Genomic DNA, 72,089 nt, shown 5'->3' with positions numbered 1-72,089 from the left:
AACTTTCTAAATTTTAGGATCTTCTTTTTGAGAAAATGTGTTTTGAGTCAAGCCATTTGATGAGAGTTCTGTGGTGCTGGGGGCAGGGGTAGGGGGCATCTCCATAGGGGAGGCAGAGAGCCAATCCAGTCTAGATCAGGTACTGCTGCACTGCTGTTTATCATTTGCGTTCACATGTTCCCGCTGTGGGGTATGATGCACTGGTGCATGCATGAGTGCTAAGTCGTTTCAGTCATGTCTGCCTCTTTGCAACCCTATGGACTGTAGCCCATCCATGGGATTATCCAGGCAAGAATACTACAGTGAGTTGCCATGCCCTCCTCCAGGGGATCTTCCCAACCCAGGGATCAAATCCACATCTTTTATGTCTCCTGCATTGGCAGGCAAGTTCTTTACCACTAGCACCACCTGGGAAGCCCTATATAATGGGGGAGAAAGTAATTCCCAGGTTCCTTTGGGAAGGGCTTGGAAGGCTTTAAAAAAGGGCCATATCTTTAAAAAAGATAGCCATGAAAGGGAATATTAAGCTCCCAGGACCAGTCCTATAGTTGTAATCATACACAGCTATTTTCTTGATAACAAATCAGATGACTTATGTTAGTTAAATAACCTCTTCTTGGGTTTAGTGGCAAGCAAATTATGTTTTACTTAGTTCTTAGGATTATCAGAATATGCTGTAAGTCCTTCTGAATGGACTGTGACGTCATGATAGTTAACTACCTGAGACTAAGGAAGTATTAGTTGCTGGAGTGGTTGTACTGTGGGTGGATGAATAGGCAGGTGAGTCTGTGCAGATTCTGCAGTATCTGAAGTTATAATTTGTGTAGGTTAAGTAGGAATAGGGCATGCCTAAAGGAGCAGTTGAATTGTTCCATCAGGCCATTAGTGATGACGAACGTGTGGGTGGACATGAAGGCATTTGAACAGTGCTCCCAAATCTAAGATATAAATTTGGACCAAGTATCTGAGAACTGGAAGAATGATAACTTTAAGGAGATGAACATCTTCCTTCATGACAAGGGTTGCAGAAATTATCACGAACGTGAGGAGAACAGAGGAATGGTAACATTCAGGAGATAGAGAGTGTGCCATCTAAGAAAGTATCCATCTTTATGACTATAGGAGGTAGAAGGCACAAGATCTGAAATAAAGCCCATCCTGAGACTGTCCAAAGGATACAGGGATTAGGAGTAGGAGGGTCCCCTGATCAGGTGTCTTTGTCATTTTTCTAGTGGTCTGCTTGCCATCTCTCAGCCTGGTGACACAAGCAGCAGGTATCTGGCCTTACCACACCAGTGGTACTGCTGACCCTACCTAGTGATACATGTTGTTTCAAGGACCCATGAGAGACCCAGAAAGCCACTATCTGTGTAAGTGCATCAGACATCCTCACCCTAGTATGACGGTTAAGTGGTATGGTGGGAGTCTTGGCAAAACTCTAGCCTTTTAGAAGTCTATATGTGCCAAGAAATCAGATGATTCTAATGCTCTGGACTCAGAGTGCACTTTTCTAAGACGTCTTCTAACTCTCTAGTCAAGGGATTAATCAGTCTACTCAGATGACCAGATGAGAATGCAGAATTCAGTGTATGAAAGTCCATAAAACCTACCTTCCAAAGAGTTCATTCACAGCATTTGCCACATCCTAGCTGATAAAGTCATCACACGTGAGCATCCTGTGATCAAAAATCTAGGGTAAGCCCCACAGCCAGGGGCACCCTGTTAGAAGATGCAAATTACCCATTGTCCCACCACTGCAAAAAACAGCACCTCACTGCATTCTCCCTTGATCACTGAATCTGGGTCTCCACCACAAAGCTAACTGCTTTTGCCATTGCATGTTGAGAAAATTGATGGATTTCCCCCGAAAACTCTCCAGATGCAGGAGTGTGAGCTGGTTTCAGCTTCCAACATTTGAGAATCATCAGATGGCTGCCTTGTTCCACTTTTTTTTTTTAAACAACACGGTTATATTTCTTTCATGCAGTACACAGAATATTAACCCCCCACTGAATAATGAGCAGGAGGATCCAGAACCTTGTGCAGTACATGGAATGTCCTTGCGCAGTACATGGATGTCTGATGTGCCTCTCTAGGGTTCTGTTGCACTGAAACTGTCAGAGATGCTCTTACACAAGTAGATCCTGGACATATGATAAACTCACATGATTATTGGTTCTTGCAGATCTGCTCAAGGGAGTTTCACGTAAAAATTCAAATTTTCAAGTTCTCTTGAAAAAAATAAACATCCCCAAACAAAGAATCTACATCCCCACACGGCAACAATCCAAGGACAGGAATAAAACTATTTCTTTACACTGGCCCTGCTGTCCAATTGCCACAATCTCCTTCACTCTTTGTCATGTTAAATGGACAACCTCCCTCATTTACATGTGCAATTGCATGTCTTAACCTAAAGGAACAGGGAGGACAGAGGGAGGAGCATGGAGGTATGGAAGGAAGGGAGGTATGAATTGTGAGTTATTTAAAGGAAGGGAGATATGAACTGTGAGTTATTTAAAAGGATATATGCTTTGGAAAAGACTCTGATGCTGGGAGGGATTGGGGGCAGGAGGAGAAGGGGACGACAGAGGATGAGATGGCTGGATGGCATCACTGACTCCATGGACGTGAGTCTCAGTGAACTCTGGGAGTTGGTGATGGACAGGGAGGCCTGGCGTGCTGCAATTCATGGGGTCGCAAAGAGTCGGACACGACTGAGCGACTGATCTGATGCTTTTAAGAAACTCATACTAATAGTTCACATGCCACAACCAAAGATCATGCAAGCCGCAAAGAAGATGCAAGATCCTGCGTGCCACAACTGAAACTTAGTATAACCAGATTAATCAACTAATTAAAAAAGAAATATAACCAATAATACATTTTTTAAAGAAAAAGGACATATGCTAAGCTATGAGAAGAGAAAGATAGGTAGGGGTTACAATGAAATGCTCTATGAAAACTCACCTAAGCTACTGAGCTTATTTTTTAGATAATGTTAAGACAATGAAGGGTTTCACTAAAGTGTTTAACAAAATGTGTATTGCTTTAGAAAGATAATTTCAGCAGTGTGGGGGACAGACTGAAACAATTAAAGACTAGAAGCAAGGATATTATTATTTTTAAAAAGAGCACAGAAGAAAAAAATGAGAGTATGACCTAGCCTTGCCCATTCCCTGGTGGCTCAGATGGTAAAGAATCTTCCTGCAAGGCAGGAGACAGGTTTGATTCCTGGGTCAGGAAGATCCCCTGGAGAAGGGAATGGCAACTCACTCCCAGTATTCTTGCCTGGAGAATTTCATGGACAGAGGAGCTTGGCGGGCTACAGTCCGTGGGGTTGCAAAGAGTCAGACACAACTGAGTAGCTAACACATTCACTTTTTTTTCATGGTAATAGAAGGGGAGGAACATTTTGGAATATTTGGAGAGGATTTCACAGAAATTAACAGACAGTTGGCTAGGGAAGAGTGAGGAAAAGAGTGAGTGTGATGATGTTAGCCTAGGTCTCTGGGAGAAGAACATGAACTCCGAATAGAGTTCAGGGAGAATTCAATGGAGAGACAGATGAGTTCCATCTGAATGTGTTAAAAATAGAGGGAGTGGTGAGTATTTTCATATGAACACATGTTATGAATGGAGCTTGGGAGAGAGAAAAAAAAAAAAATCTATAGATAGGGACTTGGAAATCAACAACTAAGCAATGCTATTTGAAGCCAGGAACTAGGTGAAATTGTCTAGGGCAAGGAGAAGAGGGGTATACAGAGCCCTCAGGAACATTATACTTACAGAAATGGTGATGAAAGAAGTACCAACAAGTGAGACTAAAAAGAAAATGTAGGAGACACGAGGATGCAGTGGATATTTTCCACTGGTTCTTCCAAACCCACTTTCTGCCCAGCTCTGTGCCTGGGGAGGCTGACCTGTGTGGGCTGCTTCCTTTGGCTTGTCCTCTGGCAGTGGTCTGATTTGGCCAATAGGAAGCTTCCCAAGTGACTCAGTGCTAAAGTATCCACCTGCCAATGCAGGAGACGCAGGCTTAGTCCCTGGGCCGGGAAGATCCCCTGAGGAGGAAATGGCAACCCACTCCAGTATTCTTGCCTGGAAAATCCCATGGACAGAGGAACCTGGCAGACTATAGTCTATGGCGTTGCAAAGACTCAAACACGACCTAGTGACTAAACACCAACAACAAGCACTGGTCAAGGTGAGCATGATGCTGGGGTATTCAGTCCCCTAGCTCACTCCCTACTGGGTGGTCCCAAGTTAACCACATTTCTCTCTGTAGCTACATTTTTCTCAGAGTTCACAGCGCTGTTGGGTGGGTCCTCTTCATGTAGCTGGTTAGCTAACTGGTCCCATCTCTCAGCCTTCAGGGCAGTCACACCCCACTTTGTCTTCCTAGCATACTGCTCCATCCTTTGTTGGCTACCTTGATCTTTATAAAGAGCCCCTTGGTTATGCTCCTTTCCATGTGAATGTGCCATCTGTTCTCTGCTGGGATGCTGACTGATTCAAAGGTAAATCCAGGAGGGTATAATATCCTGGAAGCCATGGGAGAAGGACTTGCATAAATGCTCCAAATCACATCATGGGATAAAGACTAAAAAGAAGCAGAGTCTGACAATTGTTTTCAGAAGACTGGTGTGGGCGGGAATCAGGATGCAAGGTTTGGTGGAGGAAATGAACAGTGAAAGAAAACAGAGGCGGTGAGTTAAAAATATTGCTTCAAAAAGGCTGGTGGTCTAAGGAGAAAAGAGGAAGGACATCAGTCTGAGGCAGCACTAATCCGTTCCTTTAAAGTCAAGGAGAGATGGAAATAGCCCCATAAAACTGCTTTTTTTGGTCAATTGCCTCATTGTCACATGATTCAAATGGCCTTCTTAAATTAGCAAATCACCTTCTCCCTGGGATTTTAATTTGACAGAAAGGTTTCAAATATAACCAAGAGACAGCTAAGGATGAAATATCTAGTTCAGGCTTACCTCTCTCAGCCATTCCAGCTATTAATCATTTATAGGACACCATAAGCCACCTCTAGGAAAATGATGATTCTTTATTGCTTGTTAAAAATATTTACATTTTCCTCTACCAGCTGTATACAAGGAATTGATATTTTCCGAATTGCTAAGTCAATAACATCTTCCCTGAACCATCAAAGGATTTGATAAACCAGCAAAACATGAGAGCCTCTGCTGCAAATAAGTGGGAGGCACACAGGCTGTCAGGCAATTAAGTGGACCTGAATAAGCTGATGTAATTAAGCCTCTTACTGCATAATTATCTTTATTTTAAATGTGTCTTTTGATGAAACATCTGTTCCCCGCTCCAGATATGAAAAGAGGGACCCATGCTCGGGAAGCAAACAGGCTTGTGAGGCCCTCACACGTGCTGCCTGGGCTGCTCAGATCCAAGGCAACAAATGTTGTCATTTGTTCTATCTTTGCATGCAAGAGGCAGGTGTCCTCAGGTCCTGAGCCTGCATTCGACTGACCTCCAAGCTCACAGCAGCTGCCTGGAGCCCTGTCACACACAGAGTCCCTGAGTGCCAAAGGGAACACTGAGCAGCAAAGGGGCACCAAGCTATAAGGGCTAGTGCCTTGACCATCTGCACAGTGGGACAGAGGTGGTTAGCAAGGTGGGGAATTGGTCAGCAGGATCCCTTGAGTCCCTGTCTTCAGGCAGCAGTGCCTGGCTGCTTCCCCTTCATCAAGGGTAGATACGATTAGTCAAACCTGACTGATGCCACAGCATCACTTTGGTGAATTTTTGTATGGTGATTTTGTCCATCCTCAGTTCTGGAGACCCCAAACTCTAGTGTGTCGGTTTCCTATGTTTTTTCAAATCAGGAATTTTAAATCATGCTAATGGACATTGAAGTAAGAAAATCACAGATTTGCACAAAATAGAGACTGGATTTTATCAGATTGGCCAAAAAGTTTGTTCGGGTTTGTGTCCATAAGATGTTATAACATACAGGCCCATATATACATAACATAAACACCTATTTAGCGTATAGGCATACTTCATCTTATTGTGCTTTACAAATCTTTCGGCTTTTGCCAATTGAAGGGTTTGTGGCAACTCTGCGTTGTCAGATGATGAATAGCATTTCTTAGCAACAAAGTGTTTTTAAACTAAGGGATATACATTTTTAGACATCATGCTATTGCATATTTAATGGATTATACTGTAGTCTTTTATAGACACTGGGAAGCCCCAAAATGTGGGGGCCTTGCTTATGGTGATATTCACTCGATTGCAGTGATCGGAAACTGAACCCACAGTGTCTCCCAGGTCTGCTTGTATTTCTCAGGCTGCCACTTGTGACCCTGTGGCCACCTACCTGTTGTTCCCTTTCAGCCTCAATTTACTCAACTCTAAATTGAAAATGATGATACCTGTCTTACAAAGTAATTGTCAGAATTCATAAGTAGGCAGAAAGCCTAATGGAAGACATTAAGTATGGCAGCTGATCTGAATAAACATTAGCTCCTTCTCGTTTCTCTGACCAACTCAATGGACATGAATTTGAGCAAACTCTGGGAGATAGCGAAGGACAGGAGAGCCTGGAGCACTGCAGGCCATGGGGTTGTCAAGAGTCAGACAAGTGTAGCGACTGAACAACAAAACAGCTTTCTCTGATCCACCTCCTCCCACTGTCCATGAAGGAGCCTAATGGCCATTTCTTAACTAAGGGTTAGAAATATGCTGTCAAGAACACCTTCTGGTTCAAGATGGAAGGAGATCCTGGACTCATATTCTCTCCACTGCTCCTGCTGCTACTGCTAAGTTACTTCAGTCGTGTCCGACTCTGCGCGACCCCATAGATGGCAGCCCACCAGGCTCCCCCGTCCCTGGGATTCTCCAGGCAAGAACACTGGAGTGGGTTGCCATTTCCTCCTCCAATGCATGCAAGTGAAAAGTGAAAGTGAAGTCGCTCAGTCGTGTCCGACTCTTAGCAACCCCATGGACTGCAGCCCACCAGGCTCCTCCATCCATGGAATTTTCCAGGCAAGAGTACTGGAGTGGGGTGCCATTGCCTTCTCCGTTTCTCTCCACAAACACGCTAAATCCACAGCTATACATGGAAAAGTATCCTCTACAAAAAAAACTGGCTGAGCAGCTCCTACACACGGGGCAGACAAAGGAAGGTCCAACTCAAAGTGGGTACAGGAGGCTGGGACAGAGTCTCACCATAAACCTCAACTCCAGCACAGCAACCCACAGTCAGAACTCAAAATCTGGACCTTCTCCCTGAGGAGTGGAGGATTTGAACCCCACATTGAGCTCCCCCAACTTCTGAAACCTCCACGTGAGGGTTTAGCATACACAATATCTAGGTCTGAAAAATCTCAAGCCTCATGTCCAGGAACCCATGAAGTCATATCAATCTGAGGAACAGCTCTTAAATGGCTCATGCGTGGACTTTCCTCACAGGGCTCACACCCAGCAGCTGATCAAGAGGGGTTGGATCTTGACTGGGAGAGGCTTACTTGCTTTCTTCTCATGTTGGCTGATGGGCAGTCATCTGATTTGACACACATTTGGGGTTATTGGGTGCTTTCTGAGGATGGAGACTGGGGGCCCTATCTTTGCACTCTCCCTCTGCCTTACTCCAGCCAACAGGCGCCATCTTTTTCTCTTCTTTTTCCTTCTTTTTTATTTTTATTTTTTCGGCTTATAAAACTCCAGGTATTTTCCGTATCTTTTTCTTCTTTCCTGGCAGGCACCATCTCTACACTCTCCCTCTGCCTCACTACCATCAGTGTGCAGGCTTCACTTTCTCTGTGCTGGGCTCCAGAACACCACGATCTCCCAGAGGGGAATTTATACATGCTTCTAGAGCCCCAGGGTTTTTTTTTAATACATACATTTTATTGAAGTATAGTTGACTTACAATGTTTCAGGGGCACCTCACGGTGATTCAGTTATACAAATACACATTATTTTTGAAATTATTTTCCATCAGAGGTTATTATAAGGTATTGACTACAGTTCCTTATGCTATACAGTAAAACTTTGCTTCTTGTTGCATATCTATTTTTTAATTAAAAATCAAGCATTCTACTCATAGTAAGTCAAACAAGTGGAATCAAAATGTCACTAGGGACCCTCTAGATCCCCTGGCACTGGTAGTCTGTGGGGTTTAGGCTTGCAGTCATCACAAAAAAGCTCTCTTTCCAGTAGTTTGTTGTTCGTGAATAGGAAGGTAACTGATTTTTGCCATTAGGTTACTGAAACACCATGAAGTAAATAATTGTTTTAGTTATCTGTCAGGTAAGGAAATTGAGACCCAGGCTTAAAAGCATAGCTTGTGTGACAATTCCAGGGTTAGATGCAGGGCAGTCTGACATCTACTGATGATGCTAAAGATTTGAGAAACGTAATCTTGTTTGCCATGACCAAAGCGCACATGGAGGTTCCTCTCTTCTCCACTTCTCAGTATACCAGGACTCAGACAAATGGTTCCCTTTAAGAATTTTTACCCAAGAGATTCAGCTTCCCTTGTGGAAGGTTTTTAATGCCCTTTTCATGATCTACAATTTTGCTCTTCCCTTAAAGTCTATTTTCCTGTTAAAGAAATGTGTTCTAAGTTGGGCCAAATTCAGTCAAGAAACGACATAAACTTTAGAGAAAACATAAATAAGTTTTTCCTACTTAAAGAGTTGTTTTAATGTTTTAGGCTAATGGAAGAGATGCAGAGGTTCTGTTGACTGGGTAATAATTTCATCTTGGCTTTAATTTTCAGTCTTACATTGGATATTCTTATACACTTTGATCAAAAAATTGAAGAATTATCCAAAGAGATTTTTTTAAATATGAAAAGAATGGAAAGGTAGAAAGAATAGTCGACAAAGATTATTCGATTGGATCACTTGAGCTCTACAAATTACTAGCTATTGGGTCTTGGGCAAGTCATTTCACACATTGGGGCCCCACTTTTCTCATCATTTAAATGAGCATTAAGCTGGATACCCTCTCAGCTCTTTCAGCTCTCACATTATTTGATTCTAGTGCCAAAGCATAATTTCATGATATACTCTACGTATTTTTTCCCTGTAAAACACATTGACATCATGCTAAACTAGATGGACTCATGTTCCCTCCTGTAAACAAATGTGGCTATTACCAAGATTTGCTAGCAAACAGAAAAGGGGCATGGCATGTCTCAAGTTCTTTTTCCTGTAATGCTCTGAGCACATTTTTGATGTGTTGAAAAACTGCAGAGTATTTCTGTATGCTGCTCTTTATATGACTGGTTAGATCATACCAAAAATATTTCACAGAGCCTCTTTCATACTTTTTCTGGACTCACATCCAAAATTGAGCAAAAAATTAGATTTTTAAAAAATATACCTGTGTTACAGAAAGCAGCAAATGCACAAACTCAATGTTAATCTTTCTGTTCTACAAACCAAAGCATATTGATAAGCCCCTGCCAAATAGCTGAGATGTATTATAAATGAATATAACTTTTGTTGGACAGCACGCTTACTGAGCTGTAGAATGCAGCCTGGAGGCATTTGTAACCAGATAGAGACACCGTAGGACATTGTGTCCTCTGTGAGAAAAACATGATGGAAATTGTGAAATGTTTTAGAAAGCAGGAATTCCAGACTATCATCATCCTAGCAGATCTGATTACTCCCATGTGTTCTGATTTTGCAGCAAGTGCCAATCCAGTTGACATTTAGGAAGGAAGTTTCCCAAACAAACCACTTGTGGCATCCTTGGAAATACTTCTAGATAGTCATGCATCATGAGAAAGCTTGGTATCATCCTAAATTGAAACCTGACCTTTTTTGATTAAAGGAAATCTTGAGTTAAGGACATAAGCTCCGACCTTAACATCCACTGCTAGTCAACACCCAGGCTGGAAACTACTTGACCTTTATAAGAAGTCCTGACACAGGGCAGCTTAACCTCATGCTCAGTGGGCTTCAGTAGTTCTGATCCTTTTTCTTCTTCCTGAGTATCTCATAGGCTCATCTGAATCCGATGCTCCCATACTCTTTGCAAGTGACTTCACTTTATGATCAGCTCAAAAGGCCAAGAAACACAAGAAAAAGCCAAGTCTTCCATGCCCTAATCTTGTCTCCCCACAAAAACCACTATACCTTGTCCTGGGGTGGGAGAAGGAAGGAGGCATAGGTATATTTCTTCACTAGAATTTTTTCTTGGCTTCACCTCATTAGTGGAGAGGTTGGCCTCTGCACAACCTTCTTGAATGTCCACCACAGTCCTTTACATCATATTCACCTGTCTTTCCCTAACTACAGTCCTTCCACTGCCAACTCAGGCAGTATCCCTTTTCTTCTTTACTTAGTTATATCAACCTGGTACCTAGAAGGACCCAGGGAAAACTAAGCTTTCCATCTTTCTATGAGCAAAGTAAGCCAAACCTGTGAAAGAACAGGAAGAACTCAGGAGAAGGAGAGAAGGGAGACACACAATGTCTTGCCCCAACGAACTGACTGATCCGACTTCCCTAGCTGCATCTTGGTCCTTATTTTAAATACCCTAATTTTCTCTGATTCACTTTGCATCCAGAACTGAGTTGTTCTTTCTGCTGAAGGAGTAGATAGACATTCTAACTGAAGCACAATATTCTTTTATTTCCCTCTCAGTCTTTAAGAAAGATCATATAGGCAGAAGTAATACCCTTAAAAAATTGTATTTTCCCAGGACTTCTGTGGTGGTCCAGTGGCTAAGGCTCTGTGCTTCCTGTGCAGAGGGCTCAGTTTCAATCCCTGGTCAGGGAACTAGGTCCCACATGCTGCAACTAAGAGCTCCCATGCCACAGCTAAAAAGATCATGCAAGCTGCAACAAAGACTGAAGATCCCAAGTGCTGCAACTAAGACTCAGTATAGTCAAAATATATATATATATATTTATATATAAAATTGTTATATATAAAATTATATATTTAAATGTATAAAATATATATTTAAAAATTATAAAATTTATATATTTATATATATAAAGGAAAGCACTTCCTTGACCCTTCAGGACAATTGCTCAGAGATCAGGAGAAAAGAGAAGTCTAGATACAACATATGACTGAAACAAGACATCCTCTGGATCCATCCATCAGCACCATGACCAAGCCAGGAGGAATTTGAGGGGACAATGAGATGACTTCTGTACACGGAGGACAGCAACTTCATAACAGCTTTGGGTAATGAACAGTACATTTCTTTAGGAGACAGGCCCCCTGGTTTTCAGTGGGTACCCAGTCAACCCCCAACTTTAAGCAATGGACCACAAGGCCAGGTCCAGAGAAGCTGGAGCATCTGGATTTCAGCAGGATTACAATGGGTAGCAACGTCACCAAGAGCCCCAGACAAGGCCTCGTCAGAAGGCTGAGCCCAATCTCACGATTTCTTTCCTCTGTTTGAGACCTTGGTGGTCAGAATTGACCCTCCGGTCTGAGCAATATTAACTGTTCTTGGGAGTGGTCATGTGAAACAAGTGGAAGGAAAAATGGCATCCCTTCAGTTGCAATAGGAACTAAGAATCATTGAAGTTGAATGTGAACATTTTATATCCAAAACTGATTTCACATTTGTAGATACTTGGAGTGCCCAATATCCATTCATTTTCTAAGAGCACTCTGTTTCCTTTTGAGAAATAACTTCTTTCCCATTGGACAATGTCTATTGGGATAATAATTTAGGATCATGGCCTTCCCTACCCAAGGAACTAGCTCAAGATGCATACTGAATCAACTAGATGCCCCTACCCTGATATTTAAATCTGAGCACAGGTCAAAGGATCTGGAAGTAACTAGAATCCACTCTGTCCTCATGGAGAGTTCCTACTGGGGCCTCTAGCATATTTGGCTTCTGTACTTCTGGAGCTGTCTTTTTCTTACTCTATCCTCAGCATGATGTCCTAGGATCCTGGCAATTCTGTGAACCTCTGATAGACTTCTAGCAAATTCCTTCTAGCTTTAGTTAGCCAAGATTCATGTCTGTAGCTTGTCATTTAAGGCAAGAAACTAATATACAATAACATTCATACAATGGGCTAAAGCTTACATGACTTTTGTTCATCTAGTACTCCATTTCACTCCCATAGAACTTTGACATTAATAGAGCAGATACTATATCCACTCACTGATTCATGAAAAAAACTTAGGCACAAAGGGTTTAGATAACTGGCCCATGCTCTCCCAGCCAGAAAATGCCCCCAAGACTTCTGGCATGACACCCAGCACCCTGTACCGCATTGCAGTGAGGTTTGAGCTTCTCATCTGTTCTCCATAAAGCAGCAAAAGGAAGACAAGTTAATTAGAAACACACACGCTCTTTTACCAGCATTCATGTGACTAATATCACGGGCCTCTTTTTAAATTTCCCTTTTGTGCACAGGGATCAAGATGTAAAAACATTCTTTAATATGCTACAGCAACGTTAATTGATCCAGACTGTAACAGGGTGACATATTTACATTCAAAAAGATTGGAAGTAATGGCAAATTGGCTCTGATGTCACCTATAATTGTTGCCTTTTAGAGGAGACATACCTAAGTCTATCATCTCTATGTAGAGGGAAATGGCTTCCTGGAAACAAAAATAAATATCCCTCTTTTCCAAAAGGGAGTTGACACTAATCAAGAAGCATCTGAAAATAGGTCACGCAGGGGCAATAATTATTCCTTGACTAACAGCAGGCAATTCCAGGTTTTCTTTACATATAGAAGGACTAAATTTAAGGTGTCAGCGAAACTTAGCAGTACAAGTGTTGTCTGAAGTCAGTGATATTCTTTTGGAATTTAAAATCACTAAATAATTTGCCTGAAGTCACATCTCAAGTCCTTGGTAATGTTTGGTGCAAAAGGCAAATAATTCAAATTAGAATCAGAGCAGTGAAAACCCACCCAAAGCGAAGACCTGAAGACGCAGCCCCCAACACCCCCACCCCCATCACCCAACACTAACTGTAAACTTAGTGAGTTGAGACTCAGATCCACTTTAGGCTCTTCTCTTGGAACAAGCCTTTCTCACAGAAGAGTAAGAAAAAACTTAGTTCCTGATATCACCTGTTTTTACAATCCTACAATACTTCTCAGTTTAGGTGAGAGGACCCTTCATGAAGATGCTTGAAATAAAAGCACTTAAAAAATAAACCTGACAGGAACAAGTTCATAAAATGTTGAATTCATGCAGGCATTAAGGTTTTATTTATATAAAAAATTTCTGCTTGCCAACAGCTGCTCCCTGTCAACATCTATTCTAGATCATTTTACTATAAAAGATAACATCATCTAGATAAAATACTTTTTATAAACAATAGACATTTCATGACCTTAGGTGGAAAACCAGGCGACAAATTTTTTCTTCATAGTCCCCTAGTGTGAAAATTAGATGTTCTTTTACACCAGGGAAAATGTGAAAAAAAATTCCCCTTAATAATTAGAGCATGTGATCCCATGGGTACACACTTTGTTCTACTGGTTTGATAGGATATGCTTCTCAATTCCCACAAAATTGATTTACTAAACCAAAACTAAAATCTCAATGCCTCTAAAATACAAGTAAAAGTCTAAAATTGATCAGTAAGCAAAAAAAGAAAGAAAGAAAGAAAGTAAAGCAGAAAAGAATTCCTATGAATGTCAAAAATCACATAATTATGTGATATGCCAGTAGGAATGTCCCCAAACATCTATGAAAAGAGATCCATGAAACTGTTCTTTTTATTCCCAGATGAAAAGCAGACTTGAAATAGTAAATAGTTCCGAGAGTGATGGTTGTATAGCATCAAGTTCAATGCTAGGGCTGCAGGTCAAATTTGATTACCTTTCTTATCTCTGCCTTCCTTTACCAGTTGTCTTCTTCTAGCTTAGTGATTTGTTAGTACTTTGTTTTTTCAAATATATTGCTCCATCTTGCAGGACAAGCACAAGGTTAATCCTTCTATGGATAACAACTGTTCTAGATGTGTAAATCAAGTATTGTCAAAAGCAAATAAAGCATTTTGGAAAATCAAGAGACTAATTCATAGGGTGTGAATGGGGGTGGGGTGGGGAATGGGAGGAATGTTGATTTTTTTTCTTCTTCTTGAGAGTTCCCTTCTAAAAGAAAAATGTTAGATTATTGCAAAGAATACATTCTTTGGCAGCATTCTCTCTTTCCTCCATTAAAAAGAAAGTTTTACATATAATAACTTACAGAGTACATAAATGTCCTTGAAGGATAAGTGAATCCTACTTTATTTGGGGTAGGAGGGAGGGAAAGTGTCCACGATTTGCTTGCTTTCTTTGACCTTTTCCATAACTCTCTCTTCTACCCATCAGACAGGCTCTATCAAAGATGCTGAAGTAGATCAAATTTCCTTTTTCCTTTCCGCAGGTTAATGACATTTGCTGTGAGGGTCAGGAGATTACCAGAGAACTGTGAACTGGAGGCAGGGAGCAGGAAAGCTGTATCCCAGGAATAATTTCCTCCACTTCTCTGACAAGAGAACTGTGAAAGTTCTCATTATTTGTCTATATAAACAACACTGCCCACCCACCTGGCATTTTCTCAGAGAGGCAGGCTTCTGATAGCCTTCTTTCTAGTTTCTATAGTGAACAAATTTAAGTCCTGTTTCAAGTCACCTTGGAGTGCAATACATTCTATTTATACCCAAATGTACATTGCTAAAAAGAAAAAAAAAAAAAGGTTTTCAGATCATTTTTTTCATCACTTTTCTAAATATTCTATTTCCCAGATTCATCAGCCACCTACTTATTCATCAGTCTTCGCACCAAATAAATCCTGACAGTCTTCCAAATCCAAACACACCCTCAAAGGATGAAAAATCACTGATAACATTCTTTGGAATGTTCAAAAACTGAGAGAAATGTCTAATAAAGCCACGCTAAAAATAAGGCCATGACACTAGAGCCAGCTCTTGCCAGAATGGTATTGATTATGCAAGAAGGACATTTCAAAGCTAATCAAGACACCGTTTCCCCTCAACACACACACACACAAATCAAGACCTTTCAAATAAGACAAATCAATAGTGTCCCAAGGTAGAAACAAGGAGGAAAAGAAAAAAAATTCTTCAAGTCAGTTCTTTGGAGAGAGATTATCCAAGTCTCCCTTTCACTTCCCATTCCACAGTGACTTCAACTCTTAGTCTCACTAAATTATTATGAAGTGTATGCCTTCTGTTTCTATTGTATTTCTGGATCTTTATGTGCACCAACCATCCCAATGACAGGAGCTCTCCCCCATAGCCCTTTCTAATTTTCTCTCTGTGTATGGTGTTATTTTAGGAAACAGAGTATGAGGAATTTTCACGCTTCTTAAAAAATAAGCAGGTTTCATGCCATCCTTCTTATGGATTCTGCAATAGATGAATTGGTTCCAAATGGTTGGGTTTTCACTCCCATTAACTAACACTAAGGCAATGCTCTGCGGATTATTCAGCATTCAGAATCACACAGGTCCAGAGGGAAAATAAAGGGCAGGATATATGAACCTTGACTCTTGAATGAGTTGAGGTGCCTGGAGTCACCGACATTCCAGAAAGTAGAGTTGAAGAATGGTATTCCTTAGGTAATTATGATCTCAGCCGGTTCTAATGGAGCGATAATAGTTTGGCAGATCCTATGGGTGGTGTGCATTTCAGAGTCCTTACAAATTCCAGGGAAAGAAAGTTATTCTTTTACCTCAGGAAAAAAAGAATAATTGACCTATTGGGAATAGGAGAAAATTGACTACAGTTCCTTCGGCACTAGGGTCCCTTGTCATTTAGAAAACAATGATTGGATTACAGGGTGGATTAGCATAATTTAGTGGCAAAAGCACTTGCAACCATTTATCTTCTGGACAAATGGCTACTGAACCATATTTCTTCAATTCCTTCCCTTCTATCTATCTCGATTTGGTAGAGGAAAAATAAAAAGAGACGGGAAACCAAAAGGGCATAATGTAACTCTAAATACAAAACCACATGGCATGGTAAATGTCCCACTGTGCACTGTGAGTGAGGATACCACGTCCTGGATAGTATTACCAGAAACACAAAGTGGAAAGGAAAGTACTCACTGGACCTGCAGATTTCATGTAGCTAACAAGGTCATCTTCAATAATTATGAATTTCCACTTCGAACTAATTTAATAAATGATTTATCTTAGGGTTTTAATGGATCCTTTATAAACACACACACACTAATATATACACAGTTTTTTTTTTAAGTCAAATACTACAGAAATGATTTTAAATTTTTAAAAATTGTCCTCATCTCCATTCTGGGCTTCCCAGATGGCATTAGTGGTAAAAAGCCCACCTGCCAAAGCAGGAGACATAGAGATGTGGGTTCAATCCCTGGGTCAGGAAGATCCCTGGAGAAGGGCATGGTAACCCAATCCAGTGTTTTTGTCTGGAGAATCCCATGGACAGAAGAGCCTGGTGGGCTATAGTCCATGGGGTTGCAAAGAGCTGGACACACAACTGAAGTGACTCAACATGTAGGCATCTCCATTCTGGGTGTCCATTCCAGGGACTGTTTCCCAGAGACAGTCATCTTAATCTTGTCATTTTTAGTTATTTAACTCTAAATAACTAGAGTTAAATAACATTATTTTGTTATTAACTCAAAATAATGTTACACTGAAATTATTAATTTTGGCGGGGGGGGGGGGGGTGGCATTCTTCTTCAGCTTGAAGTTGAGGATTTAGTTAAGGAAACACTGAAAACCAACCCAAATGTGGATTAAAATGACATGTAAAATGATATTTACTGCAGAGCTAAGCAGGATGCCAAGACTGTATTTCTCTCTTCACAGGTCCAAAGTCACACACAACCTTTGTGCCATTCAAAGGAGGAGGAACATATGAACTAAGCATTCAGTTAAATGAATGAACTCTTCTTAAAAATCATTAAATCTAAGAAATCATTTCACATTGGAGTTTGCTCCTTATTTGTACCATTACTTGTAACATTTTTGTTGCATTCATTTTGCTTTATTCTTTCCTGAGTTTTATACTTGCCTTTTTTTTTAAGGGAAAATAGAAAACTCATACAGTTTTTTATCCATGAAACATGACCTTCTCTGTGAAGTCTCTCCTGGCTCCCCAGTGTGAGGTCAGTAATTCATACCTTTAAGCTCCTGTAACACAAAATTTGTCTGTAGTTCTACTTTAGTAAAAGACTAGTTGGAAACAGAGTGTCTATTCTATTGCATTATAATTATACATTTAAGTCTATGTCTACTGGAGAAGACTCTTAAGAGTCTTCTCGAACTGCAAGGAGATCCAACCAGTCAATCCTAAAGGAAATCAGTCCTGAATATTCATTGGAAGGACTGATGTGGAAGCTAAAACTCCAATACTTTGGCTACCTGATGCGAAGAGCTGACTCACTGGAAAAGACCCTGATGCTGGGAGAGATTGAAGGCAGGAGGAGAAGGGGACGACAGGGGATAAGATAGATGGATGGCATCACCAACACGATGGACATGAGTTTGAGTAGGCCCTGGGAATTGGTGGTGGACAGGGAGACTTGGCATGCTGCAGTCCATGGGGTCACAAAGAGTTGGACACAACTGAGCGACTGAACTGAACTGACTACTGGAACAGACTATGAATTCTTTAAAAAGAACAAGTCATACTATTTTTTTGTGCTTTACCTCTTGCACACAGCCCAGCACTTAGTATTTTTTGTTGTTGTTGTTGTATGAATAAATGAACATAGTCTATAAACATGTGCCTCTCAAGGGACTGATGCTCACTCATCTAACCCTCTCATCTCCGTCCTCATTTCTAGATTTGTTTTAGAACATTTAAAATCAGAGAATATTCTAAGTTTTAATTGTTTTCTTAAGAATTCCAGGAGAATATAGCCATGTTATCCTCTGACCTTGAAAATTAAACAAGAACCACCACAAAGAAGTTGGCATTCTCCTCCTTTACATCCTCCATTTATAAATCACTCTTCAAAATATTTTTTAGGAAGCTGAAACAGAAAGCATCAGAAAGGCTTGAATTCATCTTACTGCCTTTTAATCCCATTTATAAAGACAGAATTAAACGCAATGATATAAAATATATACATTTAAAGATATGGTATGTGAAAATATGAAGACATAGACCAACTCTGATGCTAGAGAAAAGGGATTAATTGCCTCTTTGCCAAGATGATCAGATTTCAAAGTAACCTATGATTAGAAGTTTCTGAGGGGCTTTCCTAAATCTGTCTCATTTTATGTTACCACAGTAATTTCCTGTTATGGTAGAGCATTTAGGGATAATATTCACCAAAAAAAGTTTTTATATAGACTTTGCAAATGTCCTCTCATTTATTGAAAGTATTTAGTTTTAGTTCTAGGCTGCATGTCAGTTAGGGGGTTAGATCATTTTTTGAGCTACTGTCAATCATCACAGCCAAAGTTTGTTTGCCAACCCAAAGTCATCTTAACTTCAGCCACCCAAATCTTAAAAAAAGAATTTGACAGTGCAGTGTTTCATGACACCCTGTGACAGACTTCACCACACTCTCCTCTGTGGCTCCTGCTATCCTCCCCAGACCATAGCTACCTGAGTACATTATATGCTTGGCTGGTAACACACATCTCTTTTTGAACTTATCATCCCCTCGAAGACAAGGCTGTATGTTTATAATCTGAGTACCACCATATAATAGGCATCAAATACATATTTGCAGAATAAATGAAGAAATCTTTCATATGGAAATCTTCTTTTAAAACAGTTACCCAGTAAGTCATTATACAGACACTCCAAAACTGCTTTGGGCCCTAATTTTGCCTCTAATTAAACAATTAATTTTATTAAGAAACACATTTTCTAACAATCAAAGCATGAGATTTCATGTAGCTGGGGAGATTGTAGGACTGTAGAGCACATTATTGCCTAGTGCCAGCATTCAGGCATGTCTGGAATTGTTTGATGAATGGGTAAAACAGAGCTGATGAATGTTTATTTGTATGGACCTGAGGTTACTCTGAGGGTGAAAAAATGATCTCAGAAGAAAAATAAACTAGACATTTAACTTTGCTTCTTGGAAATATGTTTCCTTCAAAACAAAAAAAAAGAGAGAGAGATTATAGGTAAACACTCACAGGGGTGGGGGGACTTTTTCTAAACTTTTCAAAGAAGTAGGATGTAGGAGATGCTACTTTCAGAGTCAGTAACAGAGACATTACTTTACCGACAAAGGTCCTTCTAGTCAAAGCTATGGTTTTTCCAGTAGTCATGTATGGATGTGAGAGTTGGACTATAAAGAAAGCTGAGCGCCAAAGAATTGATGCTTTTAAACTGTGGTGTTGGAGAAGACTCTTGAGAGTCCCTTGGACTGCAAGGAAATCAAAAGTCAGTCCTGAATATTCATTGGAAGGACTGATGTTGAAGCTAAAACTCCAATACTTTGGCCACCTGATGCGAAGAGCTGACTCACTGGAAAAGACCCCGATGCTGGGAAAGATTGAAGGCAGGAGGAGAAGGGGACGACAGAGGATGAGATGGTTGGATGGCATTACTGACTCGACGGACAAGAGTTTGAGCAAGCTCTGGGAGTTGGTGATGGACAGGGAAGCCTGGTGTGCTGCAGTCCCTGGGGTCACAAAGCGTAAGACACGACTGAGTAATTGAACTGAACTGAACAAAATGAAACAATGAGGAAGAATGAGCCATTGCTCTTCAGACCATCACACAGTCCTGCCTCCATAGTCAGGGGGTCCTCCCGTGTACAAAAGTCCCTCCAGGTCCCCTGTTGTTTGTTTGTGGAGCAGGCGGGTGGCGGGGGGAAAGCCTTTGGTCTCCTTTGCCTTCTCTGACTTTCAAAGAGCAAGCTCAGGCAGTTAAGGATTAAGAATCACAGAACTCCTGTGCTGTGTGCTTAGTCGCTCAGTCATGTCCGACTCTCTGTGACCCCATGGACTGTAGCCCACCAAGCTTCTCTGTCCAAGAGATTTCTCCAGGCAAGAATACTGGAGTGGGTTGCCATGCCCTCCTCCAGGGCATCATCCATCTAAGCCACCAAGGAAGCCCCACAGGACTCCTAGTTCCTCCTGAAAGGATATACATAAATATTCAATACAAATTCTTGAGTTGTTCCACGAAAATTAAGATTTTTTCACTCAGGTGAAGAATGGTGACTATATGTTGACCTCAAGCACACAGACCGCAGACTGACTGGAACCAAATATTTGAGATTCCAGAGACATTACCCTGTACCTTGCAACCAACCAATCAGAAAAATTCTACAAGCTGATGACACATCCTATGACCCTCTCTCCTAACAGTGTCTTTAAAAATCCTCGCCTGAGGGACTTCCCCAGCCATCCAGTAGACTACAGACTTCCACTGCACAGGGCAACAGTTTGACCCCTGGTAGGGGAAAATAAGATCCCACATACTGCGCCTTGTGGCCAATAATAAATAAATTTTTTTTTAAGTCACTGGGGACTTTGGGTCTTTTGAGCATGAACTGCCCATCCTCCTTGCTTGGCTCTTGTAATAAAACTTTCTTCGCTCCAAACTCTGATATTTCATTTGTTTGGCCTCACTGTGCGTAGGAACATGAACTTGGATTCAACAACAAGGGCACCCAAGTGTGGTGGGAGGGAGCCATATGCCTGAGGAGCAGGGAACACTATGGTGCCTGGAGTTGGAGAGTAGCGTGCATGCTCAGTTGCTAAATTGTGTTGGACTCATCGCGACCCCATGGACTGTAGACCGCCAGACACCTCTGTCCCTGGATTTTCCAGGCAAGAATACTGGAGTGTGCTGCCATGTCTTCCTCCAAGGGATCTTCCCGACCCAGGGATTGAACCTGCATCTCCCGACTGGCAGGTGGATTCTTTACCACTGAGCCACCTGGAAGCCCCTGGAGAGTAGCATGAAATGATGCTGTGACCACAAGAGGTTACGATGCCCAATAGAGCTTTGGCATTGTCAGTTAAGAAAGCATGTCTGTGACCATGTGTGAAATGGACCTTGAGGACTCCCAGATAGGCTTAGAGAGAGCTCATTTTTAAGAGGTGAAAGATGTAGGTAGAGTCAGAAGTCAGTGAAATTTCTATTATCTATTCAATCACTGTTTATTGACTACTGATTATGTTCTAACCATTGTGCTGGCCTTGGGTTATTGCTGCTAAAGTGACTTCGTCTGCACCCCGCAGATGGGATGGCCTGAGAAAATCCTGGTTGCCATAAAATTAAAGTAGCTGCTCACAACAGCAAAATGTAAATGTAAAACTGAAATGGGGAAAATATGACCAGTATATATGAAGGAATGCAGATTTCAATAACAGAATATCAAGTTTTCTCTCATCTGGGTGGCAAATATTTTCAACATCAATAACATCAAGTGTTGACATGATGAAAGAGGTACTCATACAACTTAGGTTTGAAATGGAAATGAGTGCAATTTTGAAGGCAACTTGGCAATATATATCACTGTAGAAATTAACACTTTTTTTCTTTCATTGAGAAATAAACGCATGCATGTTCATGAAAACACCAACACAAGGCTTGGCTTTGTGATAAATACAGTAGAAAAACAGTAACAATCAAAATGTTGAGCAATGTGGAATGGCTAAATCAAATATGATTCATCCATAAAACAAAGAACTATACAACAATTTCGAAGAACAAAGTAATCTAGAATGCATCAATATAGAAAAGCTTCTTGATACATTGTTGCTTGTACAGAATACAAATTCTACATAAGGACATTATTTATGTGAGAGAAAAATAGAGCAAGGAGGTTAGAAGTATCAACCTGGATATTAATCTTGGCTCTGCTGAAACAGAAAAAGACCCTGTGGGGCAGCCCAGAATATGCTTGTTTGGCTCAGTGATTGTTTTTGAGGTGATTATTTTGAGAAACAGAAGCGTCTCTGAAATTACCCTTTTGTAAGAGACATTTACATTTACAAAGGAAATTTCCACTTTTTTCATTTTTTAAATTGAAGTATAGTTGATTTACAGTGTTGTGTTAGTTCCTATACAGCAAAGTGATTTAAATATATATATATTCTTTTGCATATTCATTTCCATTATGGTCTATCACAGGATACTGAATATTATTCTCTGTGCTGTACAGTAGGGCCATGTTGTTTAGGTATTTTATATACAGTAATGTGCACGAAATCTCCATTTTTTAAGGAAAATGACGACTCTCAATCACAGGAGAGTCTTCTCACTGGAGAATGACACCAACTGAAATCTGCATAACAACTTTATCCGTATTTATCCTTGCTTTCCCTGGTAACCTCCCATAACTGTACCTACAAACCACATACACACACACACCCCATACACCTTTGTCATTAAGGACAGTATTCAAGCTAACGCCTTAGGCCACGTAAGATAGTTACTCATTTTTCCCTGAGTGTCTCCTGTGTATACATGATATTCATATTTTAAAAAACTTCTTTTTGCTTTACTCTCATTAATCCTTTCTAACATTCACTTACTTGGCTGCGTGAGGTTTTCGTTGCTGCGTGTGGGATCTTTCGTTGTGGCACACAGGCTCTCGAGCTGTGGCTCACTGGCTCAGTACTTGCAGCTCAAGGGCTTAGTTGCAGCATAGCATGTGGGATCTTAGTTCCCCAACCAGGGATCAAACTCTCATCCCCTGCATTGCAAGGCAGATTCTTAACCCCTGGACCATGAGGGAAGTCCCTAGTCTGTCTTTTTATTACAGGAGGTCACAGCCAAGAATTCATAAGAGTAGAAGGAAAATTATTTTTCCTCCCCTAGAAATATAATGGAAAAGGCAATGGCACCCCACTCCAGTACTCTTGCCTGGAAAATCCCATGGGCGGAGGAGCCTGGTAGGCTGCAGTCCATGGGGTCGCTAAGAGTGGGACACGACTGAGCGACTTCACTTTCACTTTTCACTTTCATGCATTGGAGAAGGAGATGGCAACCCACTCCAGTGTTCTTGCCTGGAGAATCCCAGGGACGGGGGAGCCTGGTGGGCTGCCGTCTACGGGGTCGCACAGAGTTGGACACGACTGAAGCAACTTAGCAGCAGCAGCAGAAATATAATAGACTCTATGACCAAAACCCTTTAGTGTCATTACCTGGACTCAATAAACCACTGAATAGTGTTATTTCTAGAGTAATAGAATTCATGATTTCTAAACAAAAAAATATTAAGAATATGTCCCAGGAATACCTCAATAATCATCTAAAAACTGCCATAAATTATTCAAAAGGAAGAGTACCTTTATTCATACACACACATACATACATATATATAGCATTTAGATTTTATATGATTTCCTATCACTTTATGCTCCCATTCTAACGGTTATTTGTTTGTTTTCTTTTGCTTAATTTCCCTTTCCTTTTCATGGAATGTTGTGAGCTTTGTAAAGCTCTGTGTAAATATTAAACATGAACTGCAAGCTTATAATCTTAGTTTCTATTGAAAGAATGATAGTAACTCCATGCTGTCAACTCAACACCTGACAACAAAATGGTTCCATGAAATAAGCCGAGGCCTCTGTAAAGAAAAGCAGCTTTCAGTGCCAAGGAGTTAGCATCAACTGCCATCTCGGTCTCCATGAGTCTCAGACAAGCTGCTTAACAAGATCAGATAAATGGAATTTGAAAAACCAAACTTAGGAAAATGTTCTGTTGAAAGAGCTGGAAGCAGGGTGAGTGATGGAGCCCTCTAACTCAATCCCTATCAGAGACAAGCAGAGACAAAGAAGTAGACTTTGGAGTCCCCGTCCCCTCACACTTCAGCCCCATTCTGCCCATGCCTTGCCTCCTGGCTGCCTCAGCCCTTTTTAATCGACCTCTCACCCTCTTCGCCACTATCAGGGAACTAAAATAATCCTACCAGCAAAAGACTTCTCCCTTAGCAACGTAGAGGAGAGAGAATGCAATGTATTATGAATTTGCCCACAGAAAACAGTGGACAGAGTCTAGGCAGATTTTCATACAAGTTTATTCAGAAAAATGAATGAGAGAAAAATTTAAAAAAAATTTTTTTTACTTGATATTACCTTCTGTATGACTATGTGAAAGTCAAAGAGTTAGTCAGTCATGTCTGACTCTTTGCAATTCCCTGGACTGTCGTCTGCCAGGCTCCTCTGTCCATGGAATTCTCCAGGCAAGAATACTGGAGTGGGTTGCCCTTTCCTACTGTGGGTTGCCATTTCCTACTCCAGGGGATCTTCCCCACCCAGGGATTGAACCTGGGTCTCCTGCATTGCAAGCGGAACTTTTACTGCTGAGCCAGAGAAACCAATTTGACTATGAAGAGCTTCTAAATTAATCTCAGAGGCATGTATTTATAGTTCTAAGCAGTGTTAGAAGACCCAAGACCTTGCACGCACTGTAAAATCAAAAGCCTGAGTTTCTATAAACACAGGGTCTATATGTATTGGGGAAGACACCCTAAGGAGGAGAGGGTGGGAGAGGCAGCTGCCTCCCTCCTCCTGATGAAACTCAGAGAGCTTGATCATCCCGCCTTGAGATTTGAAAGCTTACCTTACAACACAAAGGGGAAAATCCTGATTCATGTGTCAAAACCTTAGATGATTCACTATCTGGGGCCTCTCTTGTCAAATGCAATTTTTAAGGCTTTGTCTGTAATATCAAACAAAATCTTGCCTTTGGGGCTGATAAGATGAGAAAACTGTCTTCATTCTTTTTCTGGATTTGACTGAAGTGAGCGAAGAAATGAAGTTTCTATCAGGCCGCCTTGTGGGGTGGAGTGTGGTGGGGGGAGCTGTTCACCAGCCTTCAAGGTCAAACCCTGGGCTCCAGAGGGGCTCACAAAAGCCCTCTCTGCTTGACTCATTCTGGAGATTGGAGAGGAGGAGCAGACAGGTTGGGGCTCTGGAGCTGAGAGCACTTAGGGGATATTTCCACTCCCCACTTGTCTGCCCCCACCACCAAGGCCACCTCTACCCCTGTCCTGGCTTCCATCTCCCACCCCTCTTAGGGCAATGCAGAGGGATGGGCTTTAAGTGGAACAATCTTAAGAACAATCCCCAATAAAGCAGCTGATTCTCAGAGAAACTGCTAATATCGCAGGCAACTTAACCCAGGTATTTGGAGTCACTTTTTTCAAATCCCCATTCAGGAGGTAACAAAGGCTTCCCTGGTGGCTCAGACAGTAAAGCGTCTGCCTGCAGTGCAGGAGACCTGGGTTCGATCCCTGAGTTGGGAAGATCCCCTGGAGAAGGAAATGGCAACCCACTCCAGTACTCTTGCCTGGAAAATTCCATGGACTGAGGAGCCTGGTAGGCTACAGTCCACGGGGTCGCAAAGAGTCGGACACAACTGAGCAACTTCACTACTTAAAGCTTTGCTACCAAGCTCCAAGGCTGCCAGAAAAAGCAACTCCCAGATATTTAAGGTTTATAATGAGACTTCAAAGCCACAGCCCCGGGCTTGGTCCACCTCATCCTTGGCACCAATAAATGAACTATCCCTTTGCCCTGTTCTGTTGACAGCCGCATTTTTCCGATCTGACTTTCCCCATTCCGGACAGCATTATCCTTTCAGATTCAGGGCCAGGCCCCTGACGACTGGACTTGTGACAAGCAGATTACAAAGCTGGTTTATCCAGGCATTGTATTTCCGAGGCTCTTTCTGCAGCCAATGTGGTGGCAGCAGCAGGGAGCAATAATTGCTCATTTGCGGCGCTGACCTTTTCAACTGGACAGCACCTCAGCTCTAGTGCCACCGTGATGTCTCTCTTCTTTAATTACCGGGTGCTGGCAGGGGAAGGAGTGCCCGGTGGCACCGAGTACAGCTGTGTCTAGTGCCAGGACCTGTCTCACTCTGCTTCTCAAAGCCGCAACTGAAGAGCATAGCTATCTGCTTTATTCACTGTTTTTATACTCGGATTTTTAACAGGAATTTAAGTCACTGGGATCAGAAGTGCATGAGGAAATAACATCAGCACATTTATCTGGGGGTCATTCATTTCAGATGAAACTGGACAAATTGGCAGCAGGTGGAAGAGATTCAGAGAAATCTATTTTGCTGTTTAATCAACAAACCTTGCAGTTTGGGTGGAGGGTCCTATTGGTGGCAGCCCAACTAACCTCATCTGTTCATTTGCTTACTGCCTCTTGGCTGTGCAAATTCATTACAATACTAATCTCGTGTAAGCAAGCTGGTACTGGTACCATCAACAAAAATTTCCAGGAAAATTCATGGATTGTTGGCACTTTTACAAGGACTGTGTGGGACCAGAATGAGCTTGAAAAAAGGAAAGAGAAAAATATGAGTGAAACATTAGCTGAACTGGTCAAAGTCCTGTGATACTGTCTGCAGGTTGGAATGAAGGGATGAAGACAGGCAGCAGCCGTGTGACGCAGTGAAGGGGCAGCAAGGTAAGAACTGTCACGTAGACTTTATGTTCTGGTTCACGTACGCTGGTTCATCTCTCTTCTACCAAGACCTAACATCCAAATATGTGCTGAGAGTGTGGCAGAGTGGAGATGAGAGGAGACATGCCCCCAGGCCCATCAGCCAACCAAACTCAAATGGAAAATTGACCACTTATTAATGCAAAAAGGAAAGAGACCCAGGAAGGAAACAGAATTCTGAGCAAGGAACAAGGCAATTCTAGTAATGATCAGAGCCCTACAACAGGACAGTCACACCTGGGCTGCATTTCTCAATAATCGTAGATACTAATTTTATTTTCCTTTATTTATTTCACCAACAACCTGATGTTAAACATGAAGCATCCAGTGAACAGTCCCTGCCCATCCCCCCTCAGCCCCTGCATCTTTCCCATTAATCCTTTACCAATCTGTCTCATAAAATATTTTTTAAAAACACACATATATTCTAAAGTACAAATGTGTTAGTCATTGTAGGGTTTAAACTATGTATATTTTACATGTACAAAATACATATATGATTATATATATGTGTGTGTGTATATATATATATGGTAAAAGTCTCAGAAACTTATTAAGATTGTTCAAGGGATTGCAGTCAACCCTCCACACACACACAGAAGTCGCTCAGTCATGTCCGACTCTTTGCAAACCCATGGATTGTAGCCCACCAGGCTCCTCGGTCCATGGGATTTTCCAGGCATGAATACTGGAGTGGGTTGCCATTTCCTTCTCCAGGGGATCTTCCTAATCCAGGGATCAAACCTGGGTCTCCCGCATTGTAGGCAGACGCTTTACCATCTGAGCCACCAGGGAAGTCCATCAAACACACAGAAGAGTAGTAGTAAGTTTCAAAAGGATGTCAGTTGAGATCTTTTGTAGATGAAATCTACTTCCTAGAAGTCAACTCGCCAATTATATGCACACTCATCTTAAAAAGCTACCACAAGAAAAAGATGAAAATTTAAGGAGAAATTTAACTTTAAAAAGAATGACTGTATTGTGAGGATGACAAGCAATAGTGTTAGGTATGGTTGTGATTCTACCTACACGGCTGGTACCATCACCATTTGAAGGATGCTATCATGCTTGTGTGGCAGGGGAAGGAAGAATTAAGAAGACTTCTTCCCAGGTGAAGACCACAGATCAGGAACCTAGGTCTGGCTCTATGCCTCTCCAGTGACTCTTTCTGTGATCAAGTTTTCTCTTTTCTCAGCTATAGTAATGTTTGAGTTCTAGCTACCATGATCATTGCAATGTTAGTTCTATGCAAAAGATCCTCAGAGAATTATGTAAAGGGTATTACTTTTAAATCCCTATCAGGCACTTGATACTGATATCAACTAGCCAGAACTTGGAGACAGAGTAAGATTCTTAATAGATTTTCTTTTTGTCATAGAAGAAAAGCATTTTTCTGTGTGATTCTATGAATAAACCAGTTAAATCCACCCTCAGAGACAAATGGGTGGCTACCATGATACCTAGTAATGTGATGATGCCCTTATAAGAGAAATGATGGAATTTCCTGGATTTCTCATACCACATCACTGAAATGTGTTTTGAATTGCTCAGCTAAACCTTAATTCCATTGCCTTTACTTAAAGGGGCATATGCTATGGCCAATTCTCAGTCTAAAAACCCCACTGACTTCAGAGGGAGATTTTTCTGAGTAAAGATGACAGGATACAATTCCATGCAGGCTGAGCGACTGTCTATCATTTTTATTACATGAGGCTGAAAATGTCTTCCAGCCGTACAGACCCCAAGGGACCACATGGTGCTGAAATTATCCATCTGTTTGGCTGTTTGCATCCTTGTCCATCTGACTCCACAAGGGACCAGAGTTGCTCACCTGCTATTGACCACAAAGGCATAATTTCTGTGCCTTACATTACTGACCAAGGAATGCATTTTCCAGCTGTGAAAAATACAAACACATTAAAGTACAAGGTGATTTTCAGAAGCAGAACAACAGAGGCATCCAGGTAGAGCTGACTGATCTTTATCAAGGCAAAGAATTTATCTGCATAACCAAAACTAAACCCCCAAATAATCCATCGTGTAGTGAACTCAAATGTCTTTTCAGTGTCAATCTCAATTATTGGTTGGGGGCTGGAGAGAAATAAAAGGGAGATGAAAGGAGGAGTGGAGTGGTGAGCTTAATTTTGCTAATATTCTTTCTGGCTTTTTCAAAATAACAAAATATTTCACATCTAGATTTTTAGTAAGCCAAGTCCTTAGCATAGTCACTATTCCACACATAAAAATTTTGGAGATGTTATTCGGATTCATATTCTGGCTATAGGACTTCATAGAATTAGAAGAATGGAAAAAAAACACAATTTTCAATAAGTACAATTTTGGCTTTGTTCCCTAGAGTCTCCTCACTAAGGAATCTGAAAGTTACAGATTTTTTTATCCCCAGTGAAATACACAGGCAAAATGTAAAAACCCATTTTAAGAGAGAATGGGTACCAAAAAGCTAATGAGGAGACAACATAACATGCTGTTTTTCTCTTTTTTTCCTAACATTGATTTGGTGCTTCATCTTTATGTACTAAAAGAAACATGACAGAGAAACAAATGTCCTTCTATTGTTTACATTTGAGGTTTACAGAAAGAGCAATCAGCAGATTTTCTGTAAGATCCATCTATCTGTCACTGTGTTTTATTGGATACGGCTGCAGCTGAATCAAAAAGAGGAAAAAAAGAAAGACGTGAAAGTGACAAAGATGGTTATAAAAATAGAAAAAAAGAGTGAAATCTCTGGAGTATAAGAGCGGTCCAAATACAGCTGTGAGCAATATTCCCTCTGTTTTTATAAAGTGTGAGCATGCACCCTCAACACATGAAAAACAAATTATAAAGACCAAGCATGAAAGAACAGATTTGGGTATTGTATTCAGATGGGATTCACAATGGAAGTTTATCAGACACATTTCACATTATGTCCAGTTGGAACTGTGCCACATAGCAATGAAGTAAGCCTCACCAAGCCCCCTCCCCCAACACACACACACACACACACACACACACAAATAGTGTCAATCAGTTCTACTCACCCACAGAGCAAAGTCAAAACTCAACTTGCCATTTAATAACCCCCATAATCTGGCTGCAACTTTTCTGTAACCTAATTCTCCTCGCTCTCTCTCTGGCCCACGAAAAGTAATTCCTGCACAAGTGACTCCCGTTTTCTCTTTCGTCATAGTGCTCAAGTTCCCCCCTTATTCTGATGGTATTCCAACATCCCATTTCCACCATCCTTCCTTTTTCTGTCTTGCCCCTCTTTCAAGATCTTGCTTTCCACTTAGACACCACCACCTCATGGCAACAACCGTAATCATACCTCAGATTTAGGTATCACCACCGAAAATTGGCATGAAAACCCAAAAGGTCACTGGCCAGAAATCAATAAAATATTTGCAACCAGTAACTTACTTCAAAGAGATACAATTATTTTATCTTTTCTTGTGGCTTCTGTGGGTCAAGAATTCAACTGGGGTCGGGGTGGGGTGGCAACGTCTCTTGTGTGGTAGGTTTAGAACAGCAGGGAGCTGGACTGTCCAGACTCCCTCTCTGTGTAGTCTCACAGCCCTTCCATGAACTCTATCTGGGCTGATTTAGAATTCCTTATAGGAGGAATTCTTACCTGGAGACTGAAAGCTCCAAGAGCAGGTATTCCAACAAGTAAGGCAAAATTTAAATCACCTTGTATGATCTAGCCTCAGAATTCATCTAGGAGCACTTGCCTCATGCTCACTAGTCAAAACAGTCACCCAGTCCTGCCTGATGCCAAGAGGAAGACATCAGTTCAGTTCAGTCACTCAGTCATGTCTTATTCTTTGCAACCCCATGGACTGCAGCATGGCAGGCTTCCCTGTCCATCACCAACTCCCGGAGCTTGCTCAAACTCACGTCCATCGAGTCAGTGATGCCATCCAAACAACTCATCCTCTGGAATCCCCTTCTCCTCCTGCCTTCAATCTTTCCCAGCATCAGGGTCTTCATCAGGAAGACATAGACTTCAACTTTTGTTGGCAAAAACATCAAAGTCACCTTGTAGGAAAAGCACTTGAGATACTTGAAATATTTTTGTGGCCATTCTTTAAAAAATGCAATGGCCACAAGAGATTAGAAAAGGAGGAATTTCTGGATCCTACCATTTCCCTACAAAATACAGAGTTTCAGGTAAATATTCAAATACTGCATTTTTATATAGTTTTTAAACTAAGGAGGTTTTTAAAAAGTTGCATTTTAAATGATTCATATGTTTGCATGTTACAAATTCTTTCCAAAGATACTAAAATATGCTTACTGATGAACAGAGTGGAGTGAATCTGGTTCTACACTTCACTGTATCTATCTTATAAAACACAAGAAATATTTGTCCTGTAGACACTGGGACAACATAACTAGCAAACGATCAAAGCACAGGTACATCCTCCTTTAGATTCCAGGCAGTACTAGGCCAAGGGTGATTCAGTCAGTGAAGGCCTGGTCCTAGACCCAACCATCTTCATCACTGTCTACTTTGCTGTCAGCAGATAAGCATGACCTAAAACATAATGTTCCCTGGTGGTATATTTCACAGAGTTTAAACAGTAACATAGTCTTGAATCTGATAATGGTGCTCCTGAAGTGTAATCTTTCATAACCCTATCGAAGCTATTACTTACGTAGTCACATTCAGGCTCAGTGCTGCCATCAAAATACAGTCCATACTTCAAAATGTACTTCTGAAATAACTCACACTTATACCTTGGATTTCTCTTACTCCATGAAGAGGATAAGTAGTCTTATGAGGATAAGTAGCTGGATTTCTAAATAATTCTTTCCCTTTTCACTTCCTTCATTTATACCCTACAACACTCCCAGAGTCCCTTCCTCCAACCTCTAACAATTCTTCTGGCTTGAAATGAATCTCTCATATCCTTATATCCCACTCTTTTTCCTCCAAATCTGGAACAATAACACTCTGCTAAGGCCACACCCTTTCCCCATCTGAAGTCTCTTCATTACCAGCACTCCTTGTTCATATTTCTTTCCCAAATTGTTCTTTTAAAGCTATGTTTGAATAACAGTCTCCATGTCATCACGGCATTTCCCATTATCAAGGAAGAGTCCATACTTCAGGTATCCTTAATGGATAAGTTAAGGGCCTCAGCGTCACTTCTCAGACTTCATATGTATACGAATCTCCCAGGAATCCCCCTACATTCTGATCCAATGGGTGCAGCCTGAGCCCAAGGCTCTGCATTCCCAACCAGCACCCAGGAATATGTCAAAGCCGCTGCTCTGGGAGCCATACTACCATAGCCAGGCCCCTTTTTTATCTTATTATTTTCAGTTATTTAGATTTATAATTGCTTGGTTTGAACTCTTTCCAGTCAGCTGGGGATTTGGGAATGTATGAGGTAAACAAAGACGAGAAGGACAATCCGGTGACCTGAGTCAGCAAAAGCAACGTCAGTGGTGGCAATGGGAGTGAAAAGGCGACAGACCAGTGCCAGGCAGGTGAGTGGCAGGCAGGCGTGAGCGGCAGCGGATGGAGCATCCTTCCCTGAAGTTGCAAACCCACCACCAACCTGTCCACCCCACCATACTCTCCTCCTTCCTCTGAGTCTTGAACGTCACCCCTCAGAGGAGCCCCACCCTGTGTTCTCACCTGCTCAAGAATGAATTATTACTTCATGACTGAGCAGGGTTGGGAGCAGCAAGTTGAGAAGAACTGAACAGATACCAAGAGGTTGGATAAAGCATTGCATCCTCATCTAGGAGGTAGGGAGCCAGGAGAGAGCAGGGTACCTACAGGATCTTCAAGAAAGAAGAGAAAAAAACACCCATAGCAATATCTGAGAGATATCCAAAACAAGATTCTTTGATTTCCAGATCAACTTCCTTGATCTGGCTCAGGCTTGAGCTCCTGGTACATTTCTTTTATAATTAACTATAGCTGGATGAACATGAGACATGTATGGAAATCTTAGTGAGCTGTTTGGTCGTGTTTATTTTGGTTTCATTTGTAATCCCAGATTAGGTCGTTTCCTCTGTAAAACTGTACGTGAACGTGAGGGGAGAAGGGCCTTTATCTGATTGCTACTAAGGACACAGGTGTAAGGAGAACTTTGTTTTAAAAACTTACAAGGATGACTGAGCTCTTAGATCAAACAATGTGAACCTTCTAAGGTGACTAAAGAGAAACCCACATAGTCACAGTCCACCTTTAAAGCTCTTGAGGTTTCTCAATTTCTTTGTTTGAGCCTCACAAAACGTCTGTGTTCCTAAGCCACTAGAGACACAAACAAAACAGATGTGCTATTTCTTTATTTCACATTTCTTCCATGCCACACCCAGTCTGTCACCGTCTCCACTCTCCCTTCTGGGAGGGGATTAATGGATTTCAGCAGAACTTTCTGTGGGCCTTGGAGGAGGTGACTGCCCGCTTCATCTGCCCTGTGTGACTGTAAAAGCACTTGGATCACGTGACCCAGCATTGCCAGGAACATCCCCTTCCCACCCCACCGTGAATCTTGAGGCAAGATCACCACTTCTCCTGATCCCTTGAGATTAGTGGAACAAGAATTATTTTCTTTTTTTCAAGGTTATTAATTTATATTTATTGTAAAACATTGACTCTAGTCCCTATGTTGCACAATCTATCCTTATAGCTTATTTTATACATAATAGTTTGTACCTCTTAATCCCCTACCTCTATCTTGCCCCTCCCCCACTTTCTTCTCCCCAGTGGTACCCCCTAATTTGTATCTGTGAGTATTTTCCAGTGAAACTCCTGGCTCAGAGCTCAAGCTAAAATCATGGTAGCCGTTTATTAACATTAAACATTAATCCTTTCCAAATAGGGTGTGATGAGGATAAAACTACCTGCAGTAATGCCCTGAAGTGTGGACACTGCCATGCATTCATCTCTCCTGCCCTGTGGGACACACCGCATGGAACTCTGGAAGTTGCCATGCACGTGTCTGACTATATGAAGGCTGTTCTTGGGCATTCCTACCAGAGGAGCTGACTGATTTCTGCTAATGAGTTAAAAGGTTAAAAAAAAAAAAAAATTCTTATTTTAGGCAGCTACTGTGATTTAACCACTTTTCAGAGACTAAGCCTTTATAAAAATCTTTTAATGATTCCTATTCCATCATGTATTTTCATTTTCTACTTTTAACTATAGAGAAAACTCCAGTTAAGTGAAATATTTTAATATTTATTCATCGAGGAGAATATATTTATGTAATGTCCATGCTTGCTACCACAGGTACTTGGGCCATAAGAGTTCACTTTGATAACAGGACAATGTGTATCAGATTTAAAAAAAAAGTTCATTTGCAACAGGATGAAAAATGAATAAAACACCACAGTGGGACAATTCACCATATTTCCCTCCCCTATCACATTTTCTAAACCCCCCATACCACATTTGGACCCAAGATTTTAAAGAGAGTGAATTTTTGCATTCTGGACATTCCTTTGTTTGGGAAAGCAAAGATAATGAATATAATGGGAAGAAGATGGGAAACATTCCTTTCCTATTCTTCTCTATTTCCTACCGTCAGCTCCAAGGACAGGCCCTGATTTGTTTATCTGAAATAAAACACACACACACACACACACACACACACACACACGCCCTTCCATCATGTCTCAGTTCCCATGACAAGAGCCAGACTTACTTTCTTCATAGCAATGATTACCATCATGGTTTCTTTTTATTTACTAGAAAGATGAACTGTCTCAAGTGAAGTACGTTAGTGTGTTAATCACCCCAGCACCTAGAGTAACTAATCCACCTTTCCACTGCAGTGGGTTCCTCGCTGGTCAGGCTAGCTCAGAGGCAGTCCCACACCTGCAGGCCCTTCTCAGCCAGCTGCTATCTTGGACCGCCCAGAATCCAGCGCCAGGAGTGGGTGATTCACAGAGAAACTGAGCATTGCTCTCCTTGATGGACCAGAAAGTGAGAGAAAGCTTGGCCAAATTTGTACATATATACGTCTCTAAAACTTGGGAGTCAAGTGCTACAGTGACTTCCTTCAGAGGTAAATGAATACATTGACTTGGGAAGCAATTAATCAGCTTCATAAAACATGTGGAAAACAATTACATAAAATGATAAAAGCATATCTGAAACGTATTTTTACTTAAAGTAAAATTTAAGGGCTTTTTACTGAGAGGATTTTTTTTCTTCTGATGATTATAGTCTAAAGGAAAATCAATTCAATGAAATTTATTCTATTTTTTTCTTTCAGTATCATTTGATGATGAAGGCTGTCTAATGTGAACTAAAATATTGCCTGCCATATCAGTAAACAAAAGACGTTGTAGCCATCACATTACAGCCACCTGGATGGAGCACCCCGAGGAGACTCAGAATGAGAACACAGAGGATACTGGCCCCAGGTAGCTGAGATGCACATCAAAGGAATGATTTCAAGGAGCCTAGGCTCTGGCATCTTCCCATACACAGAAAAGCTCTAAAATTCCTTAACTTGAGATATCTGGTTTTCTTTATTAACAGTAATCTTTTGATGTTCCAACTACCTGGTCTTTGTGGTCAAAATGCCTGTATATCCTGGCCACTCCCCCTTGCCTTTTCAGAACAGCCTCTCAGAATTCTCTGAGATGCTGTGTCCTGGGCTTAAGTCCTCAGTCTTGTCCACCAAATAAAACATAACTCTCAGCGTTCATGTTGTGCATTTTATTTTTCGTTGACAATAACATACTTAAAAGAATTTCAGAGAATAACATAGAAATTTATACAGTTGCATCCTAGATTTAGCAGATATTATTACTCTTTCCATTTAGCAGATATTATTACTCTTTCCAAATCTTTTTATTAAGAAATAAAGTACGATGTCTTCATAATGGAAATTAATAAAAAGATTTGGTGTACCAGAAATATCAGTTTGAGTATTACTGTGACCCAGAGGTTGGAAGGATTTCTGTGAAACAATTTCAAATGTTACTAAGTCAAACTGATGCAGGTTCACTAGAAATAAAATAAAGATAGGCATATTAACTCACAGAGAAGGCAATGGCACCCCACTCCAGCACTCTTGCCTGGAAAATCCCATGGGCAGAGGAGCCTGGTGGGCCATAGTCCACAGGGTCACTAAAAGTCGGACACGACTAAGCGACTTCACTTTCACTTTTCACTTTCATGCATTGGAGAAGGAAATGGCAACCCACTCCAGTGTTCTTGCCTGGAGAATCCCAAGGACGGGGGAGCCTGGTGGGCTGCCGTCTATGGGGTCGCACAGAGTCGGACACGACTGAAGCGACTTAGCAGCAGCAGCAGCAGCAAGCTAACTCAAAATGCCTTTGAGGTTAATATGTAGCTAGCAGTCATATATCCAGGTGGTGGATCTGAGTTCTCACCTATCTCCCTATAGATTTTGAAATAAAAGTAAATTATGTCAATTCCCTAAATGGTAATTCTCCTCTAAAGCACCATTCCTTCTATGTATGGTTTAGTATGTGGGCAGCTATACCCTGAAGGAGGTAAAACGGAGCTTTCCTAATTGAGAGTGACACTTAAAAATGAGGGGAAAAGTAAATTCCAAAAAAGGGAAGAGAAAATTGAGGAACATTCTTAATTGAAGAACTAAAGTAGTAAAAACTTTCAGTCATTTTCCTTCTCTACCCTTGCAAATATATATATATGTAATCAAGTAATGGCTTCTTGGTACTGGCCACAGGAAACACCTGATATACAAGATTATCTTTTCTGTAAAAGAGCTTTGTCAGAAGCAGAGCTGAATTAAGGGCAGACTAGGCAGCTTGCTGGCCTGGGCACCACTTTGCAGGAGGTAATCACAGGGTCATGGAAATGTCACAGGATAGAGAAACTTGTATGAACCACATTGCTCCTTATGGACAGAGAAGTTATGTGTTTGGACGAAACACTTGGGGTGGGGCTGAGACCTCCTGAGAGCATTATTGGAGTCTGACTTCCAAGAAGAGTGGGCCAGGCAGCCTCAAGCACAGCCTTCTTCAGTGGAGTATTCAAGTCTTAGAAGAGCCGGCTAGCTGAGACATGGCAGCAGACACTGAGACGCCTCTACTCCCCTTCCGCCTTTCTGCTATGCACAATTCAGTGTCTCTTCAAAGTAAATGTCCATACTGAAAGAATATGATTTTAAAAGGAGCAAATTATTAACCTGTCAGCATGCCCAAAACCTTTTAGTCCATTCAGGCTACTGCCACAGCATACCGCAGGCTTCGTGATGGCGAGGGGATATTAATGAACAACAGAAATTAATTCCTCACTGCTCTGGAGCTAGCAAGTCCAAGATCAAAGCACCAGCATTGTGGTGCTTGGTGAAGGCTCTTTCTGGTTCATAACTGGCTCCTTCTGGCTACGTCCTCACACGGTGGGAGGGGCAGGGGATCTCTCTCTAGTTACAAGGCACTAATCCTGTTCATCAAAACTCTATGCTCATGACCTAAGAATGTCCCAAAGCCCCCCATCTTCTAAATCTATCCATTTAAATTTTCAAAATGAATTTTGTGGGGACACAGCATTCAGACCATAACAGGCTGCATCTGGGCCTGCTCACGACAGAACTACGAGAGCCACACTGTTCCTCTGCCATCTGTCTGTGGAAATAACTGAGACCTTTAGAGACCTTTGCTCTCATGATACTCTAAGTAGTGGGATGTTAGGTACATGTTCCAGTCTTTATAAGCTGTAATTAATATTTTTTTTCAATGTGTGAAGTAATTGTTAGCAAGGAAAATAACACTTTTAATTCAGCTGTTTCCTTCCCCATGTCTCCATCTTACTTATTCCCAGGTATCTGTCACTGGTTGGTCTCAACTGCCCTGGGCATGAATGATGGTGCCCAAGTTCCTGGGTCTGAAGGGGCTTGCCTCTACCTTGATATACTTTGCCCACTAGAGAAAATAGTAGTATAAGAGCGATTGGCTTTGAGGAGACTTATTGATAAGTTTTTTTTTTTCATTATTTTCTGGTCAAAAAAAAAAAAAAAGACCACCAAAACAACAACTCCTGCTGAAGAAGGGTTACTAAGCAAGAATATCATTGGAGAAAACATCACCTACAAAAATTGCTTTCTGTCTTGTTGTAACTCTATGAGTACATCAGAGTACTCATCTTTCATTATTTGCATATGGTAATTCCAGAATTAAACCCAACCCAAGCACAGTGGACCATGCAAGACATTTCAAATTAGTTGTTTCTGAAGGTTTCCTCGTTTGTGAGTTGAAAGGATGAAAAACAGAAATATGTTGAAGGTTGAATGAGATAACATAATATCTTACTTTTGTGAGCTATAAATTGATCTTAAAAGGCAACTTTCATGTTGGACATGGATTAATCCAGTGGTGGGAAGAGCTGCAAGCTTTTCCCCTATTTAAAGTAAGATTACTAATTCTGAAAGAAGGTGCTTTGTTAAGTCCTATTTCACTGTAAGGATCCAGTTAGGTTATCTGGGGATTCAGTTATTTGGTTTTTGGTTTGTTTGTTGTAAACCCTGGGTTCTTTTACTGCAGGAATCTGATTTTGTTGCTGTAAACCCTAGGTGGTTGTTTTTGATTAGAACCTTATAAAGGAAATGTGGATGGTTATAATCCAAAGGATGGTGGGGTATGGGGGCTCAAACCTAGAGTTTAGCCCTCGTCATTATCACTGTCCCAGTGGCAGGAGGAATTCAGCTACAGGATATTTTTGCTGTCATGATGCATGGTACCAGAAGAATACCATTTCGGCCAGTTTTACCAAACTAAGTTAGAGTTAGAAGCTATGACACAAGAAACAGTAAAGTCTTTTAGACTGTCTTCTTGGTTTTAAGGAAAACATATGAAGTTCCAGATAAAATCATATTATTAAAAAGGTTCTTGTTTATAATAGCTACTTAAACGTTTATTGTCCCAGCAGATTTCTTTTGATTAGGCTGAATGTATGCATTAATTGGGCTTCCCAGAGGGTGCTAGGGGTAAAGAACCTGCCTGCCAAAGCAGGAGACCTAAAAGACGCAGGTTTGATCCTTGAGTTGGGAAGATCCCCTGGAGGAGAGCATGGCAACCCACTCCAGTATTCTTGCCTGGAAAATCCTCAAGGACAGAGGAGCCTGGCGGCCTATGGTCCACACGGTCATACAGAGTCAGATATGACTGAAGTGACTTAGCGTGCAGCCTGCATTAATTACCCTTACATGGATTATTTTATAAAAATAAAACAAAATACAAAAGCTTCAAAGTTGAATGTCCATCTTGTGACTTTCATAAAACCTCTTCAGAGTGAATGAGAAGTGATGAAGATGCCCATTAGCTTAAATTCCTGAATGTGGGTATAGCTAAAGTTTTCAAGATGCCATAGGCATAATGTTTGTATATCAAACAAATGTATCATTTATTTGTAATAAGCTCAACATTACCTTCTACAGAAGGGTAAATATTTATTTAAAATACTAGTATGAACTTAAATTTTCTATAATGATCAATCTCCCAACATTATATATCAATTTGACCCAGCTTTAGCTTTACTTGTTAAAGTCTTTTAACATCTACGAAGCTTAACAAATGGCGAACTGAAAGAGAAATGAAGATTTTGGGCCTTTCCAAAGTCCCTTTGTGGAGAAGGCAATGGGACCCCACTCCAGTACTCTTGCCTGGAAAATCCCATGGATGGAGGAGCCTGGTAGGCTGCAGTCCATGGGGTCGCTCAGAGTTGGACACGACTGAAGAGACTTAGCAGCAGCAGCAAAGTCCCTTTGAGCTCCAGGTAATTAGGTTTACTTCCATGGCTCTGTCAAAACACTGGGTACCAAGCCCACCTGTAGATGCAAGTTCTTGGATAGTAGACCCAGTGCCAAGGTCAGCCAGCTTTGCAAAGCACCAGAATTTGGAAGAAGAGTAAGCATGTTCTGATATCAAGGGAAATAAACCTGGGTATGAACTCAAATGATGACATGGCGACAGGCTGGCATAATTTAGTACCAATATAGTCACCCAAAAATATAAGATGCCACTCTTTCACTACAAATCTGGTCGTAGGTTGTTTCAATTGCTTGCTTCACATAGGTTCATCTACAATGTGTCCCTAGTAGTCATAACAACAAATTGCCTGGCATTACCGATCAAGATGACATCACTAAATCAGTTATGATAGTTGGGGCTGGGGGGTGGGCAGGAAATATCCTGCCTTGAGGACCAGTCCTGCTTCTGCCTCTTCGGTGCTATGAGCTGTGGGAGGGCAGAGTGTAGAATCCTGAACGGAGCAATGAGTTTACTGATTAAGGCCTTTGGAGAAGCAGAATAAGGAAGCCATGAAGTTAGGCCATAATGACCTACTTTTAATACAGTCACTAACGTGCCCCAGTAGACTGCGAGCACTGCATTGCAGAATGCTTTAAAGCAAAGGGTGTGCAATGTGAATCCTGTAAACAGAGAGGCATTCGAAGCTTAAAAAAATATCCCAATAATACCCTCTTGTTTAGTTATAGTAATTGTTCATCAGGCTCCAGATGTTAAGAAAGGAAAAAACTTTATCTTTTTATGATTAGAAGCACAAATCCTTTCAAACATGTGTGTCACTGGACTGGAATGTATCTAATCATCAAATTGCAGATGAGAGGGTGCCAGGTAAATAACCAAAGCCAACCCAGATCCTTATGAAAAGAATGTGTTTCCAAAGGGAAAGAGAAATACCTTCCCTTTAGAAGAAATCAACCCTCCATTTCAGCCCTGCAAAAAAAAAAAAAAAAAACAGTCAGACTACCTTGGGCATTCTGGCAGCATCAAGACTCATTTTACAAACTTCCATCAAATTCTTATCCAAATACCGCTGATGGCTGTGGACTTTTTGTGACTTGCTGCATTCTTTTAAAGCTAGTTGAAAGGCCCAGGAATCAAAACTACCCTCCCCTCAACCAGCCATCCATGTATGGCATTGGGGAAGAGAGAAGGCAACCGTCTTCTGTTTCTGCCAGGGTGCTAAAGACCTAAATGGACAGTAATTACTGGAGTGCGGTAACCAACCTCCAAGATGGTCCCAGGGATTCTCACTTTCCAATATCCATGCCCCTGTGTAGCCCCTTCCACTGTGTATAAGGCCTCCTGTGTATCCAAGAGGATATTGTGGAAATGACAGCATCTGCCTTCACAAGCCAAGACATAAAAGGCATGGCCACTTTCTTCCTGTTCTCTCTAGTATCACTCACTCTGGGGAAACCAGCCTCAGAATCAGGAAACACTCCAGGTGCCCAAAGAAGACGACCATGTCATGAGACACTCAGGATCCCTGCCCACAACCAACACAAATCTACCATGTGAGTGAGTCTCCCAATCCTCCAGGCTCCATCTCGTCTCCAGTGACTGCAATCACAGCTACCATCTGGACTGAAGCATCATGAGAAACCTCGACCCAGAACCACACACCTAAGCCACTCCTGAGCTACAGTAACTGGGGGAGATGTTTGTTGATTTAAGTCACTGAGCTGTGGGGTAACTCATTACATAGCAATAATGACTGAATAGTGTAATCTTAAGCTGCTTGACTAGATCCTTTTACCTTGAAGCCTCTCTATAAAGAAAGCCACACATTTCACTTCAGGCCCAAATAATTACTTGAGGGTGGGGATCCATTCAGCTATGAGTCTCTTACACCCCCAAATGCAGAATTTAGCACAAGGACCCAAAGACATGCCATATTTATCCATTTTTCTGGACTCTCATATGAGAATATATAATTCATGTACTGTTTTATATGCATTTTTTTTAAAAGAAAATGGTAGCTTCATAAATGATGAAATGATTTTTATCTTTAGACAGCCACCATGTTCAAAGTAATACGCCAAATTATAGGAGATATACACAGATATAGAACACTCATAGTCCTTTTTCTCAAAGAACTTCTACTCAAGGGAAGATGCAGTACACACGCATCTGGGAAATAAAAATTCCATCGCTGTTGTTGTTCAGTCATTAAGTCGTGTCCGACTCTTTGGGACCCCCTGGACTGCAGCACGCCAGACTTCCCTGTCCTTCACTATCTCCCGGGGTTTGCTCAAACACATGTCCATTGATTTGGTGATGCCATCCAACCATCTCATTCTCTGTCACCACCACCCCGCCACCATTAAAGACGTGTATAGAGGTAACCAGGGAGAAACCAAGAGATATTATTTATAGTTTGGTTAAATAGTAAGTAGGACCTCAGACAGTAAAAGAGGAAGTGAGAAAGTCATTTCAGAAGGAGAAAGCAACCCCAGGATCTGTAGAGAAGGAAACCTCAGAATCTGTACCAGGAATGGACAGCAGTCCCTGGATGATGGAACACGGGACTGATATTTAATTCAGCAGCCAGCAAGAGGCACTGGAGCATTGTACAAATTGGAGTGACCACATATCAAACTGTACTTCAAAAAAACCCTATTGCATATATAGGACAAATCTGAAAAGGGAGAGGCTGAGGGCAGCACAGTCAGTATACTAAACAGGAGAGATGAGGCGTGAATCAGGGCAGGTACAGTGAGAACAGAAAGGATGGGCATGTGGGAGACGTGGAAATGATGGGAATTCTGCTACTGTTGGGACAAAGCTGAAGCAGAGAAATGGAGGAGAGGTCAGAGAGACAAAGACAACATGGGTGTTTCAGCTTGAGATAGAAACATGGCTTTTTAAAACAGAATTAGTGATGAACAGAAAGGTTGCCAGGAGTTTTGGGCAGGGAAATAGGGTCGGAGATGATCATTTAAATATAGATTCACATTTGAACTCTAGCTTCCACCACGTCACCGCCAGCCTGCAGGTGATCGCTTTTTGCAAGTACAAATTCCTTGATTTGCATTGGAAACCATCAGCTGATTTGCAAATAAAGTATAAAGCTGTTTTATACTCGGATGCAAATATTCTTTGAATTCATATAGAAATATTGAAAAATGCCAAATCAGACATCAAAAAAACCCTTTGCCTTTGCCTTTTTTTTTTTTAAGACAAATGAACTTTCTGTTTTAAGACAGTTTTAAGACAAACTCCCCATCTGACCTCCACACCTTCCTTGCAATAAACAAACTCTTTGCTTTGCTATATTTGCATGAAATGGCTCAAGACCATCATTACCCAACCTGGTATTCTAACCTCACCCTCCCCGCATCTCAAAAAGGAGATATCAAAACCTGTCTTGTTCCACGAGCAATCAGCTAATTGTGTGAAGTACCAGGCTCCCTCTCATTTAAATGCACAGTTCCCCCTGCGTATTCTCAAAGCTATGTGCTTAGCTTAAATTTTTCTCCACATCTCAAAGATACAGCTTTTCTAAATGTACCAATGCCTATGGCTTTTATGCAGAGCTAGGGTCTGAATCCAGATCTTCCAAGTTAAGCAACTAAAGTTTAAATTTTTCTATGTATACATGAAGTCAATGTTTACTAAATACAAGGGATTTTTTTTTTTTTCCCATTAGAACTGGCCCTGGCTAGCGTGGAAAATAAAAATCAGGTAAAAATAATAATCACAGCAACAACATACTAGGGGCTTAGCAGCACCATTTTTAGCACTTTAGATATATACAAACTCACTTAATTCTTACATTTAATATGAGGCCTTAAATCAACATCTCAGAACCAAGATTTGACTCAAAGCAGCCTTGGAGCTTGGAGAAGGCAATGGCACCCCACTCCAGTACTCTTGCCTGGAAAATCCCATGGACGGAGGAGCCTGGTAGGCTCCAGTCCATGGGGTTGCTGAGGGTCGGACACGACTGAGGGACTTCACTTTCACGCATTGGAGAGGAAATGGTAACCCACTCCAATGTTCTTGCCTGGAGAATCCCAGGGACAGGGGAGCCTGGTGGGCTGCCGTCTATGGGGTCGCACAGAGTTGGACATGACTGAAGTAACTTAGCAGCAGCAGCAGCCTTGGAGCCTAGGCTCCTTACGATTAAACCTAGATAGAGGAATTTCCTATTCACAGTTGGCATTAGAATCCAATAGATGAGACAGCCAGACGTTTTTGTAGTCATCGCTGTACTCCTTCTCTATTGGTGCTATAACAAATTACCACAAACTGAGCTACTTAAATGACACAGCATTGCATCTCTGTTTCTTCTTCCCACTCACATCCCCCTTACTCTAACCTCCTCTGCCTCCCTTTTCCACGTCTAAGAACCCTTGTGATGATTACATTAGGCCCATCAGGAAAATCCAGGATAATCTCTCTATTTGCAGGTCAGCTAATTAGCAGTCTGCATTCTCATCTGTCATGTGAACTAACATATTCATAGGTTCCAGGAATAAGGGACAGGGGTATCTTTGAGGGGTGGATGGGGGTATTGCCCTGTCTACCAAACCTACTAAGGCCACTAAGTAAAAAATCTAAAATTCCAAGCAGATTCCAAAAGCTGGAAATCAGAAAGATAAAGAAGAATGAAAAGGTGAGTGAGTGGATAAGAAAAAACTGCTGACAGAATTTATCACGCATGCAGGGCAATGAAGGCAGAAACTGAGCTCCGCAGCCCAATTCCTCTCCATTTGCCCATCCCCCCTACATCATTCACTCACTGAGACAGAGTACACTCAAACTCCAGCTTTCTAATACTACCTTCCTTGCAGCTCAACTAGGGAAAATCAAAACCTGTCTTCCTGCCACCACCCTTCCTCATCACCGTCTTGCTGGCTTGCTCACAGCGCCCTTAAGCCCTCGCAGCACCTTCTCTTCCCAGCCACAGAGGACCGTTGTGGCTCTCAGCGTCCTGAGGTGCCCCTAGGACAGATGCATGCCCAGAACATGGTGGCAGCTCTATAACGTGCTCCATACTCTGGGAGATGGTGACACCATCTGAAGGTAGAGCAGGTGGGCTCCCTCAGGCCAAGAGGAAGAGAGAGGGTGGGCTGGGAAAAGAAGACGGCGGCTCTAGGACCCAGCGGTAGAAAGAGCATGAACTGATTTCTCTAAATACTAAAGTACTGGAGGCTGCAGCAGGGAGGGATGTGAAGTCAGGCCTCAGGGTCCAGCAGGGTCCCATCCTGCAGGATCTGCTGGGGGAGCAAGTTAGAAGTCTGGAATTAAACGCTGAAGTCCTAGGGAGTCACTGGAGGCTGTCAAGCCGGAGCCAGAATCAATGTACTGTTGATCAGCTGGGAATTCAGGTGGCAGGTTCCTCTATTGTGAAACAGAGATATGAGAAACCATCCTATCGGGTGATGGGAAAGAAGTGAGGAGCAAACCACTTAGGAGAGGTGAAACAGAAGCTGGGCTCAGGAAATGCTGAGATAGAAAATCGTATGGGGGGACTTCCTTGGCAGTCCAGCAGGTAAGACTGTGCTTCCACTGCAGGTGGCCCAGGTTTGATCCTTGGCCAGGGAAATAAGATCCCACATGTCACACAATGTGCCAGAATGTAAATAATAAGAAAACAAAATTTCTAAAAAGAGAGAGAATATGTATGTAACAAAAATATCCATCCTGGAGATGTAAAGTACTATTATTCCAGGGCCCCCAAGCCCACTGTCCAGAGTCCCAAGTCCCCTCTAAGAAGTCTGCAAATTTCCACAACAGATCGATCCCAAGGCTTCTGCTGCCTCCAGCACATCTGCTTCCCAGCACTGCTCTGTGTCCAGGTGAGAAGCTCAGGCTCCCTCTGAAAGAGGGGAGGGGGTCCCTGGAGGAGGCACAGATCAGGACAGCTGACTGACTCCCAGGAGACCAGGGTGTCAGATCTTACAGTGTCCCTAGGCCACCCACCAGTCAGGGTCTGCTGACTGCTGCTCTCATTCATCCCGGCCTCGCCTCCTCTTTCAAAGGGCTACCCTCCCTCCCCTTCCTACTCTTCACTTATCAACCCTTCTCTAAGAAGGGAAAATAATCAGTTATTCCTCTTATTCAGATCATCTTCTCCCTCCTGCAGGCTTATCAAGGGGTATCAAGGCTTATCTCAGTGCAGGCTTATCAAGGTGTTTCACCAAGACTGTGAAGAGGGATTCTAGTGCCAACTATGAAAGTGGTTCAGCATTTTCAGTAGACAGACACAAAAGTCAAGGACATGTTTGGCTGGATTTGAGAAATGAGACTCAGACCTTGTGTTGGTCGAGGCGTGAGGCATCCCACTGATACTGGAGGAGTTCCTATCCCGCCCCTGACAACTCTGCCCAGGCAAGGAGACAGAAGCCTCTTGAGAGAAAAGGGCCTGGAATTTGTCCCCTTTCCCATAGAAATACAAAGATATTACAGTGGGCCCTATCTGGTGCTAGCCAAACCGCAAAACATAGAGGGCACCGTCTCCACCCAGTATCACCCTCACTTCTGATACCAACTGCAAGTTCAGAAGGTTCCAAAACCACCTTCATGCTCCATAATCCACTAGATCAGACTAACAGAACTACTCCCAGTTACACTTTGTTACAAGGAAAGAATACTAGTCAAAATCAGCCAAGGGAAGATGCACATGGACAGAGTCAGGGGAAGGAGAGAGGGGTCTCAAACATTCCCCCTCCCTGTAGAGTCAGGACGCATTACCCTCCTGACATCAGCATGTGGCAATAAGCAGGGAACATTGCCAATCAGGAAAAACCATGAAAGCTCACCCAAGCTCTGGTGTCCAGTGTTCTTAGCAGGGCTTTATTAGGCAGGTTTGGTGGGTTGATCCAGTGTCCACATGGTTCATCTCAGTCACCAGACTAACGGCTAGTACCACAGGAAACAACACCCTCATCCTAAACATCAAGGTTGGCCTTGCTGGTGTGATCAGCACCCACCCTGTATCTACTCAGGGAGGCTGATCCCAGTCTACGATCTGATGTGTTCAGCCTCTGCCCCAAACCAACACTCTCCTGTCAGGTATGACACAGATTACATTCCAGAAAGTGAGGGTAATGGCCCGAACTCTCTTCCAGCAAGGCCAAGTTCTTTATCATGCAGACTCCATAAGACTAACAGAGCCCTAACTCTCTAAGAACAGATAAGCTCCCTCCACCTCCTGTCATCACTTGAGGAGGGCATGGAATGGGCAAGATCTTGAGATGCGCTGAGGACAGCACTTAAGTTATCAAGCGACACGGGTTCTAGTCCCTGAAACAGGGCTGAGCAGTTCTCAGGAGAACTGTAGCCACACGTGTGTCAGGAGAGCTGCCTGCTCAGGGACCTCAGATACATCCTCTGGAAGTAAGAGTACAGGAAGGTTGTTTCATAGAGGAGTACATACAGAGGGCGGAGAAAAGTGTGGGCGAAGGGAAAAGGAGGGCTAACATATAAAGTGGGAAGAGTCATGGTATAAGAAATGCCAACTAGAAAAAGGGATGAGACACAGAAATGCTAGAGGATGCACGATCGGGGAGGGTGAGGGTGGTCTTGTCCCTTAGCAGGGACGGTACTTACAAGAATGAATGGAGGTCCTATTTATGATTGCACTAGGACAAGTGTACATCAGATTATCCCCAACAAGTGTGTTCACCAAGTTTTAGGTGGTAACTGGGGGTGACAAGAATCAGAGCTGGTGACCAATAGCCCACAACTGTCACAGTTCATTCTGGTCCCCGAGTTGGCCCAGCCTCCTGGGCCACGTTTGGCCTCATCTCAATGATAGCTGCCATAAGACTAGGTTGGAGAAGCCTGCTCCCAGGCAGGGCCTGTCTGATGGGTGAATGTTAGTGAGGGCTGGGGTCTCAGGAAGGGCTGTCCAGAGTATGCAGAGCAGTGTGGAGGGGTCTTGGTCCAGGCAGTGACCCCTGGCCTGGGTGGGAGTCCTCCCCAGAACCTGCGGGCCTGTGCTGAGGGCAAGTTCTCAGCTCTCCTCCTGTATACAATCTTTAAGAATTACACATTTAAGGTTACCTCTTTCAAACAAGAGTCCTCCAGGGACTCAGGGCAGCTGATTGCATGCTGCAAGTGTTTGACTGGCCTAAGGCTTTCTGTAGCACTTCAGCTGAATTGGAGTAATAGATAAGACAGACAGATAAACATAGAAAAATGCATATGGCACTGTATACACAGTCTTGATGCAGAAGTTATGGGATTAAAGCAAGGGAAACTGTTGTGACACCATGTCTATGGAATCTTATAATAAATGGGGAAAGTTGGAAAATCAGGAGAGTTGTGGAAAGAACCTGTTATCAGAGTTGGATCTTAGTCTTCTTTATGGCACTAGATTTTACCCAGACACTAATTTGGGCTTTAGTCTTGGTTAATTTGCTCTCAAATAGAAAAATGCATATGGCATTGTATACGCAGTCCTAATGCAGAAGTCATGGGATTAAAGCAAGGGAAAGTCCTGCGTCAGGACTGTGTATACAGTGCCATATGCATTTTTCTATGTTTATCTGTCTGTCTTATCTATCACTCCAACTCAGCTGAAGTGTTACAGAAACATGAGATATAGAAAACAGAAAAACAGCAACAATAATAATAGCAAACATCGTTGAACACTTAGGATTAACCCCTGCACAAACCTAAGTAGATACCCTTTATTCTAATTTTACCAAAGAAGAAACAGACAAGTTGAGCAATCTGCCCAAGGGCACACAGCAATTTTGTCCCAGAAGACAAATCCAGTTCTTGAATTTATTCTCGTAACGTTGACGTGTTTGTTATTGGTCTCCAATGGCCGCTGCTCTGGAGTCAAGTGTGGACATACAGAGCAACACTCTAATGGTATGAGCTAAAACACACACTCACATTTTCACATTAACTTGAAAAAACATCAAGTTAATACAAGCCTCTAGTTCAGCCAAAAAAAGTTTTTTCCAACTAAAAGGGACCTGACAATAGTGTCTTTGTTTCCATTCTATCTCCTTTTTTCAAAGAGAAGGGAGAGAAGGCGATTGATACCTCAATATTTCTGTGGTGTAGGCCAAGTGGCTCTTCCATAGGTCCCACTTTTTCCCTAGAGTCCTTTGCTCTCAGAAAACACCGGGCCTTTCTCATGTACTCTCTCCTTATTTATCTTTCCAACACTGCCCTTTCCTCTTACAGGAAAAAAAGGACCAGGAAAGCTCAAAGCACTGCCTCTCCAGGCACCATCACTTCTAAGACCACAGCTCTAAACTAAGCTCTGGGTGAAATTTCATCTATTCAGTCCATGCTAGAGAAATGCACAGAGTCATGAAAAAACAAAACCAGGGTACCAGTGCCCCTTTGGAGAAGTGAGGAACCAGAGAAGGCTTCAAGAATGAGATGATCCCTATGCTGATCATCAATGCAGGATCATGAACAAGCAAGACAGGAGTGGAGGAGGGCGTGCTAGGCAGATGGGAGACCATGGACTAAGCCCAGGAGCTAAAGACATCCTAGCGTGGATCCTCAATGTGAGCATCAGGATGGTGCTGACAGGAGGAGCTCCTGAGGAGGAGCCCAAACACAGGGCTTGTCTGCCTTTATCCTGTGAGATACAGAGTTACTCAGGTGTAGTGACACCAGGCCACAACTGGCTTTACAGAGGTCATCTGACTGATATGATGGGTGTGAGCGTTTCCAGACCAGAAGTTAACAGACAGTGGCTAAGAGCTTAAATTGTAACATCTTAAATGTCTTGGATGCAAAACAAGGAAATTTTGTGGTATGGAAGACACAAATGGCCCCTAGAGATGCCTCTTGGGTAAAAAGATTGTCAGTTATGTAGTGATCTCCAGTCTCCTACAACATTCATGGAGCCCTGGTCCATGACTCTCCAGGTCCCCAGAGGCTCACATGCACTCAGGAAGGTCTGACCCTGTGGTAGCTACATCTGGATCTGTGTCTCCTGTATCTATACTTTTTATTGTTTTACAGTGAAAGGTGTATTAGTTTACAGTTAAAAAAAAAATATGAATACCTTGAAAACACACTTATAAAAACCATCTGAGAAGAATCCCAACCTTTCACAGTTAGAGCCAAAACCATCTCTGGATTGCAGGAAGTCATTACAAAAGCAAGAAGATGCATGACAGGTACGGGGACACTTTAAGAAAAGTTGACATATTAAATTAAATTTTGAGGCAGTCGCCCCTACAGTTCAGGGTATCCTGAATAGAAAAGCCAGTTAATGGGATGTTTGAATTATACAACACATGTTCTGGCCCCATTTAAAAAAATAGGCAAATCTTTAGCAGTAAGACCAAGCACTTGTCTTATGGCCACTGGGAGATAAATGGCTTACAATAAAATAAGCTGTATTTGGTAATTAAGATGATGTGCATTGATTCCTACCACTTATCTCTTTTGAAACATCCTTGTAAGAAAGATCAGACAATCAGGCCGCTGAGCTGTCAAAAGGGTGTGTGGGCTGGGGAGGAGGAGGACAGGGAGCAAGGTGAGAGGGGTTTGTTTGTTTTTTTTTTTTTTAAGCACTGCTAAAATTAACATTGCTATTTTCACACTTGTAAAGTAGGCAGCATGATTCTACTTCAAGCAAGGATGCTTCCTCTCCCCAGAGACCAGGGCTTTGATACAACTGGACAAAGGCGAAGCTATAAACAATCACCATTTACTCTTGTGGAAGAAGTCAACAGCCTCCTCCAGAAGGACTGGGGCCTCATGCATTAATGCAGGTGTGCTGTTGGTGAGAAACTCCACGTCCTGATGGAGTTTTTCTCACGGAGATGCCCTCCCACTGGCCCCATTCACCAATGAACCTCTGGGCAACAAGGCTGGAGCTGGGTCCAGCATGCAACCCAAGAATGTTGCTGAATCAGTGAGGCACCTGGTGATGACAAGAGGCAGGCAGCTGGTTTCTCAGTCCTCTCTTTAATCCCTAGTATCTATTGGGTTGCAATGTTCAACTCACTGGAGGAAGAATTTGTGGTCCTATTTAAATCAGGGCTTTGGGGCTTCCCTGGTCACTCAGATGGTAAAGAATCCGCCTACAATGCAGGAGACCCAGGTTTGATCCCTAGGTTGGGAAGATCCCCTGGAGAAGAGAATGGCTACCCACTCCGGTATTCTTGCCTGGAGAATTCCATGGCAGAGGAGCCTGGCAGGCTACAGTCCACGGGGTCGCAGAGAGTCGGACATGACAGCAACTAACACTTTTGGAAGATATTTAAAAGAAAAAAAGCCAAAGTTCTCATCATGGAAACATTCATTTTTTCTGAAAGCACATCTCCCACATTTGGGCCTGAACAGGGATGGGGGAGGGGGTTAAATCAGATTCCTGAGTATTGTATATAGATACAATTTTAGGGTCCAGAAATGTAAGAACACTTACGCTTGCATTTTTAAAAAATCTGGACATAAAAACAAAGGAAAACAAGTATTTTAAAATCTAAGTTGGAGATAAGATGGAATTTATTCGAGGACAGTAGCAGTGACCATCCCCCCCCCACCCCCTCACAAAAAAGGCAGAGGTGCAGGACCTCACACGGGAAGTGATCGACAATAACGTGCAAATCCAATAACCTGAATGCTGACCAGATGCAACAACTCTTCTGCCTTAGTCATCCTTTAACTACTCATCTGCTCTAGAAGAGATGGTTTTAAAGGATATGAAACGAACACATGGAGAAGAAAAAGCACAAAGTGACACAGTCTAAGAGTAGACAACTCCAGTGGAGAAGTCAGTTTCCTAAATGGATTAAAATGAACTATACTCAGAATCAGATGGAAATCTGGGGGAATATGTATTTTCCCCACATGCTTAATGCCCTCCTATAAGCAGGTGTCACACTCATTGATGTTGCTGATCTCTGACTCATCTTTATTTCAGAGCAAATCCATTTTTTTCATCTTTCTTCTTAAACTAAAGCACTTCTCTGAATTGCTTTTTTTTTTTCCATGTGGGTTTGGCATATGGGGGGTGGGGAGGCGACAGGTGGGGGTTTGCAGGGAGAAATGGGGGTGGGGTGGGGTGTAGAGTTTCAGAGACCACAAAGCCTGCTTTCTCCACAATGCCTCCTTGCCCTGTAGCATCCCCACCCTTACAGTTTTTACCCACTGTGGCTAATCAGATTAAGAGTCTTCAAGACAACTCTTTGATCCCCGGTCAAACAAAGGTATGCAAGCAAACAACAAAAAAGCTGGGAAGATGCTAGTGTCGCACCTGTGGGATGGTGAGAGAAGCGAATAGGACCGTTCTGTGCACGCGGGTACCTCCAAGACCTCCCTCTACCTGTCAGAGGCCTGAAAGATTTCTTGTGGCCCTGGTAATCAGATTTAATGAAGGCGTGGGGCAATTAGCAAGAAAAACACAGCTGAGGTTCTCTGATCGTAGACTGCATCCAAGGAAACACAAGTACAGCAATGGCAAAGTTCTCTGAGCTCTGTGACTGACTAGCCCAGGGCAGCCCAGCTGCGGAAGGCCTGAGAGGACTGGTGACACCGCAGTATACAATCCGAGCCGACCTTGGGTGCAGCACCGCAATACAGAGAACAGGGTCTGTGTTTCACTGGAACACAGAGGGCATTGAGCCCAAAGCCTCATAGACATGAAAAATATAATGGGAGAGATTTTTTTCTGCCATGAATATTTAATTTTCCTGACAGCTCACTATCTGCATATCACAAGGTCCCAACGCATGTGTGTGATTTTCTCTGTTGTCTTTCAAAAGAAAGCAGACCATTTCCTGTGATGCCTTGAAAGTTGCTTCAATGTGCATTGATCCCTTTGATCTAATGAGTGTGTGTATTTTAAAACCAAGTCAGCTCTGCCTCCCTCCTCTATTTGTGGGGAGGAACCAGGACAATGGGGGGAAAACCAGGTTGGTTTCCACTGTTCTCCTGCTGGCCTCTGTCCCTCTTCACCGAGGTTTTGGATGCTGCTTAATTTTTGCTGATGTCTTTTTATCTTAGGCTTCATGTGAATTTAAAAAGAGTTCCATTGATATGCAACCTACTGTGTATTCTGATACCCTGCCCGCCCTGTGGCACTGCAGAAGCCTGCAGCTGTCTGAAGCTTAATTATGCATGCATGCATGCAAAGCCCAGATGCTCGGCCAAGAGTGCCTCAACGACTACAGTTTCTCACTTGTTTTTGTTTGAATTATAATTGGGCTGATCTCTATTTCTCAGCCCATTTGTAGCTTCAGCATGTTCCTCTTTGCCTCCGTCACTACCTCTGCTTGACTTGGCTTCTTCCAGAAGGAGCCCTTTGCCAATCTGCCATGCCTCAGAAATCTGAGAAGGATCATTCATGGGTCTGACAAATCCTTTTACCTACATGGCAATTTTAAAAGGTACAAAAATGACCCTAGCCCCAATCAGTTTTCCTCCAGATGGTTGGTAGCTTAGAGGGGAAAAAAAAAAGAATAGTTAACTAAAAGCTGGCATCTGGGTGGAAACAAAGGCGGCTTAGAGCCAGGCATCTACAATGGAATGGAATACCGGGTATAAAGCTTTACACCTGCTGAAAGAAGGTAATGGAGACCAGCAAAGGCAGGTTTGTTAAGCATGCATATCCTCCATTCAGAGCCTTTTGTGAAGTTTTCCAGCCTACCTAAGGGATCTCAGTCTTCAAGAAGAACAGAGCTTCATGTCAGAGTGTGAAACTGGGTATGGCATTGCACAATATACAAACGTATTGTGTTACCTGGACTTCATCAGGAGATGGACAAATAGAGTAACTCGCTCGTGAGACATGGCAGTTGCTGGTTAATCCTATTCCCGAAGAATACTCAGGGACACCTGGTATGATTTTTTAAGTGAAGCATCAAATTAAGTGTCCAGATTTATCTTGTTGAAAGCCATAGGATTATTTTGTGCTACTAAAACTTGGAAGAAAAATGTTATGGAAATATATTGAGGCTTCAAAAGTAGGCAAGAATCTATGATAGCATAATTAACTATGACAATTCTAAGACATAAAAGTCATCAGGTGAGCATTTGCCATTCAATCAGATGATTCCTGTTTGAAGAATAACTCTTAACAACCAACATTTTCATTAAGACATCTTACTATTATATGCCAAGGCAATTACTTGAGGCAGATTATATCATGATTCCCCTTTTACAGACATGACCACTGAGATGAAAGGAGACTTTCCTAAGGCTTTTGTGTGGTAGAGCTGGGACTGGGATTGTCTCAGTCCAAAACCCATGCACCTAATAGCTACTATATTTTGCCCACCTAAGAACATTTATTGAATGTATATCAAGTGCCAAACACTGTTATAAGCTCTTTAGAACTACCCTACAAGGTAGGTACACTTTTTTACCCCATTTTCTAGAAGACATCTTCACAATTAACCTTCTATGCCCAAGCTTTTCTCCATAGCCCACCCAGTCTTCTAGCCTAGTGGTCTACCAAACTGACTAGCCCTATAGGATAAGGATTGTAGTAAAAGAGGTATGCCTTATACTTAACAGCATTGTCATACAACACAAATAAAGAATTATAATTCCCTGGGATGTACAGAATAGCACTACTGTCTTGAAATATTGCTTAGAAAATAAAATTGTGTTATGAATGTCAGCACTGTATAAAATGACAGGATACATCATACAGATAAGAAGATTTTCATGACCAAAGATGCTATTATCGTTAAGAACAATGTCAAGACATTAAAAATATCTTTTCTTCTACCAGTGGATGGTGACATGGAAGAGAAGAGAGATGAATGGTGGCCTCCCAGGGAGTGGATATTTATAGGTATAAAGACTTTTAAGTTTAATTTTCTAAATTGGATAGCTCTAATATTTTTAAGAAGAAACTAAAAGATCACAAGCTTTTTCACCTCTCAATACCAAATTAGCAACAATATCTAAGTTATTAGTATTATTCTACTCACAGATGAGTCTGTGTCCTGAAGCGCAAAGAGCACCAGAAAGTGGGTTTTCATAGTTCATTTGCTTGTGTTCTAAGTTTAAGAGGAAAAAAAGAACCTCAAACTCCATGACAGAGATTTCTATCTACAACATCAGTTAACCTCCTTCCTTTTCTGCCAACTGGAAATTAAATTTATAAGAATCTGTTTATGGAACATGATGCTAACCTATGATCCACTAATATCTGAAGCAATCATATTAAACTCTTTCTGGAATCACAATTTTATGTAACATTAAAGAATGGAATAACCAGATGACCATTAAATTCTTTGTTGTAAGGGAGAGAAGTTGGCTTGGTTTGGGCTTCAAACAAAACTGTATTGGAATACGCACTTTGTCTCTTCCTCCTAGTTTTTCCTTGGATATATGTGATTTAACCTCTCTGAAGGTTATTATCTCTATATAAGATGGTGATCCTAATAGTTACTGCATAAACTTGCCATAAGAACATTTGCAAAGGATTTGGGGAATAATGTTTGTTCAGCTTCCACCAGACTTTCCTATAGGAAAATTGAAGAATGTCCAAAGGGTATGAGGACAGTCTTTGACTATTTTGGTAGGATTCATTTTTCTCATGTCTTTCTCACGTTCTTGTCTGGGAAATAATAGAAATAGAATATCAATCAATGGACAGACATGGAAGGGAGAGAGGAATTTTCAAAGCCAAGCATAGAACATTTTACAGTATCAGAGCTTCTAGGCATTAAGGATGATGTTCTGTTTTGTAATTTTATGAACCACTGCTCCACATCTACCTTTCCATTCTTCCCCAAGGAGGGTTTTTCCAAGCCAGTATCATGCTTGGCGCATATCAGATGCTGTCCTTTATCAGGGTACATGGTACTCCAGATCAATGGGAAGGAGTCTAGTTAGAGTTAACCAGGTCAGAAATCAACCTAAGAGACCCAGCTCAAAAAGATCCAGTCATCATCAATTCCTTCTAATATACTTTGACACCAGTTTACCCAAGGCTGCGAACAATCATCCCTTAAAAGAGATATGAATCAGAACTTAGACTAAATATAAAGTATTGGTCTCCCCAGTAGTAGGATGTCTAGCCTCCTTGTGATGAGATAAGCCTAGTAAAAAACATCTTTGGTCTTAATTTTGGTGTGTGCATTCTCAGTCACTTCAGTCACATCCGACTCTTTGAGACCTGATGGACTGTAGCTTGCCAGGCTTTTCTGTCCATGGGATTCTCCAGACAAGAATACTGGAATGGTTTGCCATTTCCTCCTCCAGGGGATCTCCCTGACCTAGGGATCGAATCCAGGACTTCTGCATCTGCTGCACTGGCAGGCGGGTTCTTTACCACTGGCACCCCCTGGGGAAGCCCTAATTTTGGTAATAATGTGTAATGAGTTGCTCTTTTCTGAGAAATTAATGCAAAGTAAAGTATTATAAACTAGTAATTCATTCATCCAATAAATATTTGCCAGAAGCTTACCAGGTGTTCCTACTGTGCTAGAAGCTGGAGATACAGCAATGACCAAAATACCAAGAGACACACTTTCATGAAGCTTATGTTCTGGTGACAGTTTAGTGAGTTGTGAAGGACATTTTCACTTTCTGATAAGAAACAGCAAACATCTGATCTGTAATTTAGCCAATAGGCTTACTTTTCTAACTGTCAGACCTTGGAGACAGTTCAAGATGGCAAAATAGGAAGATCCCAAACTCAATTCCTCCCACTGAGGCAATGAAGCTACAGCTACATATTGATCAATTCCCCTGAAAAAGACCTGCGAACTAGCTGGCTAAGTCCTCCAAAATAAAGGGTAGCTGCACTAAAAAATATACCACAGGGGTTCAACAGTAGACTAGATGATGCAAAGAAAGAATTAGTGATCTGGAGAACAAGGTAATAGAACTTACCCAAAACAAAGCAGGAAAAAGAAAAAAATTTTTAAAAAGTGAAAATTTCTTAAGGGACCTATGGGACAATATCAAGCAGAGTAACTTTTGCATCATAGGGGTCCCAGAGAAGAGCGAGAGAATGAGGCAGAAAACTTATTTGAAGAAATAATGGCTGAAAACTTTCCTAACCTGGGGAAGGAAATCAACATCCAGGTCTAAGGGGCCCAGAGAGTCCCAAACTATGAATTCAAAGAGACCCACACCAAGTCACATAATCAAAATGTTGTCAACAATTAAACAAAGAATTTTAAAAGCAGTAGGATAAAAACAACTCGCTCCATAGAAGAGAACTCTCAGAACACTATCAGCATATTTCTCAGTAGAAACTTTGCAAGCCAGTAGAAAGTAGCATGATCTATTTAAAGGGCTAAAAGGAAAAAAAAATCTTCAAACCAAGAATACTCTACCCTGCAAGGTTATCATTAGAAATTGAAGGAGAAATAGAGCTCTCCAGACAAATGAAAGCTAAAGGAGTTCATTACCACTAAACTGGCCTTGTAAGAAATGTTACAAGAATTTCTATAAGTTGATTAAGACACTAATTAGTAACAAGAAAGCATATACCTTCAAAAGATAAAAATCTCACTGGCAAAGTCGAACATACAATAAAGGCAGTAAATTAATCACTTACAGTTAGTATGGAGGCTAAAAGACTAAAAAATAATAAAAATCTAGAAATACAATAGCTAGTTAAGGGATATACAAAATAAAAAGATGCAAAATATGATGTCGAAAACATAAAACTTGGGAGGAAATATAAAAATGTAGAGTTTTAAGTATGTTCAAACTTAACTTGCTATCAAGTTAAAATAGACTGACATATACATGTACATGTGTGTGTGTATAGGCTATTATATGTGAGCCTCATGGTAATCATAAAGCAAGAACCTATAGCAGATACACACAAAAAAATGAAAAAGGAATCTAAATATAACATTATAGAAAGTCATCAAAACACAAGAAAGAAAGATAAGAATAAAGGGAAAAGGACTTCCCTGGTGGTCCAGTGATTAAGAATCTGCCTATCAATGCAGCAGACATGGGTCTGATCCCTGGTCCAGGAAGATTCCACATGCTGCAAGGCAGCTAAGCCCATGTGCTGCCACAACTATTGAGCCTAAGCTCTAGATAGCATGAGCTGCAACTACTCAGCCCCTGTGCCACAGTTATTAAAGCCTGCATGCCCTAGAGCCTGTGCTCTGCAACAAGAGAAGCCCCCACAATGAGAAGATCATGCACCACAATGAGAGAGTAGCTCCACCTGCCACAACTAGAGAAAGCCCACGTGCAGCAACAAAGATCCAGGGCAGTCAATACATAAATAAAATAAAGAATAAAGGGACAGGACTTCCCTGGTGGTCCAGTGGTTAAAAATTTGCCTGCCAATGCAGGGGGCACAGGTTCAACTCCCTGGTCCAGGAAGATTCCACATGCTGTGGGGCAACTAAGCCTGTGCACCACAACTACAGAACTCTAGAGTCCCCAAGGCACAACTGCTGAGCCTGCGTGCCACAACTAATGAATCCCTCGTTAGAGCCCACGCTCTGCAGCAAGAGAAGCCACCACAATGAGAAGCTCGCATACCACAACTCGAGAGAACCTGTTTGGTCCAACTAGAGAAAACTTGAGCAACGAAGACCCACCGCAGCCAAAAAAGACGATGAAGCACACAAACACACAGAAAAGAATAAAGGAATAGAGAGGAACTACAAAACAGCCAGGAAACAATGAACAAAATGGGCAATAAGTATATAACTATCGATAATTACTTTAAATGTAAATGAACTTAATAGTCCAGTAAAAACATGGAGTGGCTGAAAGGATAAAAAACAAGAACCATCTACATGCTGCTTAAGAGACTCATTTCCAATAAAAGGACACACAGAAAGAAAGTGCAGTGATAGAAAAAGATATTTTATGCAAATAGAAGCCCAAAGAATTCTGGGGTGGCTATACTTTTATCAAACAAAACAGACTTTAAAATGGCATCTGTAAGAAAAGAAATAGATGGGTATTGCATAATGATAAAAGGGTCAATCCAGCAAAAAAGATGTAACATTTGTACTATCTATGCACCCAACATGGGAGCACCTTAGGATATAATGCAAACATTAACAGATCTAAAATGAGAAACATAGTAATACAGTACTACAAAATAATGAGGGGCTTAATACCCCATTTACATCAATAGATACAGCTTTCAGATAGGAAAATCAGTAAGGAAGCATTGGCCTATAACCACACATTAGACCAGATAAACTTAATAGATATCTACATAACATTCCATCCAAAAACAGCAGAATGCACATTCTTTCAAAGTACACAAAGAACTTTCTCCAGGCTAGATCACATGCAAGTCCACAAAACAAGACTCAATAAATTTTAAGAAAACTGAAAGGATAATCAAGCATCTTTTATGATCTTTTCTGACCATAATGGTATGAAACTAGCAGTTACAAGAAAAACTTGGAAAAATTACAAATATGTGGAGATTAAGCAATATACTACTTAACAACCATTGGTCAATTAAGAAATCAAAGCAGAAAATTTTAAAAATACTTTGAAACAAATGGAAAAAAAATACACCATAAAAAAATGTATTGGATGCAGCAAAAGCAGTCCTAAGAGTAAAGTTTATAGCAATACAGACCTTCCTCAAGAAACAAGAAAAAACTGAAATAATCTAACTTTATATCTAAAGGTACTAGAGAAACAAGAACAAAGCAAATGGTAGAAGGAAGGAAATAATAAAAATCAGGATGAAAATAAATAAAATAGAGACTAAAAAGAAATAGAAAAGATCAATGAAACTAAGAGCTTTCTTTGAAAAAATAAACAAAATTTTGATATTTTTATCTAGACTAAGTAAAAAAAGAGAGAAGACAAATAAATAAGATCAGAAATTAAAGAGAAGTTACAACTGATATTAAAGGAAAAAAAGGATCCTAAGAAAATACTACTAACACTTCTATGCCAACAAATTGAACAACAAAGAAGAACTGAATAAAATCCTAGAAACATATAATCTTCTGAGTCAGGAAGAAATAGAAAGTCTGAATAGACCGATTACTAGCAAAGAGATTGAATCAGTAATCAAATCCCAAAATACAAAGTTCAGGACCAGATGGCTTCACTGATGAATTCTACAAAACATTCAAAGATTTAATACCTATCCTTCTCAAACTCTTTCAAAAAACTGAAGAGGAGGAAATGCTCCCAAACTCATTTTATGACATTAACATTTCCCTGATACTAAAACCAGACAAGGACCCCACCTGCCAAATTAAATCACAGGCTAATATTCCTGATGAACATAGATAACAAAAATCCTCAACAAAACATGAGCAAACTGAATCAACAATACATAAAAGGATCATACACCACAATGAAGTGGGATTTATTCCAAGGATGCAAGGATGGTTCAACATTCCAAAAAATCAACATGATACTTTGAATTAACAAAATGAAGAATCCAAAAAAAAAAAAATCACACAAAGATCTCGATACAGAAAAGTATCTGACAAAATTCAACACCCATTCATAATAAAAATGGCATTTTTTTTTTAACAGAAGTGGAGCAAATACGTCTAAAATTTGTATGGAACTACAAAAGATTCTGTGTAGCCAAAACAATTTTGAGAAAGAAGAACAAAGCTGGAGGGATCATGTGCCCTGATGTTACACTATACTACAAAGTATAGTAATCAAGACAGTATGATACTGGCAAAACAACAGACATGTAGGTCAATGGAACAGAATAGAGACCCAGAAAGAAACCCACACATGTATAGTCAGTTATCTACAGCCAAGGAGACAAGAATATGCAATGGCGAAAAAACAGACTCTTCAGTAAATGGTCTCAGAAAACTGGACAATCATATCCAAAAGAATGAAACTGGACTGCTATCTTACACCATACACAAAAGTTTACTCAAATGGATTAAAGACTTAAACATAGAACCAGAGACCATTAAACTCCTATAAGAAAACATAATTGGAAAGCTCCTTGACATGAGTCTGGCAATCTATTTTTTGGAGCTGACTCCAAAGGCAATGGAAGCAAAAGCAAAAATAAACAAGTGTTTATCAAAAAAAAATATCAAACTAAAGACCTCTCCACACACCAAGGAAACCAGAATTGAAAGAGACACGTGTACCCCACTGTTCATCGCAGCACTGTTTATAATAGCCAGGACATGGAAGCAACCTAGATGTCCATCAGCAGATGAATGGATAAGAAAGCTGTGGTACATATACACAATGGAGTATTACTCAGCCATTAAAAAGAATACATTTGAATCAGTCCTAATGAGGTGGATGAAACTGGAGCCTATTATACAGAGTGAAGTAAGCCAGAAAGAAAAACACCAGTACAGTATACTAACGCATATGTATGAAATTTAGAAAGATGGTAACGATAACCCTGTATGCAAGACAGCAAAAGAGACACAGATGTATAGAACAGTCTTTTGGACTCTGTGGGAGAGGGAGCGGGTGATGATTTGGGAGAATGGCATTAAAACATGTATAATATCATATAAGAAATGAATCGCCAGTCCAGGTTTGATGCAGGATACAGGAAGCTTGGGGCTGGTGCACTGGGATGACCCAGAGGGATGGTATGGGGAGGGAGGTGGGAAGGGGGTTCAGGATGGGGAACATGTGTACATCCGTGGCGGATGCATGTTGATGTATGGCAAAACCAATACAATATTGTAAAGTAAAAAAATAAATAAAAATAAATAAATAAAATAAATAAAAATAAAGACCTCTCCAGAGGAAAGGAAATCATCAGCAAAATAAAAAGGCAATCTGCTGAATGGGAGATGATATTTGCAAATCATATATTCAATGAAGAGCTAATATCCAAAATATATGGTTGGCACTTGAACAACATGGGTTTGAACTTCATAGGTCCACTTTTCCATGGATTTTTTTTTCAACCAATACATACTGCAGGACTACAGAATAGGCAGTTGTTTGCATGTGCAGATGGCGAATTGTGGCTGTGAAGGGCCGACTTTAAATTATGTGGCAATTTACAACTGCATGGAGGATTGGTACCTCATCCTGAGTTGTTCAAGGGTCATTATAAAGAATTCATATAACTCAATCACAAAAAACAACTCAATGAAAAAATGGGCAGAGGATCTAAATAGACATTTTTCCAAAGAAGACAGCCAAATGGTCAATGGGCATATGAAAGGATGCTCAACATCATTAATTATCAGGGAAACGCAAACCAAAGCCACAGCAAAATATTACCTTACACCTCTTATAGTGGCTATTATCAAAAGGACAAGAAACTAGTGTTGGTAAAGATGTGGAGAAAAAGGAACGCTCGTGCACTGTTGGTAGGAATGTAAATTAGTACCACCACTAATGTGGATAACAGTATGGAGGTTCCTGAACAAATAAACTACCGCATGATTCAGCAGTTCCACTTCTGGATACTTAACTGAAGGAAACAAAAACACTTATTCAAAATACATACACATATTCGCCCCCGTGTTCATTGCAGCATTATTTGCAATAACCAAGATATGGAAACAATCTAAGTGCCCATCAATGGATGAATAGATAAATAAGATATATATATATATGTATGTATTATATATATAATATATATTTACAATAGAATGTTAATTATCCATAAAAAATGAAATCAATTTTTTAATTTGCGACAACATGGATGCACTTTGAAAATACTATGCTAAATGAAGTAAGTCAGAGACAAATTCCGTATGATTTCACTTACATGTGGAATCTAAAAAACAAAACTCATAGGTCCAGAGAACAGGGTGGTGGTTACCAGAGAGGAGGTCAGTATGGGTGAAGAGGATGAAGAGGTACAAACTTGCAGTTATAAAATGAATACGTTATGGTGATATAAGTGTAGTACAGTGACTACCCTCACTGATACCATGTTGCAAATTGGAAAGTTACTATTAAATCTTAAAAGTTCGTATCACAAAATTTTGTAACTCTGTATGGTGACAGTGACTAGACATATTGCGGTGATTGTTTCACAAGTATATGAACGCCAAAACTAATGTCATGAAACGAATGTCCTGTTGCATGTCAATTATACTTCAATTAAAAAAAAATTCAAATCTTGTCAGCCTCATAAATCATACCCTCCTAACGTTCCCCTGATATTCATCACCCAGCTTATTTCAGTACTTGAGTGACTCAGAGCTCTGTGCTTCACAGTGCAGGCCTCTACATTTCTATATATCCCATATTAATTAGAAAATCCTTTTAAAAAATGATCAAAAATTTCCTTCATCCTAGATTTCCCTCTGAAACTACATAGTGTTGCCACATAAAAGATGGAGGTGCTGTGAGTTCCCAGTCAGCGGGAAGATGTTAGCCTTAAAAGGGAGCTTGGCTTCATTCCTGGGGTAGTGGAAAAGAAAAGCCTAGCTTTATATAGCTAAGTGGGCAGCGCAGGGGCCCCCAGCTCTCCTACATTCTGTAGGCGATACTTTTTCATTTCCAAGTTTACTTTCTGAGAATCTTGCCAATCAAAGCATTTTTTGTCTTCCACCAATTTCAGAGACTTAAAAAATACCTCGAAGGGAAGCAGTAGAATAGGTACCTGCCTTCTGTAGGCAGCTTTCACAGTGTCCTTTTATGGCATCTAAGAGAATCATTTTTTATTGAATAATGTAGTTCCTGACAGTTTTGAAATGTAACCATTCAACACTTGTATTTTAGGTGAGTGTACAGTAACAATAAAGAAACACACACAGTCACGCACACACACCATACAGACAGGGTCGATCAAGATTGAATTTTCCCCTAGGATGAAAGTGAGGTATTTGTGTGGAAACAGGCAGGTCCCTACCCCCAACAAGTCCGCAGTTTGAAAAGAAGCTTTATCTTTACTTCAAAAAGTTGCTGTTCATTACAGCATCCATGTCAGAGACCAATAAAGAAAAAAGCACCAGGGAGAGTGATTACTCTGTTCCTCCAACACAAACAAATTGTTTTCCGCTAAGGATGAACACAAAGCTTTGTATCCACTAGATTAAGCACGTTAACTGTAACCCTGTCTCTGGGCTACACTGAAGAAGAAAAGGAAGAACAAGCGATTATGCACACAACCTACATATAATATATATATAATGAATATTAGCTACCCCACAGTAAGGTTAATTGTGGCTTCTCTGAACACTTAATCTGCAAGCCGTTGATAAATCCCACCCTGAATAGAAGTGGCTCGTATTTAGGTCACACAAAGTCATTGCCGTTTTTTAATTTAAACCACGCACTAGATTAAAACACAAGAGTATTTCAGGAGGACAATTCCGAAGCCACAGCAATAGGCTGTCATTTGGCGTAAAAAGTTTCCACAGCACACCCCAGGGACATGTTAATCAAAGCTTTTTAATGGATTCAGTCTGATCTGTGACAGGCTTTGTTCCAAAGATGGCATTTGCTGGAGAGAGCTGCAAGTTATCAATAAGACACAGTAATTGCGAGGAGTGATGGAGCTGTGTTTCTCGGGCTTTCTACCATCCAGCTTTTTTTTTTTTTTAATCAGTTGAGGCAGAAATGTCTTGCCATAGAAGTCAAGGCATGACTTGGTTTTTCCTTTAATCACCCAACAGAGAATAAAGGGAAATGAAACAATAACAACAATAAAACTGACCTTAATTCATTTTTCTTAAAAAAAAAAAAAAAAGAACCCTCACACCACCTTCTTCTGTTTCTCCTCCTTGTTAAATCTTTGTCTTAGACTTTTAAGCCAGGGCTGGGCAGCAAGTCTTTTAACCTGATCCAATAAATCTATTTTAACCAGAGGCAGCCTGGGGAAGCTCCTCTGTGGGCTGGTGTAGGGCCTTCTCCACCAAGTTCTCTGATATCATTCTGAAATCAAAGCAGCCAGAGGCTAAATTAATGACAGAGGATCACGCTGATCACCTATCAGGGATAGTTAGCTTTTCAGCCACTTAAGAAGGTTAAAATGTTCCCTGTTGGATGAAAAGTGTCTCGGTGCCCATTCAAAATGGTCATGCCTTAGGAACTGAATGGTTGCTTTCTTTAGCCAGTCACAACAGTCACTCTGGAAGATCAGAATCATTCCCCGAGTAAGAGATATGAAGGTGGTTAAGCGGGGGCAGGAGGGACATAGTATTCAAGAAGGAACCAGCCTCATTTATAGTGCCTTTTCACAACCACATGGCCGCCTTCGGCTCCGGTGAAGTCCCTGAGCTCATATGTCACCACTGAAGATTCCACACCTGGATAGCCAGTGTCAACACCTCAGAAAGCAAGGAAAGAACAATCAGACATCCGCAGCTCAGCCTGAGAGGACCTCTTCCTGGTTCCCAGTGTGTTCATGTCTATGCAGCTGTTACCTCGGTTCCCCAGGCAGGAGGTCGAGCAGATTTATCATACTCTTCAGCTGGCTACACACTGCTTGCCTTTCCCTGTCTTTGACCAGGAAATAAAACAGTCTAGAGATACAAACCTGGGATATAACACTTCTGACACTGTGCCTCCTATTTACACACTCCATGTTTCCTGAAAGAAGCCCACACTCCTGAGTGGGCTCTTTAGGACTGATGACAAATGACTTTTCAGTCTCATTTCTTCTTCTCAGCCCCCAGCGTTGGGCTTCTGTGGCTCACATAACGTGACTTGTAATTCCATCCCTCTTGTCTTTGTTTATAACATTCCTTCAGCCTGAAATACCCTTCCCCTCATTCTCCACTTACCAAATCTTGAGCCCGCAGGCCCCATTCCAATGCCATCACCCTGGTGAGGTCGGAATGAACCAAGACAAGGGACAGAGCCACAGAAGGCAGGGGCACAAAGGTCACCGTACCAGGGACCTGCGCTGTCATAAAGCTTTAGGGAGACGACTCAGCCCCCTAGGCAACGAGTCATTTGTTCTCAGAAGTCCATAGTCAACTGCTTCCAAGCAAAAGCAAACCTCTAAAACTGAGTGAAGAAAACTAAGAAAAGAAACTAACCTGGGTTCTGCTGCTGTGACAGCCAAGCAAGGAGCATACTCAGAGTCACTCAAGAAACCATACGCCTGGCCGTGGGCTAGCATCTAGGGATGCAACACGGAACGAGGTCCTTGCTGAGACGGCAGGAGACATGGCTTTGCCTTCCAGTGTCCGTTTCCCATCTTTGGTTAACAGCTCCTTGATTATCCTTGAAGACAGTGGTAATTCAAACTTTGGGGTTTCCCAGGTGTCTCAGTGGTAAAGAATCCACCTGCCAATGCAGGAGATGCAAGAGACACAGGTTGTATCCCTATGTTGGGAAGATTCCCTGGAGAAGGAATTGACGACTTACTCCAGTGTTCTTGACTGGAAAATCCCATGGATAGAGGAGCTTGGCGGGTTACAGTCCATGCGGTCACAAAGAGTTGGACTCGACTGAGTGACTACGCATGCACTTTAGATCATTAGAATCATCTGAAGGCTTGTCAAACACATTGATAAGCCCACCCCCTTGCTTTTACCCAATAGGCCTGGAGTGGGGCTAATTTGCATTTGTAACACGTCTCAGGTGATGTGAATGGTGTTGGCCCCACCAGAGCACGGGCTGAGAACCTCTGCTTTGGGAAACCACCTGATCCCCCTTCTCTCTGTTGTGTGGAGTGTGGATTTAAGGGCAGCAAGAGAGGAGGAAAGAAGGAGACTGGTTAAGAGCTGAGTGCTAAGGTATTCAATAGAGATGACGAGGGTCCAAATTAAGAAAGTAGATGGAGGAGTGAAGAGAAAAAAGAGAAACTGATCATTGACTAACCAAATTTGGGAATGACAGAGAGAAGAGAGTCTAGAATGTCCCTACATCTTGGGCTTAAGAAATTAAGACTCATATCCCAGAGAGGGTCTATTTTATAAGAAGAGGCTTGTGCTGAATAATTGGTAAGAGGAAGGAGACAGTGAAACTGAAAAGTTGATACATGGCGAATCATGGGGAGAAATAAGCAAAGACATGTGAATGTTTAAGAGGACAGGCCTGGCTCATACCCTGGGACACAGGGCTAAGGAAGAGGGCGAATGAAGATCATTTTGTGCACCGAAAGTTAAGAAATTGGGGGAATTCTCACTCGATATTGTATGAGATAGAAGTTTCTGGGATTAGACATTTGAGGAGAGAAGCTGGTAAGGGAAGTAGAAGAACAAGCCGGCTAGAGACAAGTGATGTTTCTGAGAAGCACTGAAAGACTCAAGTGACAATCCCAAATCGTATCCCTCAGGCTACTAGGCTCATTTGAGCCTTATAACAACCCTTCAAGCTTCCAGTGGAGTTTGAGCTCAAGCTAGGTCTCATAGCTATTTAATGGTGGACCCAAGTAATGAATCCAGATCTACTGATTTTCACAATAGTTAAATAGTTTCCTGTGTAAGGTAGCTAGTTGTTACCTAAAACAAGAGAAGATGTTTTTCTGGGAGGAAGGGAAAGGATTTGGATTCTCTCTTGTTCTCTCTCTCCACAGGTGACCAGAGCCTGCTCTGACCTGAACGCTTGCATCCCCTGCTCCCCACACCCCTCCCCCCACCACCATCACCAAATTCATACGTTGAAATCCTAATACTCAGAGGTAATGGTATTAGCAGGTGGGGCCTCTAGGTAGTAAAATGGTCATGAAATTGGAGCCCTGGTGAACGGGATAAATTAGTTTTATAAAAGAGACCCCACAGAGCCTCCTGACCCCCTCTTCCATGTGGGGACACAAGGAGAGGTCTGTGACAGAGCAAAGGGCCCTCACCTGAGCATGTTGACACCCTGATCTCGGACCTCCAGCCTCCAGAACGGTGAGAATTAAGTCTCTGCTGTTTACAAATCACGGTGTTATCTTCCTGAAGCAGCCACAATGGACTAAGAGTCCCAGTGAAAAAGCTTCTCCACATGTGTTTCTTATAGCCCTCTGAACATACAATGTCACATTTCAGGAGCAGTATGAACCCTGGCCTCACACTCTAAATAACTAACAACCCACTACCAGGGCGCTTCCAGTTTTGTCAATACCTATCATAAAAGTCTCCAAAACAAAATTCATTTTAGCTACTATTTAAAGTCATTTAAAGTCTAAGCCAGCAGTCCCCAACCTTTTTGGCGCCAGGGATCGAGTTCACGGCAGACAATTTTTCCACCGACTGAGGGTGAGCGTGGACAGTTTCAGGATGATTCAAGTGCATTACATGTATTGTGCACTTTATTTCTAATCTAAAGCAATCGCTGATCTAACAGGAGGTACCTAGTCCTTAGCCTGCAGGTTGGAGAACCCTGGTCTAAGCAACAGAGCCTCTCTGTGAAACCCTGTGCTTCCACAAAGATGCTACATTTCCCCAGAGGTAGACAGCATCACTCTGGTCCATTTTAGATGCAGACAGATCCCATTTCAAAGCATGTCTCATAATGGCTGTTGGATCAAATAAAGGCCCCTCAGCACAATGTTCTCAGCAGCCTGCAAGGGCCTGCCATCGTAGAGAGTAAGAGAACATATTCAGAGTTAGGGTTACACAGCCTTGGTGTAGAAAAGCTTCCTGAATGGATAACCCAAGAAGACAACATATATAGAAACACTCACCTGTTCTCAGAACCAACCGGATTTGTTTTTGTGTATAGGTGGAAAAATCTGATTCTGGGAATTTTCCCAAAGCAAAAACAAGCACCTGCCATTCACCTACCCACCCCCTACCCACCCACACTCACACAGATATGTGCATTTGTGATATACCTCACACACATCCTCACCAAACTAGGAGTGGTTAGGAAATGTCAAGAAAAGTAAAAGTAATGTTGATCAGTTTGCCACAACTAACTATGATTTTCAGTCTGTCGGAAAGAAAAAAAAAACTAGTATGGAAATAACCAACTTGCCATCTTCGGTTATATACAGCAACAAAAATGCCGGCCTCCTCGGGAACTGTGAGACCGTGTTTATGACAGTCGCTGGAAGCACAATGTTTCTGGAAGCACAATGTCTCCTCAGCAGGCTACCTTATCACACAAAGACCTGAGGGCCCAGTCTTCTACTTGCAACCAACCTTGTCTCCAGTCCCCATTTGGTGTCTGTTTCATTTTGCAGCTGGCTAGAACAGCAGTCTAATAGGGCCAAAGGATAACCAGTTCTTCCTTAAATTTTAAGAAGAGCTTCCATTAATGCAACTACCACCATGAGACTAAGAGTCTTCTAATTCAATCCCTAAGCTTAAAGTTTACGAGAATATCATTAAATTTAATAGTTTAAGAAGATTTCCAGCAACTGAATACAGCAAGAGAAGATCAGGCAATTAAATGCAGTGATCAGATTTTCAATTCAGGATTTCAAACCTCAGATGGGGTTTCCAAACTCTTCCTGCCTCTAGCATCCCACACTTCCTTGGCCCTCACTCTCAGCCGACAGCTTTACTGCATACTTCATTAAGAAAACAGAAATGTAACAAGGCCACTGGTGCAGGGATATTCACAAAGCACTGTTTTTAATTGTAAAAAAATCAGATGTCCATAACCTGGAGAAGAAATTAATGCATTATGGTATATTAACACAATGGAATGCAGTATAGCACTAAAAAGGAATGAACAAAATCTACACACATTAACATGGGCAAATTAATAAACACACTGTTGAATGAACAAAGCAAGTTCCAGGCTTTAAGAAAACAAACAAACAAGGAAACAGAAATGAAACACAAATCCTTCATCTTTACCACCCCTAGCCCACATTCCCACTCTGCTCTTTTTTCCTCCTGACCACTAAAGACCTCCTCTCACTAAAAGCCAACCTCTCTGTTCTCCTATCTTGTCACTTCTCCAGGATTTCTCTCCTACAGTCACCTTCTACTTCTCCTGCATCATCAACCTCCCACTTTCAGATGGGAAATCCCCACTGGAGTTGCTCCCTCATTGAAAGAAAACCAAACCAAACATCTTCTCCCCACATGTCTGCCCAATCCCTCTACAGTCCTTCCCAGTAAACCCTCTCAAGGGTGGTCTACAAGGGCTACCTCCACTTCCTCATCCCAGCACATTCTCAAGACCCCATTCTGCCTCCTCCCATCACTCCCACCAAAACTATCCTTATTAAGGTAGCCATGGAATTCTATTTCACCAAACACAATGGGTGCCTTACCAGATCTTTCGGAAGTACACCAAACACTGATGTTTTCTCCCTCATGCTTGCCTTTGTTCGTCTTATATTCTCTCAGAGTTTCCCTCCTATCATATCACATGCTTATTCTCAGTCTTTTTTCCTGATTTCTCCTCCTATGGCTGACCTTGAGGATCAGCTCTGGATCTTGTCTCCCTTCCCAGATGATACTTATCTACACGTGTTTCAAAATCATCTTTTGCTGACAACTTGCAAGTTGACGTATTTAGTTGAGACCTCTCTTCTGAGTTCCAGACTTGTGATTCTAACTCTCTAACTTATGTCTGTACTTCTATTTCCAATGGACAATTTAAACTATGTCAGTAACAGAACTCTTGACAGTTTCCCACCAAAACTCAAGAGTTCTGTTACTGACATAGTTTAAATTGTCCATTGGAAATAGAAGTACAGACATAAGTTAGAGAGTTAGAATCACAAGTCTAGAACTCAGAGGAGAGGTCTCAACTAAATTCAGTCATCAGAGAAGGCAATGGCAGCCCACTCCAGTACTCTTGCCTGGAAAATCCCATGGGCGGAGGAGCCTGATAGGCTGCAGTCCATGGGGTCACTAGGAGTCGGACACGACTGAGCGAGTTCACTTTCACTTTTTACTTTTATGCATTGGAGAAGGAAATGGCAACCCACTCCAGTGTTCTTGCCTGGAGAATCCCAAGGACAGGGGAGCCTGGTGGGCTGCTGTCTCTGGGGTCGCACAGAGTCGGACACGACTGAAGCGACTTGGCAGCAGCAGCAGCATTTCAGTAATAACAAAAGCTGGTGTGTGTTCAATGCATACTAAGTGGCAGTAAGAAAGCCATCTGCTGCTTAATGCTCATAGCATTCCTGTGGAATAGATATTTTTATTATTCCTATGTTATAGAGAAGAAAACCAAGGCATAGAGAAGTTAACTTTGCTAAGGTCAGACAGCTAATAAGAATCTTAGGAGCCAGGCATTCTAGCCCAAGGGCCAATGCTTTTAAGCAATACATTATAGTATCTTCACCCCAGAACCTCTTAAAAGTTTCATTAATTAGTCTTTTCCCTAAATCCCCTTATTCTCAGTCATCAGTAAGTCCAATTCACTCCAGTACTAAAGGATATTATGGAACCCCCACTTCTCTTCATATACTCTACCACCATTTTGGTGTTCTGTACAGCCTCCTAACTGATTTAACCTCACTTTTTCTACCTCTGAACCACTCACCGTATTACTCAACTCAGGTTCATCTGTTGGCTGCTCAAAAACCAATAATTCAGAGGCCAAGTGTCAGCAGAAAGTAAAGATGCTTTAATCAGCAAAGCTAGTATTCTTGGGGGAAGGTGGACTCATGTCCCAAGACCAACTCTGAGCATTCTGCCCAGCCATGACAGCTTTTAAAGGGAAAAGGGGGAAAAAATTTCAGTGAATCATTAAGGCATGAGGTTGGATTCTGCATCATTCTCCATTGTGTGCACTGACTCTTCAGGTTTATCTTGCCTGCATGATCTGCCAGCAGGATTCCTATGGGGACTAGTGGGGGTAGGGAACCAGTCATTCTTTAACTCCTTAATCTTCATCCTTACTTCTTTTAATCTAGGAAAATCATCAACAGGTTAGTCAAGGCATGGTGTGCATTCAGGAGAGCATAAGTCAGGAGTTAGGTGAAATTGCCTAGTGATCTCATTCCTATACTTAGGTTTTTATAAGGTTAGAGTGGAGCAGAAATGGGCAAAGACCAAAGGGGCAAAAGAGATGCTTTCAATCATGGATGGACAAGCATATTAAAAAGGGGAAGATCATATCATTCTGAAATTTTAAAAACCATCAAAGGCATACCACTGCAGTTAGACAAAAATCTAATGTTCTCATGGTGCCCTCCAGGGCCCTGCATTTCCCTCCAACTTCTTCACAAGCCGCACGTCCCCACCTCACAGTTCCTCACCCCTGCTGGCCTCCTCTCAGCACCACAAATGCACCAGGGTTCCCCCTCCTCCCTATGTGGAGTGCCCTGTCCACCTGACTGCCTCCTGCCTACCATTCAGATCACTCCTGAGAAAGCGTCCCCTTCAACACTCTACCTAAAGTAAGGTTCTGGTTGATGCACTATTTGTTTTTCCATTTTCTTGGTTTTCTTAAAGAAAAAAAAAAACGCCCTCTCCCAAGAAGCTGCACAAGGTCTGACCCAGGTCTTTCTTGTTCCTTATGAAAATGCTCATGTTCAGGACAACACCCGGCAGAATCGAGTCCCTCAGTAAATCTTAAGTAATTAATATACTGATTCTCGGTTTTTAAAGTATTTTAAATGGATCAGGAATCTCAAATTTTAAGGTTCCATTGTTCCTGAAAGGGAGACTGATTATTGTGAATCACAAGAAATTTAGAAGTACTTATTCCTGAAAAAACTAAAAGGCGGGGGGGGAATTTTCCTTGGATGAACAGAAATGTAAATTGTTGAGGGAAGCTTAGCTCAGCAGAAAAAATAAAATTTGTGTTCTTTGCCTTTATGAGCTAATGGGGTATATGGGATCCTCTTAACCTGAAAAGTGAATAAGAAATTTAATAAAAAATGTTTAAAATTCTAGTCAAAAAGTATAAATTTTCTAACATAGGAATCATGTGGAGAGTTATTAATAAATAGTATACCATGAATAAGATGTAAATGCATCACCTAAACTGTCAGACTTCCTGAAAAAAGCATGAACTTGACTTTGTCCCTGAGGTTTCTGAGATTCTCACTGAAAACAAGGGCATTTGTTGCCATTTATCAAGACCTCCACTTTAGACTTTCTAACAGGCAGTGAGAACAGCACTACTGATATTTGCTGGGTTCAACGATGACTTTGTTCAGTGTCATCTTGGGGCCAGTAAATTCGGCAGAGACAGCTTAAAGACATAATGTGCTGCTCTGTTATGGAATGCTGCATATGTCGGCCAGCATCTTGGGCTGCCTTGTCTATTTGCTACATTGTTTGATATTGCACACCCAAAACACTCCACTTGCTCATTCACTAACTCACCCAT

At 41.6% G+C, this 72,089-nt stretch overlaps 1 long non-coding RNA gene across 1 annotated transcript; it reads left to right on the top strand.

The window, feature by feature from the left end:
- Positions 1-25,583: 25,583 nt before the first annotated feature.
- On the top strand, positions 25,584-35,042 carry LOC132345830 (uncharacterized). The gene is made up of 2 exons (XR_009495411.1): positions 25,584-26,330; positions 34,607-35,042. It is a non-coding gene; the product is annotated as an uncharacterized lncRNA (long non-coding RNA).
- The last annotated feature ends 37,047 nt before the right edge of the window (positions 35,043-72,089 follow it).

This window comes from Bos taurus, chromosome 7 (assembly GCF_002263795.3).
Source record: "Bos taurus isolate L1 Dominette 01449 registration number 42190680 breed Hereford chromosome 7, ARS-UCD2.0, whole genome shotgun sequence".
Taxonomy (NCBI): domain Eukaryota; kingdom Metazoa; phylum Chordata; class Mammalia; order Artiodactyla; family Bovidae; genus Bos; species Bos taurus.
Note: the sequence above shows the minus strand (reverse complement) of the source record. Positions and strands in the feature narration are given on the sequence as shown.